Source organism: Ornithorhynchus anatinus, chromosome 10 (assembly GCF_004115215.2).
Source record: "Ornithorhynchus anatinus isolate Pmale09 chromosome 10, mOrnAna1.pri.v4, whole genome shotgun sequence".
Taxonomy (NCBI): Eukaryota; Metazoa; Chordata; class Mammalia; order Monotremata; family Ornithorhynchidae; genus Ornithorhynchus; species Ornithorhynchus anatinus.
Window position 1 is genome coordinate 1002214 of NC_041737.1, and position 70246 is coordinate 1072459.

Below are 70246 nucleotides of genomic sequence, written 5' to 3' on the forward strand. Positions count from 1 at the left end.
AGGGTATCAAGTTGTCCCATGTGGGGCTCACAGTCTCATCCCATTTACAGATGAGGTAACTGAGGCACAAAGAAGTTAAGTGACTTGCCAAAGTCACAGAGGTGACAGGTGGCAGAGCCAGGATTAGAACCTGCGACTCTATCCGCTATGCATGCTGCTTCACATGGGGCTCACATGTAGGGAGGAGGGAGAACAGGTATTGAACCCCATTTTATAGATGAGGAAACCGAGGCAACAGAGAAATTAAGTGACTTGATCTAGGTCACACAGTGAGCAAATGGCAGAGCCAGGATTCTGTCCAGGTCCTCTTGATTCCCAGGCCTCTTTCCACCTACACCAAGCCTGCTTCTCCACTTATTGCTGTGCGTCAAGCATGGTCCCCAAGTGCCGAGGGACTGTGCCCTCAATTTTACAGATGAGAAAACGTGGCCCCGAGTGGTTAGTGATCTGCCCAGAGTCAACCAGCGGCCAGTGGCAGAGCTGGGACAAGAACTCGGGCCTCCCGACTCAAGGGTTTGTGCTTTTTCTACCAGTTCACAGGGCCTCCCCTCATGGGAGAAGCAGCGTGGCTCAATGGAAAGAACACGGGCTTTGGAGTCAGAGGTCATGAGTTTGAATCCCAGCTCTGCCACTTGTCAGCTGTGTGACTGTGGGCGAGTCACTTCACTTCTCTGTGCCTCAATTACCTCATCTGTAAAATGGGGATTAAGACTGTGAGCCCCGTGGACAATCCTGATTCCCCTGTGTCTACCCCAGTGCTTAGAACAGTGCTCGGCACATAGTAAGCACTTAACAAATACCAACATTAATTAATTAATTAATCCAGTAACCTAATTCACTTGCCACTCTCTTTGCCGAAACTTTTCTTCCTCCACAAGTCTTCCATTTTATCCAGTTTTCTCTGTTGCACCATCCTCCTTTCTCTCCCGCATAATTCTTGGAGGAATGGGAGGTAAAGCCACTCCTTCTAGAATCTTTCAATGCCTCCAAAAGGTTGAGAAGCTGGGGCGGCTGAAGGCACCGAGGAAAGGCCGATCAGGAGCTCTGGCTTGGCCTGCTCTGATTGGCCAAGGATTGGTAAGTCACCTGATCTCTCTGGGACTTAGTTTCTTAAACGATAAAATGGGAAGCTAGCAATTGCTCTTTGGGTCTTGGGAGGGATATGAGAGTGGCTTAGTAAACTAAGTTGTTTACTTTGCGGATAGTAAAACTTGTCAGAGGCTAACATCAATCAACAGGACAGGCCAGCAAAGGACAGTCTGCATATGGGCATGTCAGTCCCCCAGTGACCTAGTTATTCATGCACCCACATATCAATCAGTGGACTATATTGAGCAGTTACTGTGTGCAGAGCACTATACTAAACACTTGGGAGAATACAGTTGGTAGGCACGTTCCCTGCGCACAAGGAGCAGCGCTTAGAACAGTGCCTGGCACAGCACTTAACAAATACCATAAAAAAGGAGCTTACAGTTTTAAGATCAAATTCGCCATCAGGAGTGGAATGAAAAATAATAATTGTATTTGATAAGTGGTTACAATACAATCAGATATGACAGTGTCTGTTCCACATGGGGCTCACTTTAGAAGGGGCAGAGAAGACATGAGGAAACAGACATTTGACATTTTACAGTTGAGGAAATGGAGACACAAAGAATCATTCAGTGGTATTTATTGAGCTCTTACTGTGTGAAAATCACCGTACCAAGTACTTGGGAGAGTACAGTATAACAGAATTGGTAGACACATTGCCTGCTCACAGTGAGCTTATAAAAGTCTAGACACAAAAAAGTTAAGTCACTTGTCCAAGATCATACAGCGGGCAAGTGGCAGAGCCAGGATTAGAAGCTAAATTTCCTGATTCCCAGTCCTGTGTTCTTCCCACTGGGCCATTCTGGTTCTCAGAAAGACAAATGAAGGACAACTGTAAATTATATACACAATTTGCAAATATGAAATGTAATATATTCTCTGGGAGAGCAGAGACTGTGTTTCTAAATGGCCTGATAGAGTTTAGAATACTGATATTCTGGGTCAATATTAGTAGGCTATAAACAACAATAATAGCCAATAGAAAATCAACTCTGAAACCAGGTGCCTGGCCTCTGAATAAAGATGTATTCTGGGCCTGCAAGGCCATGGAGTCTGGGACTCGAAAATTCCTCAATCCTTCCTCCTCTCTTCTCTGTCACCACATTAAGCTTCCTTTAAGCTGCTTATCAGACACTTAGGAAGATTTAGTCTTAATTATAGATCATTCCCTTTCAAAGAGGCTTAGCTGCACTTTAAAGGTTATGGGAGAGGCAACCAGAGCCTAGTGGAAAGAGCACAGGACTAGAATGAGAAGATTCTAATCCCACCTCTCTCGCCACCTGCTGTGTGACCCTGGACAGGTCATTTAACCCCTCTGAGCCTCAGTTTCCTTACCTATATAATGGAGATACAAAAACCTGCTCTCCTCCCTCTTAGACTGTGAGCCCAGAGTGGGAAGAGACTGCCTGATCTGGTTATCTTGGGCCTATCCTAATGCTTAACGCATAGTAAGAGTTTAATAAAATGGCATTAGTTTGTTTATTAATATAAAAGCCAGGGATTAGTTCAGGCAAGATTTCAAAGAACTGCTTTTTCAGAGAGGGAAGCAGCATGGCCTAAGGAAAAGATCCTGTGCCTGGGAGTTCAGAGGACCTGGGTTCTAATCCCAACTCCGCCACTTGTCTGCTGTGTGACCTTGGGCAAGACACTTCACTTCTCTGTGCCTCAGTGACCTCGTCTGTAAAAATTGGGATCAAGAACGTGAAGCCCATGTGGGACATGGACTGTGTTCAACCTTGTATCTACCCCAGCACTTAGTACAGTATTTGAGACATAATAAATGCTTAACAAATGCCATTTTTTTAAAAAAAAAAGAAGTCTGAACTCCAGTAGAGGAGTCTGGGCATTCTGCCAGTGCTGATTGTGCCCTGGGGGGGAAGGGAGGTGAGGGACAGGAAAATCCTGAAAAGAAGTGCTAGGATTAGCTCATGGTGAAACTCTTTAGCTCTGGAAATTGTAAAATCAATCATTCAAATGTTATTTATTGAGTGCTTCCTTTGTGCCAGCACTGTTTTAAGCACTGGGAAAGTACAGAGCATCAGACCGCAGAACAGTCCAGCACACCCCAACCGAAGCATCGGAATAACTCTGTGGGCATTTGAATTTTTTCCGAGCGATGGAGGCCCTCTGAGTATCGCTTAGTTTCCCTGAGACGCTTAATGGTCAGTGGTCCTGCAGCAGGCTTGGGGTTGCTCTACTGACAGACCATAGTTTGTTCACATCAGAGTGAGGAGAGAATTTTCGTTCCAGTCTCTGCTGTGCAGGAGGCGGAGACCTTTGCAGTCAGCTGGGAGAACGCTGGCAAAGACATTTGGCCTCCCCATTGGCACACTCGACTGATGCATCGTGGGGGTGAGGGATCAAATGCCAATATTTATTTGGAAGGATTAATTCCAGGCTAAGTGAATGTTTAGAGTCCTGCAACCTCCCATTTATTTCCAGTGAGATATTCAGCGTGGAGCTGGCGGCAGGCTGAGCCCCGGGGTAGATACAACACACCAACGGGGAAGTTCCCCTGTGAACGTGTGGGTGGCTGTTAAAGGCAGACATTGTGCACATACAAAGGCTGCCCCTTGCCGAGCTGTTGTGTTTGATGACTGCAGGGGCTGCCTGGCGCTGTTTTTGCTTTTGCCTCCTTGTCTCAGGATCCCCGTGGATTCTGCACCAACGGAACCCGCCCAGCCTGGATCCCCCAGCAACCCTGGAGCAGCAGCCCAGAGCTGAGCAGAACCCCTGGGCCCCCCGGGCTCCCAAACCCCTCCGTGACTCCACCCAGAGCTCTTGGAAAGCCCAGAAAGCCAAACACCAAGGGCTCAGAGATGCCAATTACTGTTTCCTAGCAGCAAGGCCCTGACATAGCCTCATCGCTAGGCCCTCAGAGGGGGACCCAGTAGTTCTGACCAATGGGAGGTTCTCTGCTCGAAGCCCAGACAAACCCAGTGGGAGCTGGCAGTTGGGGAGGGCAGAGGGGAGGAAGGGTTCCACATGGTCGGTATTCCCGCAGGCCACCGCTGGCCCCTCCTATTGGCACAAAGAGTAGGCCCCGGGTTTCTGAAGGACATTTTGGTTTTGCCTTTTTTCCTGCAGTTCGCCATTCCTGCTCGATCCAGCTGGGAAGGTAAGGCCCAACGTGCGGGTTCTCCCTGAACAGTCAAGCAAGGGGTGGTGGAGGAGAGTACTGGGAAAGGGTCCCCTGTGCCCACGGGGCTGCTGGCAGAAGGCGGCCCTGGTTAGGTTCCTCAGCCTTCTACTACTACTACTACTTGTTTTGATGTCTATCTATCCACCTTCTAGACTGTAAACCCAGTGTGGGCAGGAATTGTCTCTCTCCATTGCTGAATTATACTTTCCAAGCACTGAGTATAAAAAGGTTGGTATTTGTTAAGCACTTCCTATGTGCAGAGCACTGTTCTAAGCGCTGGGGTCGATACAGTGTCGTCAAGTTGTCCCACGTGAGGCTCACAGTTGAATCCCTTTTACAGATGAGCTAACTGAGGCACCGAGAAGTGAAGTGACTTGCCCACAGTCACGCAGCTGACAAGTGGCTGAGTCGGGATTCGATCCCATGACCTCTGACTCCCAAGCCCGGGCTCTTTCCACTGAGCTACGCTGCTTCTCTAACCCTTTCTAGTATAGTACTCTGCACACAATAAGAGCTCACTAAATAGGATTGAATGAATTAACGAATGAATGAACACAACCCCGAAGAAGAAGATGAGGCCAGGGGGTCCACACATCTGCCCAACAGGTTCCTTTCCATCTCCCATCACGCTAATTATCATCATTAATTTATATCTGTTGATGTCTGCCTCCCGCTCTAGACTTAAAGCTTGTTGTGGGCAGGAAATATGTCTGTTTATTGTATTGTATTCCCCCAAGATTTTAGTAGAGTGCTCTGCACACAGGAATAAATAAATATGATTGACTTGACTGACTATTCAGTGCTTACTGTGTGCAGAACACTGTACTAAGCACTTGGGAGAGTACAATACAACAGAGTTGGTAGATGTGATCCCCGCCCACAATGAGTTAACAGTCTAGAGGAGGATATAGACATTAATATGAATGAATAATTTGTACTATATCATTTATAGATATGTTCAACAGTGCTGTGGGGTTGAAGGTGGGATGAATATTAAAGGTCACAGATCCAAGCGCATAGATGATACAGAAGGGAAAGGGAGTCAGGGAAAAGAGGGCTTAATTGGGGAAGACCTCCTGGAGTAGATTTGACCTTAATAATGCTTTGAAGTTGGGGAGAGTGGTGGACTCCGTTCCCTGCCTCCTCTACAAGAAAACACCAAGGACCAGGTCCCAGCTGGTCATCCTGTAGCAATCCTGGTGCTTAGCCCAGTGCTTGGCCCAGAGTAAGTGCTGGCCAGTCACCACCTTTGTTTGTGACTACTGTTGATAATAATTGGGGTATTTGTTAAGTGCTTACTATGTGCTAGGCACTTTATTACCACTGGGATTGGATAGAAGCAAATCCCCATCCCACATGGGACTCACAGTCGTAATCTCCATTTTACAGGCCCAGAGAAGTGAAGTGACTTGCCCAAGATCATACAGCAGACAATTGGTAGAATCGGAATTAGAACCCAAGTCCTTCTGACACCCAGGCCTGTGCTCCCAAGCCCACTAGGCCATGCTGCTTTTCACGACCCATGGGCAGTCAGGCAAAGCTGGCAAGCCCAAAGTAGGCTGAACTAAAACGGATAGCCCAGGCAGCATCTTGAACTCATATCGTGATTAGCTGAACCATCCACATGATTGGCTGCCTGGTTCTATCCACTGAACCATCCAGCAACCGACCTGGACTCTAGGGACCGTAGGGAGGTCACCAGGCTGACCATGGGGAGAGATGAAGAGAGAAATGGGCTAGGGAAGTAATGGTGATAATCAAACAATAGTATTTGCAGTGAGATCTGTGCACATTAAGTGCTTAACAAATACTATTACTTCTCCTTGAAGACTACACTGAAGGTAGTAGACACACATGATCAAAGCTCTCAAGGGGGTTACAATCTAGCAAGCTTTCAACCTAGTGAGAGAGTGTACAGTCTAGTAATTTGTAATTACAGTATTCACTAGGTGCTTTCCAAATACCAAATCACTTTGTGATTTGTGCTAAGTACTGGGGTGATGATAATAATGGCAGTATTTTTTATTAAGCACTTACTATGTGCCAAGTACTGTACTGAGCACTGGGAGTAGATACAAGATAATCAGGTAGACTCAGTCTGTAGAAAGGCACAGATCAGACACAGACAGGGAGGAGGCAGAGTGGGTATTTAAACCCAGATTTAAAGAGGAGGAAACTGAGGCTCAGAAAGGTTCAGAGACTTGTTCTAGGTCACATGGCAAGCCAGTGGCAGAGCTGGGACTAGAACCCGGGTCTCCTGAGTCCCAGCCCCAAACTCTGCCCACTAGACCACAAAGGATCGGTATAAGAATCCCGGAGTAGATTTGGATCAGGAAGATGTGTAGTGAGTGGTCCTTAGTTCTCAGGGTGATGTGAATGGCTTCCCATTCAGGGTCGATTTTGTCAGTTCTGCTTTGGGCAGGGTTGGCTTAAGTACCTGCCTTGGCCAGAAGTCTTTGGAGTCTAGCCTAGTAGGAAAAGTTTTCTTCAAATGGACAAGGGCCCACTGTCTCATGCCGCGTATTGGGATGAGCCAAGTGAGTGGTAAAGAATGCTGACTTCAATCCTGCACCGTGCCTGAGGGCCTTGGGGTCGGGGGTGATGGGGCAGGACAGGCTCTTGCAGGTTCGCTGGGGCTGAGTCTCTTTTATGGACAGTCAGTCAGTCCCAAGCGGACACAGAGTCAGCACTCCATAATACTATTATTATTAGAGAAGTAGTGGATGGAGAGCATGGGCCTGGGAGTCAGAAGGATCTGAGTTCATTTATTCATTCATCCGATTGTATTTATTGAGCACTTACCATGTTCAGAGCACTGTACTAAGTGCTTGGGACAGTACAATACAACAAGAAACAGACACATTGCCTGCCCACAACGAGCTCACAGTTTAGAGGGTTCTAAATCCCGCCTTTGCCACTTGTCTCTTGTGTGACCTTGGGCAAATCACTTCACTTCCCTGTGCCTCAGTTCCCTCACCTGTAAAATGGGGATTGGGACTGTGAAACCCATATGGGACAGGAACTGCACCCAGCCCGATTTGCTTGTGTCCATCCCAGGGCTTGGTATGGTGCCAGACATTTAATAAGCATGTAAGAAATGCCGCAGTTGTTACTATAAAGCTTAGTACAGTGTTTGACACAAAGCAAACACTCAGTAAATATCACTCCGGCAAGACTCCCCATCCTACCTAACGTCACACATTTCCAACTAAAACCCAGCCCACACATCTTGCTCCTTTAGCACCGATCTACTTAATTGTGCCCTGCTCTCGGTTCTTTCACGCGTGAGAGAGAGCTCTCTCTCACCCCCTGACTCCTGCCTGGAACTCATTCATTCAATAGTATTTATTGAGCGCTTACTATGTGCAGAGCACTGTACTAAGCGCTTGGGATGAACAAGTCGGCAACAGATAGAGACAGTCCCTGCCGTTTGACGGGCTTACAGTCTAATCGGGGGAGATGGACAGACAAGAACAATGGCAATAAAAGTGAAGTGGAACTCCTGCCCACTTCACATCTGACAGATCACTGCTGTGCTCATCTTCAAAGCCCTACCTAAATAGTACTTCCTCCAAGAAGCCTTCTCTTTCTTACCTTTCCTTTCCCCACTCTATTCCCCCTCCCTTCTCCAAGCACTTTGATACTCACCCCACCCCACAGCCCCACAGCCCTCTACAATATAAACTCGTTCTGGGCAGGGATTGTTTCTGTAATTTTGTTGTGCCGTACTCTCCCAAATGCTTAGTACAGTGGCCCGCACTCAGTAAGAGCTCAGTAAATATGATGGACCGATTGATAGTTTGTTGGGGGCAGTTTCTGTAATTTTGTTGTGCCGTACTCTCCCAAATGCTTAGTACAGTGGCCCGCACTCAGTAAGAGCTCAGTAAATATGATGGACCGATTGATAGTTTGTTGGGGGCAGTCAGGCATACAGTGAGGAGCAGTCAGTCACATATGGGGTTCAGTGGGAGGACAGTCACACATGGGTCACAGTGGAGGAGGGGGCAGGCAGATACACAGAAGTTATGTTGTGTGGGGCCGTCAGTCACATATCATGTGGGACCCTCACACAGTCCCCCTTGCTGCTTACATCAGGGCTTGACCAATTCAGTTTCTTTGTAACCATAATAATAATAATGATTACTATTATTATTATTATTATGGCACTTATGTGCTAAGTGCTGGAGTAGATAAAGATTTATGAGCTCAGACATAAGCCCTGTCTCTCACAGGGAACTCCCGGCCTATCTTCTTCCCCATTATACAAATGAGGAAACAGGCCAGAGATATTTCCCCAAGAGGCTTCCCCATGGTCACACAGCAGGCCAGTGGCAGAGGCAGGTCTCCTGACTCCCAGTCCTGCTCTAGTCCACCAGGCCAGAGGGTAGGGCCTCTTGGGGAGGGGGGCGGGGGGTGAAGACTTCTGTATTCTCACAAATGGAATCAGTCCGTGTTCTTGATTTCATTGACCAGGATCAGAGACCGACAGCTTTCTAAGCCCAAACGGGAATGGGGATCTCCAGTCAGGTAAGCTGACAATATGGTTCAATCAATCAATCAATCAGTCATATTTACTGAGGGCTCACTCTATGCAAGACGTTGAACTAAGCAGAGTACAGTTGGTAGACGTGATCCCTACCCATGAGGAGCTTACATTCTAAGGGGGAGACAGACATTAAAATAAATTACCGACAGGGGAAATGGCAGGGTATAAGGATGTGAATGTATGTGGGACTGAGGGTAGGATGAACGTCAACTGATTAAGGGTTGCAGATCCCAGTGCATAAGCAACACGGAAGGAAGGGTAGGTAGGGGGAATGAGGGCTTAGTCAGGGAAGGCCTCATAGAGGAGATGTGATTTTTGAAGGACTTTGAAGGTGGAGAGAATGGTGGTTTGTCAGATATGAAGTGGGCAGTAATTAATTTAAGCCTTTACTATGTGCAGAACACTGTTCTAAGCGCTGGGGTAGATACAGGGTAATCAGATTGTCCCACATGGGGCTCATATTTTTTAATCCCCATTTTTACAGATAACTGAGGCACAGAGAAGTGAAGTGACTTGCCCAAGGTCACACAGCAGACAAGTGGCAGAGCCGGGATTAGAACCCACGACTTCTGACTCCCAAGCCTGGGCTGTTTCCACTAAGCCACGCTGCTTCTCTAGTAGTTCCAGGCCAAAGGCACGAGAGGTCTGCAGCAGGATAGATGAGATCAAAGTGCAAAGGGTAGCTTGACATTGAAGGAACAAAGGGTAAGAGTTGGGTTGCAGAAGGAAATCAGTGGGGCAAGGTAGGAAGGGGTAAGCTGAATTAGTGCCTTAAAGCTGATGGTAAGGCATTTCTGTTTGATGTGGAGGTAGATGGGCAACCCCTGGAGTTTCTTGAGGAGTGGCAAGACAGGGATTGAATATATTTTTAGAAAAATGATCCAGGCAGCACAGTGAAGTTTGGACTAGAGTGGGGAGAGGCAGGAGCCAGAAAGCTCAGCATGGCGTAGCGAGTAGAGCATGGACCTGGGAGTCAGAAGGTCATGGGTTCCAATCCCAGCTCTGCCACTTACCTATTGTGAGACCTTGGGCGAGTCACTTTACTTCTCTGGGCCTCGGTTCCCTCATCTAATAATAACAATGATGGCATTTGTTAAGTGCTTACTATGTGCCAAGCACCTTTCTAAGTGCTGGGGCTGTACAAGGTAAACAGGTTGTCCCACATGGGGCTCACAGTCTTAATCCCCATTTTACAGATAAAATGGGTTAAATGGGGATCGAGACTATGAGCCCCATGTGGGACAGGGGACTGTGTCCCACCTGATTGGCTTCTTTCTACCCTAGCGCTTAGTACAGTGCCTTGCACGTAGTAAGCACTTAACAAGTACCATCATTAATATTATTAATATTAGTAGTCAAATCAGGATGTGATAAGTGTTTGGATTTGCTTGATAGGATTGATAGGATTGAAGAGGAAAGGGAAGATTTTTAACAATGTCGTGAAGGCAGAACTGACAGAATTTGGTGATGGATTGAATCTGTGAGTTGAAAATGAGAGATGAGGATGATACTAAAGTGCACAGTCTTGTGAAACAGAAACAATGGGGTTATTATCTCCAGTGATAAGAAAATCATGGGGAGAGCCGTTTTGGACATATTTAGTTTGAAGTGCTGGCGGGACATCCAGGTACAGAAGTCCTGAAGGAAGAAGGAAATTCAAAACTGCAGAGGAGGGAGGTCAGGCCTGGAGAGGTAAATTTGGGAATCATCTGCAGATGGTTGTTAGTTGAAGCTGTGGGAGCAAAATGAGTTCTCCAAGGTAGAGGATGTAAATGAAGAATAGAATCCATCCATCGATTAATCAAGGGTACTGATTGAGCAAGGGTACTGATTGAGAGAAGCTGTGGGGCTCAGTGGAAAGAGCATGGGCTTCGGAGTCAGAGGTCATGAGTTCGAATCCCAGCTCTGCCACTTGTCAGCTGTGTGACTGTGGGCAAGTCACTTAACTTCTCTGTGCCTCAGTTACCTCATCTGTAAAATGGGGATGAAGACTGTGAGCCCCACGTGGGACAACCTGATTCCTCTGTATCTACCCCAGCGCTTAGAACAGTGCTCGGCACATAGTAAGCGTTTAACAAATACCAACTTATTAACTAATGTGAGCAAAGCATCATGCCAAGTGTTCTCTTTCTCAAGTCTCTCTTTCCCAATCAATCGATCGATCATATTTATTGAGTGTTTACTGTGTGCAGAACACTGTACTAAGGACTTGGGAGAGTACAGTATAATAGAGTTGGTAGACATGTTTCCTACCCACAACCAGCTTAAAGTTTAAGCACTCACTTCCCCTCACTTCTCCCAGCTCCCCCTACCCTAGATTCCTCTTCCTCCCCCTCTCCACGCCCCCAACCAAGTCCCCCTCATCCTCCATCCCCTCCACTTACCTCCTCTCACTTCTCTTCTCCTTGCCATTCTCCATCCCTTTCCCTCTATTCCTCCCACTCCCCCTCCTCAGGCTCTGCCCTACCCCCACAGGCTGCATGGGCTCCTTAGGGTATCCGCGCTCATGAGCACAGGGTGGGTGCCAGGCGCCATTTTCCCGTCGACAGGAGCAGCCTCCTCTGGCCAGTGGGCAAGAACTGCTGAATTCCTCTTCCATCAGTAATTGATTACTTCCTCGTGCTCAGAGATTTTTACCAGAATGTTTGACCTATGTTGAAGATCTGAGCTGTGCGGGGGAGCATTGTTGGCAAGGGACAGACTATATCTGGCGCGGCCCTGAGTCACTCCTGAGACCGTGGAAGGCCAGTGATGTAGCGGTAGTAATAGCTTTCAAGCACTTAATGTGTGAAGACCAGTTTTCTAAGGGCTGGGAGAGAATAACTTAATCCATTGGGCTTTTTCCTGCTTTTCCCAGGAGGCTGGACTGGGGAAATCAGGAGACTATCCGCAGTGTGTCGGCAAGTGCCCTGAGGGCAGGTCTCTCAGAGCGCCTCGAGTTCTTGGCCAGACCTAAGAAGGTTCACAGCTCTCTCTGCAGGTCAGTGAACTTGAGGCTCCGGGACCCGTACCCCACCAAAATAGCCTTGTCAGTCAATCAATCAATCGATGATATTCTTTGAGTACTATGGCAAGCAGAGCACTGCACTAAGCGCTTGGGAGAGCACAATGTAACAGAGCTGGAAGACACTCTCCCCCCACAGTGAGCTTACAGACTAAGAGGGAGGCAAGCATTAATACGAATAAGTAAGTTACAGATAGGGACATAAGTGTCGTGGATCTGAAGGAGGGATGAATAAAGGGTACAAACCCACCTGTTGTACTCTCACAAGCCCTTAGTACAGTACTCTGTGCACAGTTAGCACTCAATAAATACCACTGATTGATTGAAAAATCCAATCACAAGGATGACACAGAAGGAGAGAGAGTCAGGGAAATGAGGGTTTAGTTGGGGAAGTCCTCTTGGGAGAGATGTGATTTTGATAAGGCTCATCGATCAACAGTGATCTGTATTGAGAGCCTCCTGAGTGCAGAGCACTGTGTTGGGGGAGTTTGCCCTGACATCTCCCAACTGCAATCTCACAACTTTGGCACTCACAGCCTGAATCCCTTGTCACAATTATGCACATTTTGATTCACACTCTATTCTCTGAGCACTTCTTCATCTTGTCTTTAAGTTATTTTACTATCTCCCCTTCTAGATTGTAAACTCCTTGAGGGCAGGATTCATGTTTATGAACTCTCATGTACTCTCGCAAGTGCTTAGTACAGTGCTCAGTCCACAGTAGGCTCTGGAGAGTGTCCTCTATACAACCAGTATTCATTTCAGTCCTCTGTTCCCAGACATTCAGTACCCAGACAGTTCAGTGCCCTTCACATAGTGGGAACTCGGTTCATTGCTCTGTACACAACAGACAGTACACTGCCCTGCACCAGAAGGCACTCAGTACATACTGTTGATCGAATGGTAGTTCGACAGCTCTGCCTGGCTCCGTGTCACAACCCTCTAGCCCTCATCCCACCCAGGATGGAGTTGCCATTGATTTGGCAGGCTGATCTCCACACATCAATCACTCTTCTCTCCTCCCGGCTAGGCCCAAATACCTCTACAGCTGTGGGAGGGAATCTTCAATCTGGAAATACCCACCCGGAGTGACTTTTAGTTACCCTTCAGAGCGGATCTTGAAGTTGGCAGAACCCAAAAGAGTTCACGAATCCTACTTGAAACTAAGGTGCGTTACTGCCCAGGCTTTCCAAACCCTCCAGTGGACAGTGGCAGGACAGAATTCAATTTTCCTGAGCCCCGCTGCCCCAGGGGATCCTGGTAGCCAGGCCAGAGAGAGACCGGGCTGTTCCGGCCAGGGGAACAGGGTGTTCTGAGACCGGGGACTGGGCGGTTGGGGCTAGTCATGGGCTCCACCTGGATGGGCAGCAGAGAGAGAGAGAGACTAATTGCACCAAACCCCAACTCTTGGAGTCTGGCGAAGAGGCCCTGGCTCTCCCAGGACATGGACTGTGGGGAGGAGGAAGGAGGGGGCTTCTCTCAGAAAGCAAGCTGGGGAGAACAGTCACTGTCACCTCCACCCATGCCTGCTGCCAGGTACAGGCACCCAACCCTTCCTCCAAACTCGCAGTGCCCCAAACCCTGACTGGTTCATATCACTGAAGAACAGTTCCTCATTCCCCAGTGGTCCCAGCCTTCTCCTTCCCCTCCCTCTTCCCCTTCCTTTTCCCCTTCCCCTCTCCTTCCTTCTGCCGTCACATTCCAGCCAGCGCTTGAAGTGAGCAGGCACCAGAGCAGAACTGAGGGTCTTAGAAGAGAATGAATGTTGATTCAGAAATGTTTTCTCTAAAATCGACCCCAAAGCCCAAGGAATTTTCTGCCCCCATTACAAAGGGCTGCTCGCTATCCTGCCTCAGTCACGCACGGCTGCTCGCCATCTGCGTTCGTCCACAGGCCCCGGAGCTCCCCCGAATGGCCTGTGAGCAGGGCCGCACTTACATGTGAGGCTTCGGAGCATCTGAAGAGACTTTCGCAAGCCAAATTGCAGCACCAGGACTACTGCCCACCTCGGACGGTAAAGGGCCTGGACCAACGAACCCGCTGACCTGGGAGAAGTGCCCTCCTGCCTCAGCCAGGCGAGCGCTCATCCCGTCTCTTGCCCCGAGCATTTCTGTGAGGGCAGAACTGCTGCTGGGCACAGAGAAGAGGTGCCCAGATGACTGCTTTAACTGTTAAATGCCTGCTGTTTGAACTTCCCCATAAAGTCCAAGTTTGCAGTGCCCTGGAAGCGCAGTTAGGCCTCACCCTTGCTTTGAGGCAGCACAACCTGGAGAAGGGCACCCGGACCTGGGGTGAGAGACCTGGGTTTTAGTCCCAGCTTGGCGCTTGGCCTGCTGGGTGACCTTGGGCAAGCCACTTAAGCTCTCTAGGCCTCATTCCCTCATCTGTAAAATGGGGACAAGATGTCTGATTTGCTCCCTTCTTAGACTGGGAGTTCCATATGGAGCAGGGACTGAGTCCAATCTGATTCTCTGTATCTATCCCAATGCTTAGCACAGAGCTTGGTCCATAGTAAGCATGATTTGATCCCCTGATTACTATTTTGAAAGGCAACATGAACCACCTAGGCCTGTCCCTGATCCACTATGGGGGTGCTCATTGTATAAGCCGGAGTGAGAGATGTTCCCTCCCAGTGGGGAGGGCAGAATCAAGGAGAAACTAAGGTCCCCCAGGCCTGGCTCCAGTTGGGTGGTTCCAACACCTCCCCCTTCCCATGTTCCCATGCTGATGACATCCTCAGACAATGGTGGTCTCCCAACTCTTCCCCAAGCAGTGGCCCAACACCAAACCTCACTTGTCTCCCAGCTGGATTTTGTCATCCTGCCCCTGGAGAATATTCGTTTTACCACAACGCTTGGCCGTGATTCCCCATCGCTGTGGGGAAAGCCCTGGTGTCCACCTTCCCTGGATCACTCCACTCTCCTCCACCTGGTCTTCCTGGTGCTCCTCCTCCTCCTTGGGCTGTGGGAAGTGGCATCTGGTGGCTCAGCCCAAAAAGGATGCAAAGTGTCGTCTCCGGTCTTAGGTACTGTAGAAGGCCTGTGTGCATGTGTGTGTGTCTCCTCTTTGTGGTGCTGTAGGTTGAGACTCAGATCCCAAGAACAGCCCTGAGGGCTCAGGCTTCCCAGCGACTGACCAGTCTTTCCCAGCCAAAGGTGAAGAGCGAATCTCTGGTTTTGGACCTGGGGAGAAAGGAAGAGCCGATCCGCTGGGTAAGATTAATTCATTCAATAGTATTTATTGAGCGCTTACTATGTGCAGAACACTGTACTAAGTGCTTGGAATGTACAAATCGGTAACAGATAGAGACAGTCCCTGCCCTTTGATGGGCTTACAGTCTAAAGATGTCAGGATGGGGAAGAGAGAAGAAGGTCATTGGCCTGAGAGAGTGGGAGGTCTGGGAGGGTCACCCGGTGGGCATGAGGTGGAGGAATCCAAGGGGAGCAAGATCTGGGGAGGGTTGAGAAAGGTTCCCCCTCCTAGTCTTCCTCATCATCACCCCTTTCCATTTCTCCCTCCCTTCTTATCTCCTGTCCTTTCCTTCTACCTCCCTCCATCCATGCCCTCTGCTGTCACTACCACCAGTGCAGTTCTGGGCCTAAGAAGTTGACATTTTCACAGTAAGAGTGGTAGTTACTAAATGTTTCATATGTTCCTGGTATCGTGCTTAGGCCTGGCCACATGAGGCCATCCTTACCCCACCTGAGGCCCACAGGCTACCAGGTAGGGAGAGCAAGCATCTTGTCCCCATTTTTGCAGATGAGGGAACTGAAGCCTAAAGAGGCTGAAACCTAAGCCTGAAGCCTAAATGAAGCTAGAGTGACTAGCCCAAGGTCACACAACAAGTAAGCAGCGGAGCCAGGATTAAAACCCAAGTCTCCAGACCTCCAGACCCATGTTCTCTCTGCTGGGCCACAATACCTGCCATTTAGAGATGTTTGAGAGAGATGCACAGTTTAGCCTGAGAGTTGGAAAGGACCCTACTGGGTTTTCTAGCCCTTCCACCACCTCCAGGCCGAATTTGCTCCAACTTCTCAGACCAAAAGACCTGTTTTGGGCTTTGGATCTCCTCTTCTGCCACCCACACCAGTAGCCCAGAATCTCCTGCAACATGGCCTAGTGATGGAGCCTGGGCCTGGGAATCAGAAGGATCGGATTCTAATCCTTGCTCTGCCACTTGTCTGCAGTGTGACCTTGGATCAATCACTCAACTTTTCTGTATCTCAGTTCCCTCATCTGCATAATGGAGATTCAATACCTGTTCTCCCTCCAACTTAGACTGGGAGAACCATGTGGGGTCTGATTATTTTGTACCTACCCCAATGCTTAACACAGTGCTTGACACATAATAAGAGCTTAACCAGTGCCACAGTTGTTGACATTATTGACATCATCATTACTGTCACTAGGGATCGTGCCCTACTGACTATGTGGCTTTTTGGGGGAGAAAGCCAAGCACCTAGTACCGTGCTCAGCACAGAGCAGACGTGCACTCAGTACTGTTGATCTGGAGTCCCAAAACTGACTGCCACAGGGAAGGAGGTCGTTCATTGCGCTGTTCTGCTGGCTTGGAGACCAGCTAAACCTTCAGCCCTGGGAAGTGTGAGCTCCTGCAGGGCTCAGGCCAAAACTCCAGGCACCAAAAGCCCTTGGGCTGGTGGTGATAGTTGTTGTAGAAATAGTAATAGTAGTAATAACGATATCTGCTGGGCAGCTCTGGGTGCAATGCACTATCCTAAGGGCTCAGGAGGTAGTTCCTGACTCTCGATTCTGCAGGGCCCACAGAACTCACGAGGGACCTGCTAAAGGGGAAAGTGGCTTCAGCCACTGGGTTCCCACACCGTCCCCACAGCCCATCTGACCTCATGACGTAGTGGTTGGGTCTGGGGAGGCTCATGGATTCCCACCAGTGTCTCCCCGTCATCTGCAGGCACGGCGGTGTCACAGCGTCATGGGTCCATGGCCCTGTTAGAGTGGGATTTCTGCTCCAAAGATCCCCCATGCTCTACTGGCGGGTAGCGAGGGGGAGGAAAGCAGGGGGAGGGGGAGAGGGACAACAGTCACAGGTCACCTCACTAGCTCTCCACAAAGTAGCGGTTCATTAAATATTGTTGATCCAACAATCAGTCGGTCAATACTATTTACTGAACATTTAGTGTGTGCAGAGCATTGGACTAAATGCTTGGGAGAGGACAGTAGAATTAGCGGACACGATCCTGGCCTCTGAGGTGTTTACAATCTAGCGGTCCTTGGAAAGAAAATGAGCACTTGTTTCCCAGAATGTTGTCCTGTGGGGTCACTGTGGCCACGGCCTTTCCCCCAAAGGTGTCCAAGACGGCCAGGGAAGCAAAACCAACTCCCCGGACTATCAAGCTTGCCCAAGCCAGGCCCCTGCCCGACGGGTACCTGCCGATCCGGGATGCCCAGTGGCTGGTTTCTCCTGCTGCCATGCGTGCCTTCGCGTCTCCTCGGACGGTCCAGTTATCTGCTCCCATCCGGAGGTGCTTGTGGCTGCCAGGGAGAGGCTGGGGGCAGGGGAGGGGCAGGAGCAGAGGAGGGGTTCGGCGAAGGGGAGGGAGAGAGCTTTCCAGAGCATTCAGTCTGGCCTGCTGTGCTCACTCGGTAATTCCTGGACCACTTTTCCCCACGACCAACTGCACTCTCACGGTCAGCCCGGAGTCAGGGCTCTGAGACCGGGCTCTCAGCTCTACCAAGGGAAACTGATTATGAGGAGTTTTCGTTTGATGTGGTGGGGCACGGGGAGCCAATGGAGAGTTTGGAGGAGAGGAGAGGTGGGGCTGAGCAATGCTTCGGGAAGATGGTCTGTGCAGTGCCAGCGGGGTGGTGGATTGGAGGGGGAGAGGCTGGAGGCTGAGAAACTGGTGAGGAAGTTGATTTATTCAATCGTATTTATTGGGCGCTTACTTGTGCCAACCACTGTACTAAGGCTGATGCAATAATCTATCAGAGGCGATTCCAGAGTTTGGACTCGGGAGGAAATGGTTTGGGTGGAGAGGAAGGGAAGGAACTGAAAGATGTAATGTGGGAAGCACTGGCAGGATTTGGCAGTAGACTGGATGTGAGAATTAAAAGACAGCAAGGAGTCAAGGATGACAGGGAGGATGGAGATGTAGTCCACTGAGGTGGAAAGTTCTGAGGAGGAGAGGGTATAGGGAGAAAGATGAGGTGTTCCAGATTTTTTCCACCACCAGGCCAGGGAGTGCTAAATATCCTGTCTGATCCAAGGTGAAGGTCTCAGAATGGGCACTCCTGATTTCCAAACTGTCTCAGTCAGTGCCTCAGTTCCTACATGGCTTAGAGAATCAGCATAGCTTAGTGGATAGAGCACAGGCCTGGGAGTCAGAAGGTCATGGGTTCTAATCCCAGCTCTACCACTTGTCTGCTGTGTGACCTTGGGCAAGTCACTTCACTTCTCTGTGCCTGTTAACTCATATGTAAAATGGGGATTGAGATTGTGAGCCCCATGTGGGACATGGACTATGTCCAACACAATTTGCTTGTACCCACCCCAGAGCTTGGTACAGTGCCTGGCATATAGTAAGTGCTTAGTAAATGCTATTATTATTATTGTTATTATTATTAGATGGGGCCCTGACTTTCTCCTGCTCTTTGGGGGGACTGGTCCAATTGTTTTCTCCCTCGGACTTGGGGTTCACATCTAAAATGCCAAGAAGATGACTTGATTTCCGGTTGGTTTTTTCATTTGTTTTCTTCCCTAACTGCAGGGCATCCGCAAATCTTGTTCACTTCAATCCAGAAGCCTTTTCCGTGAAGGAAAATGCTAAAAAAGCAGTGTGTTCTCAAAGAATCCGGGAGCTGGCCCAGCCTGTCAAGCGGTGAATCCCACAGGCTTGATTCTCTAGGACTTCTCAGCCCTTCAGCGTCAGGGATTCCCCAGACACCTCGAGGGTCCCGGGCGGCCCAAGGCCACTGTCCAGAAGGAGTCAGTCCAGGGCCATTAAACTGCTGCCGATGCTTCTTTCAAACCTTTATCATGTCTCACCTAGGTTCCAGAAAGAATCGGAAAGGACGAGGGGAAGGTGGAGGGGGCAGGGGGCATTTCCTCTTGCTTACCAACCTGTTGGAATCTTATTCGTGAGTGACCATGTGGATGCTGGTGGGCCCTGGAGGCAGAGGCTGTGAGGTGCCTCATTGCTGGCGGGACTCAGAGGTGGGAGCGACAAGACACCTCCGTCCATGAAGGGCTGGGTCATTTGTCTCTATTTGGGGGAAGCAGAGCTGACATCCCCTCCTGTGGCTACCCAGGCCTGGGGTGACCCGGGCAGGGGGGGCAGACTCAGGCTGGTCAGGAGCTGACCTGACACCGCATCCATCACTGCTTGGGGAGAGCAGCCTGCCCACTCACTGACCCCCATGGCAGGGAACCTGGGGCGGCTGTGCCACCCCATCACTAGTGCCACCCCACCACTTGGGAGGAACCATTAAGTTTGAGAGCAGACAGAGGCTTGGGCCTGCCTGGCACACGCTCCCTGCCCAGCGAGCTAATCTTGTCCGGTTGGTTGCTGGTGGTGTCCTGAGAGTCCCTGTGTCAGCGGCCTGTACCCGGTGCTTGGGTCAGAGTGGTAGGAGCTAAAAACATGCTGGGGATATGGGATTGGGTCATCCTGGTTAGAAGGAGGCTCTTCTGCCTGAAACACAACTGCGCACTCTCCACAAAGGCAAGACTCTCCCCCTAAGGCCGGCAGAAGATGGTCTGTAGCCACTGGACAGAGTCCTTTTGGCTGGGAACACACCCCTGGGCCCACAACCAGGGCACTGTACTGAGCACCTCAGTGAGGGAGAATGGGCAGCGTCTCTGCAGCTGGGTGGGCATAGGGAATGGAGGGGGCGGGGAGAGACACCCCTCATGTTGGGACATCCGCTTCCCCGGTCCTGATTCCAGTGAAAGAAAGAAGACCCTCACCCCACTCCTGCTCTCTTCCCACCTTCCCCTTTGTCTCGAGGCCACACAGGCTCAGGTCATTCCGGAGGGATGAGGCGAAAGGGGCATCAGGGGCTGTGTGCAAGCCACTTAACTTCTCTGTGCCTCAGTTACCTCATCTGTAAAATGGAGACTAAGACTGTGAGCCTCACGTGGACTACCCGATTACCTTGTATCTACCCCATTATTATTAAGTGCTGTCGAGTCATTTCTGATTCATAGTGACTCCATGGATATACTTTCTCCAGAACGTCTTGTCCTCTGCCATAACCTGCGACCTTTCTAACGGTTCTTCCGTTATCGTTGTTATGGTGTCTATCCATCTAGCTGCTGGTCTGCCTCTTCCACGTTATCCCTGGACTTTTCCTAGCGTTAGCGTCTTCTCCAGAGAAGTAGTCCTCCTGATTATGTGTCCAAAATATGCAAATCTAAGTCGAGTCATTTGGCATTCCTAAGACCACTCTGGTTTAATATGCTCCCAAAACCATCTTGGTTTTTCGGGCAGTTCATGGTATTCTCAAAAGCCTTATCCAACACCACTTTTCAAAAGAATCGATGTTCATTCTATTCTGTTTTTTCGCTGTCCAGCTTAACAAATACCATAATAATAATAATGGTTATTATAATAATAATGGTTATTATTATTATTAGGGACGTCAGGGGCAGGGGAGCCCAGGCCATTTCAGACCAGTTCTCCCACTGTGAGACAGCAGGTGGTGCTGCGAGCTTTCCGGAGCCCGGAGGGCAAAGGAGACTGCGGAGGCTGCGGAACCCATACATGACCAAGGGCCCTGTTCTGTGCCAAAACTCTGCTTCACCTTCCCTGATCCCCAGTGACACTTAAGAGACACCAGTCAATCGGTAGCTCTGACTAAAGACGTACCGTGTGGAAGGTCCTGTACCCAGCGCTTAGGAGAGGAGAAGAGAGCTCCTAGACATGGGCCCTTCCCCGGAGGAGCTTACAGTCTAGTGGGAGAGACAGATGCTAAGAGAAAGCACAGTTAGGAGGAAGCCATAGAGTTAAATATTTGGGCACAAGTGCTGCGGGGAGGCGGGGAGGATGTGAGTTGTTGAGGTATTGGAGGCACGTAAGGGCTTTTGTGGCTGATGGGGGACTATGAGAAGGGCAAGTGAAGTTCTTAACCGGGAAAGGTCACCTCCTTCTCCTCTTCTTCCTCCTCCTCTTTCTCTTCCTCTTCTTCCTCTTCTTCCTCTTTCACCTTTTCTTCCTCCTCTTCATGGTTGTCATGTAATCAGTCAATCAGTGGTATTTATTGAGCACTTACTATGCTCAGAGCATTGTACTAAACACTTGGGAGGGTAGTGCTTAGAACAGTGCTTGGCACACAGTAAGCACTTAACAAATACCATCATCATTATTATTATTACAATACAGTTGGTAGACACAATCCCTGCCCACAAGGAGCTTACAGTCTAGATGGGGAGACAGACATTAAAATAAATTATAGATGGGTAGGTACATAAGTGCTCTGGGGTGGGGGTTGGATGAATATCAAAATGCTGAAGGGATACTGGGTCAGGGAGAGCCCTGAGCATCAGTCTGCTTTGTAACGTTGTGCCCTTTGTCTTTTCTTCCAGTGCTGTAGCTCCAGTGATTTGTTTGGGAGCTCTGGGGCTGGATAGAAAAAGAGATATGTGAAAAGGGAGGGGAAGGGTAGAGGTGCCTGTCTTCCCTGTCCCCCATTTCCCCTCCACCCTACCGTAGGATTTTTTGGCTGGGATTTAGTCTAAACAGGGAGTTTTTGCTGAGTTTAAAAATCCATCTTTTCTGGGACGGCCTTTTGGGATTAAGATTTATTTTGAGGAAGTGGGCGCTGGGGAGTTAGAATTGAGAGGAACTGAATATTTCTCGCTCATCAACAAACTCTGAGCTTTCCCTCCCAACTTTATCTTGTAGTAGTAATAGTATTTATTAAGTGCTTACTTGTGTACTGTGTACTAAGAGCTGGAGCCCTGTTATATTTTTCTATAAAATCCTAAAACACACTACTTTTCACTCCCTAGTTTCTCAGGGCAAAATTCCCCCAGACTCTTCTAACTCCTCCCCATCATGACCCCTAAGCCCCTCTGACACCTTGACCACCCAACATTCCCTCCGATGGGTGTTTGGGGTAGCAGGGGGTCTTCTAGGGGTTTGCCAGAGGGACAATGGGGGCAGTATTCAGTCAAGCCAGAGTCCTTGCCATCCAGGAAGACCCAGGACTGATCCCCAAGCACCAGTCTGGATACCTAGGTCCCCAACCTCTGGGTCCTGAACCACATCACCCAGTGAACATTTCTTTCCTCTGTAACAAACACTGCCCAGAAAGGAGTTCCCGCACCTGGAGTACTGAAGGTGAGCTACCCGGTGGAGGAGCTTTGTGTACTTGGTGGGCCCTTCGAGAGACCCATATCAGGGTGAGGACCTCGGGCCACCTGCAGTAGCGCGCCAGCTCTGACCAGGTCAAAGGTCCAGCATGGATAGCCATGACCTGGAAAGAAACCGGTAGGGGGACTGTCCACTCTGTCCTGTGTTCGATGAGCCGTTTGAGACGTGCAGTGAGAGAGTTACTGAGTCAGCCTTCCAAGATCCAATAAAACGCCCAAATTTCATGTTTGCGAGTGGGTGCGTCCAGTGAGGTCACGGCCCCGGCCCCAACAAGCACTCCTGGTTTCTGGGTGGGGGTTCCACCTGCCAAGTGTCGGCAGGATCCCCGAGGCCAGGGGCCCCGACCCCTCCTGTAGGTGACAAGAGGTGACAATGGGGCTTGGGGAGTGTTAAAGACTCCACCTGGGTCCTGCCCTTAAGAAGCTTACAACTGAAAAGGAATCGTAAATACTGATGGTGGAATAAGCCACCTCTTTCTTCCTGCCCTCTTATTACTCCAAACCTGGAGAACTTGCCCTTCTCCTTCTATCCTTGCTCCTTGGCAAAAGTTTCCATCGTGCTTTCTTCCCAAAGTTCTCCCTCATCTATCCACCTCGCATCCCAACTGCCACTTCAGCACTGCCATGCCCCCTAAGCGCTTGGGAGCGGACAACCTCCATTTGCCCCGAAGTCCACACCTCTATACTCTATTGCTTCTCTGATCTGTAATTTATTTTAGTGCCCATCTCCCCCAGCAGATTGTCAGCACCTTGAAGGCAGAGATCATGTCTACTAACTCTATTGTACTCTCCCAAGCACTTAGGAGAGTTCTCTGCACACAGTAATAATAATAATTAATTGCGGTATTTGTTAAGCACTTACTAGGTGTCAAGCACAGTACTAAGTGCTGGTGTAGATACAAGATAATCAGGTCTCACATGGGGCTCACACTCTAAGTGAGAAGGAGAATAGGTACCAAATCCCCATTCTGCAGATGGGGCAACTTGAGGCACAGAAAAGTTAAGGTCACACAGCTGATGGGTGCCAGAGGTGGAATTAGAACCCAGGTCCTCTGACTCATTCATTCATTCAATCGTATTGACTGCTTACTGTGTGCGCAGCATTGTACTAAGCACCTGGGAGAGTACATATAACAATAAACAGACACATTACCTGTCCCCATGAGTCCCAGGCCCATGCTGTTTCCATTAGGCTATGCTGCTTCTCAGTATACTGAAAACCAAAAGAGGCTGTTAGTCCTCCCTTGAGGGCAGTGTCTACTAACACTTTTGTATTCTCCCAAGCACTCTGTACAGCATATTGTATTAGTAGGTGCTTAACAAGTGGGGTTTATTGACTGATTGACTGATGGAGGGGAAAGTACAATGCTGATCAGAGTTCTCGGGAGGAACTAGTAGAGCTGGAGCAGGTCTGAGAGAGCAGTAGTAGCTTGAAGGATCCTAGCACGTTGGTTGGCCCCTAACTGAGTTGTCACACGACACTGGCGAGTCTTGGGATTGGCACTGGGGAAGCCTGGGCCACCTGCTCAGCCTCCAAACATCATCAATATGGTGGCAGTCCAGGTGGGGTATAGGGTGAGTCCTGGGCAGCTGCTGACACCTGCACCTTCGAACATAATAAATTGTGGTATTTGTTAAGCGCTTTCTGTGGATCAGGCATTGTACTAAGTGCTGGAGTGGTTACGAGGGTGGATACAAGTAAATTGAGTTGGACACAGTCCCTGTCCCACATCGGGCTCACAGTCTCAATCCTCATTTTACAGATGAGGTAACTGAGGGCCAGAGAAGTGAAGGGATTTGCCCAAGGTCACACAATAGATAAGTGGCAGAGCTGGGATTGGAACCCACGACCTCCTGACGGTCAGGCCCGTGCTCTAGCCACTAGCCTGTCTCTTTCCACCTAGTTTTAGTTTGGGAGGTTTATGGTGACTTTTGCAGACCTTAAAAATTGCACCTTATCTGTGCGTAGGAAGGGTTTTAAAAGCTCCTTCCAAGAAGCCTCTTTTTCTTAAACTGTGGCGAAATGCTGATCCAATGTGACATTTTGCTATTGTCCTGGTGTTTTAAAAGAGCTATTTTTGCTAGAGAGCTGTCCAAGCTTTGCATCTCATATTTCAGGGGCTTAGTAACTGTTAAGGGAATGGAAAGGATTTGGGGGAGATTAAGTCTCAGGGGGTCCCCGGCTAGAAACTCTTGCTTGGAATGCCCAAGGACTAGCCCGGCCATTGGCATGGCCTCTGATAGAGGAACCAGAGAAGCACGGTCTCTTTTGTACGATTTCATATTCAGAACTCACAGCTCCCCAGATGGCTTTGGTTGCAACCAGGCCCACAACCCTCAGCTGATGTGCAGCAGCAGGTCCAGTTTCCTGTATCTATCCCAGCATTTAGTACAGTACCTGGCACATAATAAGCATTTAACAAATGTCATTTTTTTAAAAAACAGGAACGTGTCAGGTTTGGGCTTCAAGCTTTAGCTTCTCAGGGCCGACAAAGAGGAGGGTGCTCTGGATTCTGCGGGCCACAGTCGGTCATTCTCTCCTCTGGTCTCTCCTCTGTCTTGGCCATTTGGGCCACTCACGGCCGCTTGAGAGCTCAATTCGATACCTGCAGTGGGAGGAGTAGGGGAGCATCAGCTGGTACAGGCCGGGGGAGGTCCAGGGTTAGGAATCCCCTGTCCTCCCAGCTCTGCTGTTTGAAGGCTCCATTTGGTGCCTCAATTTTTTTTATGGTATTTGTTGAGTTCTTACTATGTTCCTGGCACTGTACTAAATGCTGGGGTAGATATAAGCTAATCAGGTTGGACATAGTCAGTGGCCCACTTGGGGCTCCAAGTCTTAATCCTCATTTTGTAGATGAGATAACTAAGGCACAGGGATGTTAAGAGACTTGCCTAAAGTCCCACAGCAGAAAAGTGGCAGAGCTGGGGTTAGAATCCAGGTCTTTCTGATTCCCAAACCCATGCTCTGTTCACTAGGCCAGGCTGCCTTCTCCTTATCTATAAATACATTCAGCCACCAGCCTGATGAGTAACCCAGAATCTCTGGGAGAGGGTTGGAAGGCCTGTCAGTCTTCAGGTCTGTGCTGGAAAATGACTGTTCGGTCAGTCGGATTAAAACAAGCTACCATCGCCTCAGTCTCTCTCAGGTGCTGCTGACCAAGTGTCCTGGTGGGGAAAGACAGATGGGTCCCGATCCCAAGACGTCGGCACCGAGGCCCTGCGCCGAGGACTTGGTTCTTGCCCCGCTGGTTGGCACAGCACCATTTGTGCTCTCTCAACCCTGCTTATCGTGCTCCTACCGGGATCCCGAGAGCAACGGGTGAGGAGGTGGGCAGGGGTGCAGGACACTGCGAATTGCATGCACCTGAAGGTGTCTTATGTGCCGATCCATTGACTGCCAAAGTGATCTCCACACTGGGCTGACCCTGTGCCGCAGTGTGATGACTTGGCAGACGGTAGCCTTGTTAGCCACTCTGATCTTCACTGTCCTCATCAGCCAGTTTTTTTTCAGGGTTCCTGCTGGCGCCGTCCACCTCAAAGAGGTGCCCTCGGTGGTTCTCCGGTCAGAAACTTTGACCGCTGACGGCACGGCCCCAACCTTGACCACTGATGGCACGGCCCCAGCGGGCAGAGCCGGGGCTAGAAGTCAGGTTTCGTCCTTCCCAGAGCCGGGCCCTTTCCTCCAGTCCCCCAGCAGGGATATCAGTGCTGACGAAAGTGGCCGTGTGCTGAGGGTCCAGATGATCCCTGATCCAAAACACCCACAGAACCCCACCCTACCAGAGCGGCTGCTTGGGGCCCAGAAGCCCCTGTGCCCTGGGCAAGGCAGGGTGGGGCCGCCTGGCAGCCCTGGGAGATGTGTTCTCAAGGCACCTACGGACACCCAACCAACTCCCGTTCTGCTTGGCGGAGCAGGCTCAATGGGAAAGAGAGGCGGTGGGGTGGGGGGACTCTGTGCGATCATGGGTGTCGGGTGGGCTTGGCTCCAAGTCCTGGTAGGCGGATGTGCCAGGGGCATGGCTGAGCTCCCGGCTGCCCATACCCCCTCACCCCCCACAAGCAGAAACCTGCCTTAGTTCAAGCCCAGAGCATCTTGGGAAGCCCACGTTGACCGTCAGGCTGCAGAGGTCACTCTTGGTGATGCAGACACTGGACTATTGCCAATGACAGCTAGCTCCTGGGCAGATACATTCCAGAGCCCGGTTGCCTTGGGCCAGCCCTGTGGAGGCTGACAGAAGCCTCACGCTACAGATATCAATGGGTTCATAATAGGGAAAATTGCCACTGGGGATGAGCAGGCCATGCCGCTGATCACTGTGGTCTGTCAGTGGGGAGCCGAAGGCCCTGATCCCTGGGCACTAGAACACTCCCTTTTCCTCCTGCTGGCTGAAATGAATGGCCACGCAAGCCAATTTTTAATTTTTTAATTTTTTTTGTATCAGGTGCTTACTATGTACCAGGCACCGTGTTGGGATAGATACAAACAAATCAGTTTAAACACAGTCCATGTCTCACATGGGGCTCACAGTTTTAATCCCTATTTTCAGATGACGTAACTGAGGCCCAGAGAATTGAAGTGACTTGCCCAAGTTCACAGAGCAGACGAGTGGTGGAGGTGAGATTAGAACCCAGGTCCTTATGACTCCCAGGTCCCTGCATCTTGCTCCCAATCAAGCAAATCGGGGTGTTTCTTTAGTTTCGCCACGGTTTAGCAATTGGGGGCTAGATGGCCCAGACACTAAGACTAGAGTGGCTTCCTGCATTTCCATTCCCCAGTTTTAGACAGGCTAAGATGGGTGAATGCCGCAAGGTGTTTGGGGAAGGAGCAGGGCCAGTTCCTGGGGGGAAGCCAGGGAGGCAGCTGCCTCAAAGCACCTCACCAAGGGGTCAGCGGCCACCCGATTGAAAATTTGAAAGCATAGCCTCCCTCCACTGGGGTTCCCGCCACTGAGTGTTGCAGCACCTGTGTTCAGAGTTGGGGGTTGGGGGTGAGGAGAGGGGGACGCAGCAGCTCTGCACAGAGAGGTTAGGAAATAGGGGGTCTGTAGACTCATCGGCCCATGCGGCTGGTGTTCAGTGCCCACACCCTTCGGAGGAGAGTGCCTACTTTTTGCTTCAGGGCGCAGCCGTCCCCATGTCGGGAGGGGGCTTGAGGAGGTGATGGGAGGGGAGAAGTTCCACTTTCCAGGATCCCCCCCCAACAAGCCTGCACTTGGTGGGCTCCATCTCCCCAGGATGGGTGATGAGAAATGGCTGTGTCTCTCGGGGTTGACCCAACTCCTGCTCCCAAATCAGGCTTTAAAGTCAGGTAAACCCTGCCTCATGCTCCCCACCAATAACCCCCCCAAATTACATGGATTTAAGACGTTCTTCGATCTGGGATTGCCCTATCAGATTCACAATTGTGGCCAGAATCACTGGTATGGAAATCCCATGACAGGGCTCTCTGAGGGATGAAGGGCTGGTCCCTCCCCTCACCCGGCACTGTTTCCTGCTTGCCCCCGTGAAAATGTGGGCACAAGAAGAGACCAACATCAAATTCCAATAACGTTATGGTTTTATTATGAATATCACTATATCAGGAAAAAAATAGTTCATTTAGCGAAATTAATTTAATAAGTGCATTTAAATAAGGAGTGTTGGAAGCAATTCTTCAGGTCTCCTTGGATGGGAGAGGGACTGCGGCTAGGGGGGCAAATAGGCTGAGAATTGGCCCGCTTATGTAGACAGGAACAGTGGGAAAATGTATCGAGAGAGCAGTCAGAGAAGGGCAAGACACTCTGAGGGGGTCGACCAGAGCTGCAGCCTGCAGCTTGCACCGTTCACTGCTGCCCCTACACCAGGCCATGTGGGCCGCACCCTGAGCTGCACAGCCCCCCCCTGCACTCATTGTTCTCTGCGGGTTATGTACAATGGGAAGAAAACACTGTGTTAACAAGAAACGTTTGCCTCCGTCGAAAGCAAGCCCCGATGCCACAGGGGTCGTTGGGTGGCGGAGGGACCCAGGCCCGGGTCCCGGTCAGTCGGTCACCGAGCCACACTCAGAAGGAAGCCCCTCAGACCGCCGCCACTGGGCAAGGCGCTTCTTGAACCATTTCTGGAAAGGAACAAAGTTTATGGTGACACACTGGGTGGTTTGGGGGAATCGGGGGTGGTCAAGTCAGAGCCGGGGATGAACAGAGATTGGGGAGGAGCTTGAGGACGAAGGCTTCCAGGGGAACAATGTCCACGGTACCCACCACCCTGGGGGTACGGTCATGGTCCGAGCAGGAGAGCGAACTGAGGACGGTCAGCCCGTCCCGCTTCATCTGTTCTCTCTGCTGCTGTCGAGAAAGAGCCTGGCTCCGAGGAGGTCAGGAGCCTGTCTGACGCAGCCTGCCATCCGAGGAACACATTGTCCTCCATGGGCCCATCTCTCTAACCAAGGGCTCGTGGCACTGCTGCAGTTTCCACTCCACCAACAAGAAGGAAAGTTAACTGCTTGCAGCCCGACTACAAAGCATCTCTGATAGAGTGGGTCCAAATGGAAAGGTCAGAGGCTCTGGGGTGAAGTTTTTGTTCTCTTTCCACCTGCTGCTTTTTCCCTCTAACATTTCTGCTGCTCCCCTTCCTACCTGATCCCCTTCCTGCTCCCTCTGGGAACAAAGACGGGGCAGGGAATGGGGTGGGAAAAGAGATGGGGCAGGGAAGCCTTGGGTCGGGGCAGCGGGGTGGGAAAGGAGATGGAAGCAGGGGTGAGGTGGTGGGGAGTGGGAGAAAGGTGGAGGAAGAGGAGAAGAAGGATCAGAACATGAAGCCCCGGTTTCCTGCAGTGGAGTGGGGAAGGGAATGGGAGCAGGAGGTCTTGGGGTGGGGTGGTGGGGAGTGGGAGAAAGGTAGAGGAAGAGGAGGAGAATGACCAGGACATGAACCCCCAGGTTCGGGCAGTGGGGTGAGGAAGGAGATGGGAACAGGAGGCCTTAGGTTGGGGAGGTCGGGGACAAAGAAGAAGGAGGAGGAGGAGGACCAGGACAGGAAGCTGAGGTTTGGGGGTTCTCGGCTGCTGGTGAAGTCTGACAGAGTGTGTGAGGCCCAGTTATGTGCTTCCTGTTGGTAACCCTGCCCTGGACCAACACAAGAGACTCTCTCCAAAGGGTAAGTGGTTAGGGGCCTGGCCAGCGGGCTGGGATCAAAACAGGAGACCATGAGGAGAGAAAGGTGAAACATCAGGGGAGCCCACTATCTCCCCCCACATCAATGGATGCCCAAGGGACCCCACCTCCCAGGAGGCAGTGGGCCCCAGAGAGTGCAAGGGCAGGGGATGCCCACTCTTGTCTTGGTGATGGAGTCTTGGCTTGGGGCGGGGGGTCCCTCAGCTGGCTGACTCCACTTGCCGCAGGAGGTGCAAGCACAGGGAATGGCAATGGGAAGAAATACAGGGGCCGCTGTGATGAGTATCCACCTAGAACAGAGACCACTGGCCCTCTCTGTCCATCCATCTGCCCCACCCCGTGCACAGCCCTTATAGCCCATCTTAGGAGGCTTCAGGGGCCATCCAGACCAACTGCCTGTAGGCAGGCAAGACTGCTCTACCGGCAATAGTCACGCCATCTGTCCTGTGCTCAACCTGTTTCTACCTACCGCTTTGATGACTGTGGGAGGCAGGATTTCCTGCTTTCCAGCCCACACAAAGCTGTCCCCGAACGCTGCTAGCTGGGCAAAGTTGCTGACCAGAAGCTGAACAGTTGTCTCGGCTGACCAGGAGGCCCCAAAGCGTAAACTCGGTTCAGAGGGCAGTCTGACCCGGCCCAGCTTGGAAGGCGGCCCCGCTCGGCTCACGGGGCGGCCCGGTCCGGCTCAGAGGGCGCCCCGCTCGGAGGGCGGCCCGGCCAGGGAGCCGGCACCAGGTCAGTCGCCGCGGCCGCGAAACAGTCAGCGCAGAGGAAAACCGTGTCCAACCACGACCACCAGCCCGGGAGGAGAAACGTGTCTGGAAATTCCCCGGGGATGGGACATGGCGTGGGGAGGGGCGAAAATGGGGGAAAAAAGAGGAAGAGAAAATTCTAAGAGAATTCTAGAGAGAATTCTAAGGGAGGGGGAGAGACCGCCCAACACTTGAGGAAGGGGTAGGGGTGGAGGGGGATGTGTCATAAATAGAAGTGGAGCCAGTGGGAGCACAAGCCCCGAGAGGTACTTAAGAAGGATAGAAGGAAGGGGCGAGGATGTTAGCAGGTAGATGTATAAAGTGGCAAAAATAGCCGGGGCGGGGTGGGGGATCTGAAAGCTTGGGAAGGGTGGAAGCAGTGGGAGCAAGGGGCAGGAAGCGGGGGCTTGGGGCTTCGGACAAGGGGGCAGAGTACAGAGGAGGGGGCCGAGGGCCGGGGCCAGGGGTCTGGGCCAATTAAGAGGGCAGAGGCTCGAGGGCAGGAGCAAGGGGTGCGGGGCAGGGGCCGTAGGGAGGAGCCGGAGGAGGAGGAAGAGGAGGAGTGGGGGGTCTGAAGCAGGGGCCTGATGAGGGAGCAGGGGGAGGTAAAGCTGGGCCCGGGGGCCCGGGGACCCGGGTCCGAGCACTCACCAGGGTCTCCTCCTCGGTCAGCCCCGCCTCGGCAGCGACGAGGCAGAGCGTGGAGGGGTCCGGGTGCTTGTTCACTTTGTTGAAGTTGTGCTCCAGGATCTCCAGCTGGTCAGCCGTGGGGCCGGCGCTCTCCGTGGCCATGGTCCCGGTGGGCGGCGATGGGCTGCGGAGGGCAACGAGGAGACCGGGTGAGCGCCGAGCCCGCCGGGGAAGAGCCGGGATGGATGGAGAGGGGAAGGATCGGAGAGGACCTGAGTGGCTTAGGCTCCCTCCCCAAACCCAGCAGGGAATCTCTCCAGAGCAGGCTGGTCCTCAGAAGACCCCCCTCCTCGCTCTGTTCTATTATCATTACTCCCTAGGCCTCAGTTCCCTCATCTGTAAAATGGGGATGGAGACCGTGAGCCCCACGTGGGACAGGGACTGTGTCCAACCCGATTTGCTGGTATCCACCCCAGCGCTTTGTACAGTGCCTGGCACATAGTAAGTGCTTAATAAATACCATTACTATAATTATAGTTTTGTTATTAATAATTATAATTAATGAATTGGTCCAGCTGACCCGCTGGAGATCCTGAGGCACAACTTCAACAAAGTGAACAAGCACCTGTACTTCACCATGCTTAATAAATACCATTCATAATAATAATAATAATAATGGCATTTGTCAAGCGCTTATTATGTACCAGGTATTGTACTAAGCGCTGGTGTGGATACAAGCAAATCGGGTTGGACACGCTCCCTGCCCCACATGGGCTCACAGTCTCAATCCCCATTTTACAGATGAGGGAACTGAGGCACAGAGAAGTAAAGTGACTTGCCCAAAGTCACACAGCAGGTAAGTGGGAGAATGAGAATTAGAACCCAGGACCTGCGACTCCCAGGCCAGTGCTCTTTTCACTAGGTCACGCTGCTTCTCTAACTGAATGAGAAGACACCTAGTAGAGAGCCAGGACCACTCGGGCCACTGTTCCTTTCCGGGTTTCGCTCCGACCTTTGAGAGGCAGCAAGGCCAGGGTCTTCCCGTCTCTCTCCGCCCACTGCCGATGGCCAAGCTGTGTGGGTGTATTTATAGCCCAGCAGGGCTCAGGGTGCTCGTCAGCCTCGCGCGTGCCCAATCTGTCCCTTTAGGCTCCAGCATCATTGCTAATACTCCAGGAATGTACACAGCCTGCCTGGGAATGGAGCTTGCGATTTAAAATAAACACTCAATGAAGTCATGGAGCAAAGGTCTGTGCTGACCTAGGTGCCAAAATGCGCTGGCTTGCTCTTCGATCATCCATAGTATTTTCTGAGAGCCTCCAGTAGGCAGTGTTTGGGAGAGGACCCCGTTCCTGCCCACAAGGAGCTTACAGTCTAGAGAGTCCTCAGATTCCTCTGGATCTGGAGACAGCTGGCCCACACTATAGTGTAGGTCCCTGGGCTGAGACTACCTGGGGCTGCCTGTTTCTCCCAGGGTGATATCTGTTCCACTTCCTCATCTCCAGGCGTCTCCCGTCACCCATCTCCCCCGCAAATCTGCATAGGCAACCCAGCCGAAAAACACATTTTTATTTTGCTGGCACGAGGTGGCATAGGCACAGGGACGGAGTCTCCCGTTGGGAAAGACGGGGGAGTCTCGGATCTGCGACTTCAGGCTGGAGACCCTGCCTGGGGGAGCCGATTCCAGTGCTGGTGATTTGCACGGAGCCATTCGCACCCTTTCGTCCTGGCCTGTTGTGTTCCCACTGGGGCTCAGGCTCACCCTTGTGCTTGGATTTGCATCCTGTAGTCACCCCACATTACTTTTATCCATATATGTCATTTAATTATTTGTATTAGTGTCTGTCTTCCCTAATAATAATAATTTTGGTATTTGTAAAGCACTTACTCTGCCAATCACTGTACTAAGCACTGGGGAGAATACAAGCAAATCAGGTTGGACACAGTCCATGTCCCACATTGGGGCTCCCAGTCCCATTTTACCAATGAGGGAACTGAGGCCCAGAGAAGTGAACTGACTTGCCCAAGGTCACACAGCAGACAAGTGGCAGATCCAGGACTTAGAACCCAGGCTCATGGGCCCAGCGCCATGTTCTACCCATAGACCATGCTGCTTCTTAAGACTGTAGACTGTAGCTCCCCTACAGCCGCTGAACAGTGAGTTCCTCGTATCCAGGGAACATGTCTACCAACTCTGTTAGAGTGTACTCTCTGTTATATAGTGTACTCTGTTATAGCATATGAAGCAATCAATTTGTAACATTTGACTCAGAGGCTGCATATGACACACTACTCTGTCCAGCGGGAGTAAGAGACAATAGAATGTGAGGTTATCTTGTGCAATGATGAGATCAAGGTTATAAACCCATTTGTGAATGTAACAAGTTTGCACAAAAAGCCACATGAAGGGTTCTTTTAGCAATAAATTCCAAAGCCATTTCATCGTGAGCACCAAAAATAAAATGTGTGTGATGGTGTCTGGCTCAGAAAGACTCAGTTGATTGGCCCTCCAGATCAAAACCACTCAGTTCTCCTAGAGGACAAAGGCTATGTTCTGGGAGAAGCTGCATGGTCTACTGGAAATACGACGGGCCTGGGAGTCAGAGGACCTGGGTTCTAATCCCAGCTCTGTTACTTGTCTGCTGTGTGACCTTGGGCAAATCATTTCATTTTGTCTTGGTGCCTTAGCTACCTTATTTGTAAAATGGGGATTAAATCCTCTTCCCTCTGACTTAGACTTTGAGCCATATCTGAGACACCTGATTGTCTTGATTCTACCCCAGTGCTTAGAACAGTGCTTGATACACAGTAAGTGCTTAACAGATACCATTAAAAAAAACCCCCGCATGGTGGGGAAGTCATGGCACAGTAACCAGTGGCTCCAGGGGAACTGAAGGACTAGATGAGAGCTGGTTTGAAGACCCTACCATGGCTACCGACATTTGATACAAATTTTTATGTTATCATTATGTCCATCACCAGCAGAACACTTTACCCCTCACCAATCATTGCAATTTTACCGCGATGAACATTGTCAACTTTCAGAAACACAAAGGAACACTCTGTTCTGGACAGTGCATGCCATCAGGCTGAGGCGGAGGCTGGAAAGCATAGCAGCATCAGCCATGAGCGATGCCACAGGCACGGACTCGACCGTTTCTACCTATGCCAAGGTGGGGATCATGTCTTACCAGGACGGATGTGTGTTGTGGGGAGCCGGACACACCGACCCTTCCATCATGCCCTACCCAAATCATTCAGCAAAGAAATCGTACAGCAAAGACGTGTGTTCGGCAGAGCTGGTCGGCACTGTCCCGGCCCTGCCTCGTGACATTGCACACCCTCAGCCTGCCAGAGCCCAGGTTTCCGTCCCACTCCTGGGCCAGAATGGACTCGGGGCACACCCTCCCAACAACGTGCATCTTTCTGGAGCATCATGGCGTTGGATGGTTGTGAGTACGACAGCAGGAGTCTTCCTGAGAACCCAACTACTTCCCTCCATCTCAGCCTCTGTGGCCGTGGGGTGGGGAGGGTCCAGCACCACTGCTCAGAAAACCCAGACCCCAAAACTCAATGGGGACACACACCTGTGAGGGCAGCAGCAAGTATGACGCCGATCACCATTTTGGAGGTAAATGGGATTTTTTTTTTTAAAAGGTGGCCCTTTCTTAAAGGTTTGAGCTTTAAAAAATCCAGAAGTGATTGCTTTTTTTTAGTAGGGAAAGCTTTTTTTTTCCATACAGTCAAACTCAAAAAACAGCTGAAGGTTATTCTTTTCCTTGAACTTTCCTGAGAAACGCACCCTTGGACTGAAGCCAAGCTCAGAGAAGCTCAGCTTTGAAGGAAAAATATGTTTTCGGCCAAGGGGCAGAAAGCACAGTGAAAATCATTTTATATCCACTAGTGGCCCATTCCAAGAGCCATGAGGATTAATAGAATGGAAAGTTGGTTGTCATTTGGAGGGACAATTTGTACTATAGAAGCAGCGTAACCTAGTGAAAAGAGCGCGGGATTGAGACCCAGGTTTTAATCCCAGCTATGCCACTTACCCTCTTGATGATCCTGGACACGTCACTTTCCTTCTCTGGGTCTCAGTTTCCTCATTTGTAAAAGGATAAAGGTCGATTGTGAGCTTTCTATAGGATGGGGAATGTGTCTGTCCTGATAATCATGTATTTGTTATACATTTACTATATGTCAAGCACTGTCCTAAGCACCGGGATAGCTACAGGATAATCAAGTCAGAGACAGTTCCTGTCCCACAAGGGGCTCACAGTCTAAGGCAGGGACAGATAACAGGAATTGATGAGGTAACTGAGGGACAGAGAAGTGAAGTGACTTGCCCAAGGTCATACAAGAGGTTAGAAAAGCAGTGTGTCCTAGTAGAAGGAACACAGGCCAGAGAGTTAAAAGCCTGGGTACTAAACCCAGATCTCCCACTTGTCTGCTGTGTGACTTTACCTCATCTGTAAAATGGGGATTAAGACTGTGAAGTCCAATGTAGGACCTGGACTGTATCCAATCCGATTAGCTTGAATCTACTCCAGCACTTAGTACAGTGCCTGATACATAGTGAGCCCTTAACAAATATCATTAAAAAAAAAGTGGTGGAGCTGGGATTAGAAATCAGGTCCCCTCAGTCTCAGGCTGGTGTTCTTTCTACTAGGCCAATTTGTCACAGAGCTTCCTCCTTATGCACAATGGAATGTTCCCGGTACTGACTGCTTTTACCAACAATTACCCTCTCATAATGCCCCTCAAAACTGGCTACAGCCTAACACAGGAAGCTTCTCATTCCTCAGGCAGAGGACAGACAAGGGTCCCCAGTAAAACCTCCAGTTTCTGTGAGTGGTCAAGTGCTCTGAAACGTGGAAATTTCCTGTTGGACAACAGTGAAGGTGCTTATATGGTGCTTTTGGTATGCCAAAGCATTAATCCAATATCTCTCATAAAACAGTTACCATAAAAATGATTATCTTGATAAAGCATCCCTACATCTAAATGGTTGCTGAAAGATGAGCTGAAACAGGGGAAACCCAGAGTCAGACAAACTCTTTGAAAATGCTGAAAGCTCAGCCTCAGACAATTCTGCATCTCAGCTGAAAGTTGAGAGACCCTGCAGCAGACACTGCATCTGAGAAAGCTATGATTCTTTTCGAGCGGCTTCGAAAAGATCAAGTGTCGACGAAGCAAAAGCGGGAAGAGCACCAGGCATGGCAACAAACCAGCATACCAAGCCATGTGACAGCACGTTGTGTGAGCATAGTCTGGCCAGGACTGCAGGGCCTGGATTGGCGCTTCTCTCTCTCTCTCTCTCTCTCTCTCTCCTGGTGACTCTCACGGTAGATGAGGTTTCCTTTGAGTCAGTCCAAAGGACAGCTATATCTCTATTCATTCCTTTCTTCCTGGAGTAGTAAAACCATTTAATAATGATGGCACTGATGAAGCACTTTCTGGGTATGTGATAACTGTGCTAACCGCTGGCACAGATAGAGTGTATGCTCGCTGTGGGCAGGTAACATGCCTACCAACTCTGTTCTGTTCTTTCCCAAATGCTTAGTACACAATAATCGCTCAATAAATACCACTGATTGACAATCAGGCCGTACAAAATTGCAGTCCACATGCAGCTCCCAGTTTCTGTAATTCCCTAGGTCCCCTGCATACAGTTGTCCTTAGCTGACGTTACAGGTTTTAAAGACTCCAGAACTACAATGTGTCCTGGAAACCAGGGGAAGGCACACTGCACAGTGACTTGGGAAGGGATCTAAATAAATGAAAAAATCAGTTGAGAGACTTCCAGTAGTGAATTACTCAGAACTCTGGTCATAAACTGCCTTGTGTAAACATCAGGGTTTTTTTTCAGCGACAGCTCATCCAGAGACTAGCATGTTAGAACAGGTGTAAATGGAGAAAGACAGTCATTAGCTGCGTGTTTCTTTGATGGAATATTGTGTAAATTAGGCAGTGGTATCTGGTTACCCTTGTTAGGAAACAAATGGGCGCATAAATTAATGAATAGCTCTGCTTGATTCCAGGGAATACCATTTTCATAACATCATTAGCGGCAGAGATCTAATGGGCTGTTCCGCCCTCAACGGCTGAATCACAAACAGCAGAAGCACTTCAAAGCTCAGTGTGAAGGACAGAAAGCTGGACAGGAACATTTCCACCCAGAAGTTCCCCGAGGGCATGGACCGTGTCTGTTCTTTCTTTCTAACTCCCCCAGGTGTCTTGGGGCCGAGGAAGCCCTGGGCGCTACAACAGGTCCCCAACAACTGACGAGAAGGATGACATCCTGACCCTTGGGGAAGGAGAGAGGTTTGGGGTAGAGCCCGGACTGGGTGAGAATGAGGACATCCAAACTGACTTTGCTCCACCTGGTCACTGAATGCCTGACCGCTGAGTGAGTTGCATCATCTTCTCTGCTTCGGAAATGACACCAGGCCTCTAGGAAACCGGGAAAGGGAATGCACTTCACGGGACCTGGGTTCTAATCCCAGCTCCACCACTTGCCTGCTGGGTTACCTTGGGCAAGTCACAACTTCTCGACATCTCAGTTTCCTCATTTGTTAATATGGGGATCCAATGCCGATTCACCAATCTATTTAAACTGTGAGCCCCATGTGGGACAAGGACCCTTTCTAGTGATTTTTATTTGTATCTACCCTGGTCACATAGTAAGTCCTTAACAAATATTATTATTATTATTATTATTACTGTTTTATTGGAGTGATCACCAGACCTCCAGATACATGTGCATTAATATGAGTTATGTCAGACACACAGCCTAATGTGTGTCCATACCTAGAGCGTGTCACCGGAAAAGACCCCTGACCTCCACTTCTTCCCTCCAGAGCCTCTGTGTCTACCTCCCGGGTCCCAGTGAACACGGGTGCCTCTTATGAGTCGTGGCACTTGGCAGCGGAGGGAAGCTGGTGCTGAAACTAAAAATGTCCAACGCAAAGGAGTCCAGTGCCTGACAAGAGACAAATTGGCTGGTCACTGGACTGTCCCTACTGGATAAAAGGTAAACTGAGCTACTGGACACTCTGGATGCAAGACTGGTGGAATTCCCCCCCACAGGGCAGTTAAAGCATGAATCACTTTGATCTGCCCGGTGGATTGGGAGGAGGGTGTTGTTCTAGAGTGTTGCAGGTAGAAGCTGCCAGAGTCACAAGTACAGAAGGAACTGTGGTAAGATTCTGCTCGGGCAGCTTTCCAGCCGCTCATGGCTAGCCTATTCCAGGAAGCCTGTGGTTTCAAAAGAAAAAGGCAGCCTTCAAAAGCCCTCTAAGTGGCCTCTGCAATCTAGTTTACTAAAACTTCCTGCTTGAAACTCCATTCATGTCCTCCCTGCTGGCCAGGAAGGCCTTATGCACCTGCCTATCCAGGAAGTCTCTTCCTTGTTACAAACATCTCACTTTGGAAAGTGCCTGATGTTATATTTGATTTGAGTGGAGACTGGGCTTCAAAGCAGATAGTACAGGAGGCAGGGGTGACTCGAAGGGAATGGGGAGGGGTTACAGACTTCTCAATTTGCACAAGCAAATTTTTAGGCAAAGTCTCCCAAGGGCTCCTTTGGTGAATTTCCATTTGCACCCGCAGAAAGCAAGCTTCTGGTAGGGTTTAGCAATTGGAAAATCCACATAGAGCTTCTAGTTTCTGGGACCATACCTAGAGAAGCCCTTCCCCAACCCAGTTTTCTAGCTACAGCTACCCCATCAGCACTGACGCGCTATGGCCTTCCCAACCGGATCAGAGGCCAAAGTTGCGTGCACCGAAGCGGCCCACTTGAGCGATCCCTCATATTCAGCTCTGGGGGTGGCAGCTGGACACTTGGCAAGGGGCTGCGATGACAGTGTGCAGGGTGAGAGCGGGGCCTGTGGCATCTCTACCCCTTCCTGCCTGGACTCTGTCGGGAAGGATCCATCAGAGCAATTTACTGAGTGCTGGGTACTGTACTAAGCCCTTGGAAGAGTACAAATGGGGCACAGTAAGGAATCTTACACAGCTTAGGGGTATACGACCTAGGAGCTAGAGGCACACATCCCCTTCTTCTTCCTCTCTGTAACTGACTTTAATGTCTGTCTCCTCAGCTAGACTGAGCTCCTGAGGAATTATGTAATACGAAAACTATTATACACTTCTAAACACTTGATATAGTGCTCTACACAAAAGTAGACTGTAAGGTCCTTGAGGGCAGGGATCATGTCTACTAACTGTATTGGTCTTTCCCAAGCACTTGAAATAGTCCTCAGTAGGGACTCAATACATACTACTGATAGATGCATTAACTTAGAAAAGAACATGGGCTTGGAAGTCAGAGGGCTGGACTTCACCATTTGCCTGCTGTGTGACCTTGGTTAAAACGCTTAACTTCTCTGTGCCTCAGTTTCCTCCTCTGTAAAATGTGGATTGAATACCTGTTTTTCCTCCTACGTTAAAACTGTGAGCCCCATTTGAGACAAATTATCTTATATCTACCCTAGGGCTTAATAAAGTGCCTGGCACAGAGTAACAGCTAAACAGATACCATAGTTATTATTATTATTTTTATTATCTGATTGTGAGAACTCTAAAGGGCCATGTTAGTAAGGCTTTGGAGAGTCTCGGTTGTATCAAACTATTGAGGTGTTAGATACGTCTTAGTTGAACAGCAGTTCCCACTTGCAAATTGGAAAGAATGATAAGTGCCATCTTGTTAAAATGTCCATGTTACATTTCCAGGGCTGCCCATGGTGGAGACGTACCAGGGAGTACCCCCGGACACTCAGCCTGGACCACGAGGACTCTGAGAGTGACTGGGGGGGGGTGGCGGGGGGAAGCTTTCACACTTGCGATTTCTAGGTTAGAGCATTAGACTTTTGAGGGCAGAGAAATTCCCCAGGCTTCTGCTGCATCTCCCAAGTGCTGAGCACTGTGCCTTCACTCGATCAGTGCTCATGACATTCCAATGGGCCAGATGCAACAGCAGGCTGCGATTTCTGGAAGGAGGCAATGGGGCAGCCAGCCAAGCCTAAAGAACCAAAAGGGTCAGGACTGAGCGTCTTCTGCCAGCCGGAACTTCAGGCTGGGAGTCAGCGGCGCAGGGAGGGATCCGGTCCCCGGATGAGGCGGCCTCCCTTCCTGCTGACTCTAATGATGAAAGGGACTTCGGGGTCAGGTGGTCTTCCCCTGGCCTCTTTATGGCACTGATTAAGCACTTACGATGTTCCAAGCATTGTGTTAAGCCCTGAGGGTGAGATGGAATAATCAGCTTGGACACTGTCCGTGTCCCACACGGAGCTCACAGTCTAGAAAGAGGGAGAGCAGTGATCTCTTCCAGAGAGGAAATTGACTACCAGAGAGGTGAAGTGAGCTGCCCAAGGTCACAAAGCAGGTCAGTGGCAGAGCTGGGACTAGAACCCAGGTCTTCTGACTCCCAGTCCTGGGCTCTTTTTATAGGCCATGAACCAGTGTGACCCCTTCTGCTGATCCAAGCGCTTCTTGTTCACACAATAAAAACAGCAGACACAAAGGCTTTCCAGGGCCATATCTGTGCCAGTCAGGGGTCAGATCAGCTGGACACCCGACAGTTCCTGCAGGATGAAGTCAGATGACAGGCCGCTTTATGGAGAAAGAAGGAGGGAAACCAGATGGACACTGACTGGACTGTCACCTCAGGATAACTGGACCGATGGCCACCCAATTGTCACTCTCATTCTCTAGCTCGGTTCCTTGCAGCATCATCCCGTAACCACAATTCCAACCTCCCTTGCCAGGCCAGAGAAGACTGAGCTATTGCTGGCACATCCTCCCTGCCCACCCAGAGTGGAACAGCGAGCTTCAGAAGCCGTTATCGGAGGGCTGGGCCCACCGTTGGGCTGGAGGCTCCTCGGGTAAACACAGTGAGTGTCAGCCGAGATGCCGGGGAGACTTAAACAGACCCAGGAACTGTCAGTCCTGTCCCACTTCAGCAGACAGGCCTGGGCGACATAGTTTTCAAAGACTGCCCGGCAGCTCCGGCTTCTCCCTGCTTAGGCTGCACTGAGCACTTTGAGGATTGTCGGTGGCATTGAAAGCGGCATCCAATGATTGATTGATTGATTGATTGATTGAGCCAATGGAAAACTCTCCATTAAGGGGTAGATTGCTGCAGAGGAGGGGAGCTTCTGTCCAGTGGAAAGAAAGATCTGCTATCTCAGTACAGGAACACAATCTAATCCATCAGAAAATGAGAACAATACGTAAGCAGCTATGGGCTGGGGGTAGGGGATGGGTGGGCAGGTTTGGCAGGAAAACCCTTTCTTTACCCCAAAAGAATCAAGATCCTAGATGGTCCATCTCTTTCCCTCAGGGTGGCTGACCAGGAAGGCCAACATCACAGCCTCCCACCACTAAGTGCTCTATCCACTAAGTGGGAGTAAAAGTAAGAAGGACCTGGGAGTAAGAGGACTTGGGTTCTAATCCCAGCTCCGCTATATGTCTGCTGAGTGATCTTGGGCAAGTCACTTAACATCCTGGGCCTCAGTTACCTCATCTGGAAGATGGGGATTAAGAGTGTGAGCCCGATGAGTCCAACCGATTAACTTGTATCTACCCCAGCACTTAATACAGTGTTTGGCACATAGTAAGCCCTTAACAAGTACTATCAGTATTATTATTATTATTATCCTGCTTCAACTGTTGAAGACAGAATCCTGGCCTGGGTTGACCTGACCCAGGAATCCCAAAGACACCGCCTCCTTGTAGGAAGTGAGCAATTCGGTAAAGAATGATTGGGCCATCAGCCGACTGATCCATCCATCCATCCATCAGTCAATAGCCTTGGGCTGAAAAACTTCATAACTGACTCCTGTATCAATCCTAGTCTTTGCGTTACGCACCTCTCTCCAAGGAGCCCGGAACAACTTTGAAGAGGAGCTTGTCAGCATCAGAACATCTCATTGGCAGGAAGGGCAGGGAAAAATACTTTCCATTTTACAGATGGGGAAACTAAGGTGGGGCTGAAAATGGAACTCGACCTTCTTCAGCCAGAACAGGACTCCCTTTCCGCCTGACCATGCTGCCTTTCATCAGACACGCCCGCTGCTGCAAAGGGTTCTAAGGGAGATGGGATTTCGTAATGCCCAGGGCAGGCTTGGCCCGCTGCCAGCCTGAGGAGAGTGACAACATGGAAGATACCTGCCTTGTCCTGCACATACACTGCCGCCCTCCTGCAGGCCTGGGACCCAGTGTACCCTCCCCACCCCTCCTTGCTCCCCAGCCCTCCTTCCCTGCCCCCATCGCTGCTCCTTCTCACCCCCTTGTACCTCTTCCCTCCTGCAGTCAGTGTTTGCTCACAGTTACTAGGCACTGGAATCCCAAACAGTTAGGCAAGGTGTAAAGCACCCCTCCAATCAACAGCTCCCTCACCACGCCCAGTTCTGCAGTTTTCAGTGCCCAGAACCTCCCTCCATAGTACGGGCTTTATAACTTCTATACCTACTTAACTAACTAATTAACTAACTAAATAACTCACTACCATAACTCTACAGCAGTCAGGTAGGAGCTGCGGTTTCTAAGATGGGCAAAAAAGGCTTTTAAAAATCATTCCTGCTGTAAACAATCTGAAGACCGGCTCTCCCTCGCCTCTTACTCAATTAAATTTTTACAGCTAAAGTCAGAGGACCCAGAGGGAAATAGGAGAGTCCAGATGTCAGTGGCCCAAGTGACCTTCTCTTCAGTGGCTGGGACTGGGCTAGGGGTCAGGGATCTTGGGTTCGAGTTCTGGCTTTGATCCCATTTCCCCTGCCTCCGTCCCATGACCTGAAAGCAGGTCGTTTCAGCCTCATTTTATCATCAGGCCCTTTTGCAACTCCATCCGACAGAGACAGATGCACTGCTGCTAGCTGATTGCATTAATAATCCAAAGATCACCTCCTACCTGCTCCAGCAGCTCCAAGCGGAAGACGGAACCCGTCTCACCTCCCCTCCCCAACACCTCCTTTCCTTTGGCTCCTGCTTGGGATGAAATTTGGGAGCGGTGGAGCTCGGCCCGCCTCCCCAGATCAGTCTTCGCCCAGGTGGTGCCCACCTAGAAAGCCTCACCTGCCCTCACGGCCAGGGGTGCCACGCCAGCGTGCCCTGCCTGACCCCGCAGCCTCCCAGGCTCCAGCAGGGCTCTGACGCAGCGAGGAACCGATAGGCGCCATGGCCACATGACCGCTCTCTGAGCCAAGAGGTGACCCGGGCACCAGCTGGAGCCCCAACCTTGAGGTGAGCAAGCAGGGCCGGTGCGGGCAGAGCAGCATGGAGCTCCTCCAAGCACATGAACCCTGGGTATCTCAAGTGGACTTCAGCTGGTCTAATAATAATAATAATGATAATAAAAATTGTGGTCTTTAATAAGCACTTACTATGTGCCAAGCACTGTATTAAGCATTGGGGTGGATACAAGGAAATCGGATCTAGTCTCCACTGGGTTCCAGTGAGTGTTGGTTTTGATTGCCACAGGGTGGGGGGTCTCTGCCTCCCTCCTCCCCCCGCCCCTCGGCCCACCCCATTAATGTTTGGAGAAGCACCCCGAAGAACTGCAGTGCTGACAAGGCACGGCAAGCTTCTAGCCCCACCGTGGCCTCTGGCCACGGCCCGGTCCTTCACATCTCTGGGCCTTGGTTTTCTCATCTGTAAAATGGGGATAGCTGGGGCAGGAGTAGTAATATTTACTGAGCACCCATCTGGACGCAGTACATTGTACTAGGTACATGGAAAGTACAAAATGAATAAGAAACAGGTTCCCTGCCCATAAGGAGTGGACACTCCCACCTTCTTCACCGGGAGGGAGCTTTGAGGACACACTGGATAGCCGGGCTGGGAGCCAGCGAGAGCCCTGCTGGAGAAAAGGCCGCCGGGCAGCTGGGCCCGACGGGATGCGGCCCTGGAGCCTGCGGAGCAGCCTGGGAGCTCGGAGGATGTTAGTTTTAGGAGGGGTTAATTTGACCCTGACAGATCTGCTCCCAGAGCCGCTGAAGTCCAGCAAAGAAATACCTTCTTTCCCTAGCACAGAGACCAGATTTCTCTACGAGCCTCGTTTCCTCAGCTGTTATATTTTCATGTGACTATGAAAAGTTAATATTATAGCTTCTGCTCCTGCTGTCTGCCCCTTCCCCTTTCCCCACACCCACTTTCCCAGCACCTAGTCCAGGGCTTTGCACACAGTAGGTGCTTAACAAATACTATCACTACTTCTAGGGGAAAGATGCAGGAAACTTGCCTACCAACTCTGATGTATTGTACTCTCCCAAGCGTTTAGTACTGTGCTCTAATTGCTTTATTGAGGATCTAATCTGCTGCATGGGGAATGCAGCCTGGCCCAGTGGAGAGACCACGGGTCTGGAAGTCAGAAGACCTGGGTTATAATCCCAGATCCCTGAAGTCTTTGCCGTGTGACCTTGAACAAGTCACTTAACTTCTCTGTGCCCTCATCTGGAAAATGGGGATTGAGACGGTGAATCCCACATGAGACATGGATTGTGGCCAACCTGATCACTTGTATCTACCCCAGCGCTTAGTACAATGCCTGACATAGTAAATCCTTAAAGAATGCCATTAAAAAAAAAAAAAGCCTGCCCCAAGAAGAAGCAGCATGGCCTAGTGGCAAGAGTACGGGCTTGGGAGTCAGAGAACGTGGTTCTAATCCCGGCTCCATCACTCGTCTGCTGTGTGACCTTGGGCAAGTCACTTCACTTCCTCTGTGCCTCAGTTCCTTCATCTGCAAAATGGGGATTAAGACTGTGAGCCCGGTGAGGGACAACATAATAATGTTGGTATTTGTTAAGCGCTTACTATGGGCCGAGCCCTGTTCTAAGCGCTGGGATAGACAGAGGGGAATCAGGTTGTCCCACGTGGGGCTCACAGTCTTAATCCCCGTTTTACAGATGAGGTCACTACGGCACCGAGAAGTTAAGTGACTTGCCCACAGTCACACAGCTGACAAGTGGCCGAGCCGGGATTCAAACCCATGACCTCTGATTCCAAAGCCCATGCTCTTTCCACTGAGCCACGCTGCTTCTCATGATTATCTTGTATCTACCCCAGCACTTAGAATAGTGTTTGGCACAGAGTAAGCGCTTAATAAATACCATCATTATTGGTAGTAGTAGTAGTAGTAGAGGGAACCTTCGCCGCCCGTCTTGCCCGCGCCCCTCCGTTCATTCAATCGTATTTATTGAGCGCTTACTGTGTGCAGAGCACTGTACTAAGCGGTTGGAATGTATAATTCGGCAACAGATAGAGACGATCCCTGCCCAACAAGGGGTTCCCGGCGGCCTCCCTCCACCTGTCTGAGCCCCAGCTGGCAAGCTCATGGCTGGGTCTTGATAATAATAATAATAATGTTGGTACTTGTTAAGCGCTTTCTACATAGCACTGCTCTAAGCGCTGGGGTAGATTCAAGGTCATCACGTTGTCTCACGTAGGGCTTACAGTCTTCATCCCCTTTTCACAGATGAGGTAACTGGGGCCCAGAGAATAATAATAATAATGTTGGTATTTGTTAAGCACTTACTATGTGCAGAGCACTGTTCTAAGCGCTGGGGGAGATACAGGGGAATCAGGTTGTCCCACGTGGGGCTCACAGTCTTAATCCCCATTTTACAGATGAGGGTACTGAGGCACAGAGAAGTGAAGTGACTTGCCCACGGTCCCACAGCTGACAAGCGGCAGAGGCGGGATTCGAACCCGCCTTTCGGGTGGCTCTTTCCACTGCGCCACGGTGCTTCTCCGACACTCCGTTTCGCTCCGAGAGCGATCCCCAGCGGGGAAAATCGTCCCGGGGGAGCAGCCCGGTACAGCCCGTCCGCAACGCCCCGCCCGCTGGCTCCCCGTGCTGCCCGTTTACTGCGATGAAAGGAGCTCGTCCCAGCGGGTGACGGCCCCGCGACGCCGGCCAGATTCTGGCTGGCGGCCCCGGGGGCTGGGAGAGGGAGGGACGAGGCCCCCCGACCACCCCGGGGGACGCGCGGCGCACAGTTGCCACCCTCGATCTTAACTAAGAGGCGGCCGGAGACCCCGGGCGTTGCCCATCCGGAGCCCAGGCATCCCGGCTGGGCCGGCGGGACCCGCTTCTCCAGACGGATCACCCGCAAGAGGACCGAAAACTGCAGCCCCCCCGAGCGCCCCCAACCCCCTCCTTCTCCACCCGGCCCGGGCACCTGGGCGGCCCAACCCGGGCCCCCCGACCCGGCCCGGCCCCCACTCACCACCCCCGGGCCTGGTACCTCCCCCCCCGCCCCGACCAAGAGGGCAGGGCGAAGTCTGTTGGATGGCGAAGGGATCGAGGGCAGGGCGCAGAGATCACCAACCTGCAGGTGCCACCGGCGCGATGTCCCTGCAGAGGCGCGGCCGGAGGATGGGGCGGCCGCTCCGACACCGCGGGGATTTATATAGGTGCCCACGTGAGTGGGCGTCGGCCTCTTTGTGTGTGTGTGTGGGTGTGTGTGAGTGTGTGAGAGTGTGTGTGTGTGTGTGTGTGTGTGTGCGCGCCCAAGCACAAGCCACTACCTGAAAAACCAGCAGCCCAGGCCCTAGGAGACTGACGGCACGAATGGGGATGCTAAATCTCTCCTAGGAATTCAGGTCTGACCTTCAACGCGCTGGGGCAGAAGCCTCCCAAAACGTCGATGACCTCTCTGGCGGCTTCAGCCCCTGTCCCTCCTCCCCCCGCCCTTTCTGACCCCCTTCTCTCCCCCCTTCCGCACTTCCTTCCCCCTCCCCGCCCCCCGCCCCTCGTCCTTCACATCCCCTTTCCCGCTTCTTCTCCTTCCACTTCTTTCTCCACCTCTCCCTTCTCCCCCACTTCTTTCTTCACATCCTCCTGGGCTGCCCCTCCTCTTCCTTCCTCGTCCCTCGTCCTCCCTCCCCACCCGCCAACCACCACCGACATCCTCACATCCTCACACCACCGGCACGGAGATAATCCCGATCTAGCTCACGGTCGGGCTGGAGGAAAAAACGGAACTCGGAATCCTTTCAAAAGGGAATGGCTGTGACCGGTTTGCTTCGGTTTTGTTTTAATGGTATTTGTTAAGCGCTTATTCTGGTTTTAGGTGCTGGAGTAGATGCAGCCTAATCGGTTGGACGCGGCCCCGGTCCCACACGGGATGCGCGGTCTTAATCCCCATTTTACAGACGAGGCCCAGAGAAGTTAAAAGACTTGCCCAAGGACACACGTCATTTCTAGGCATTCTCACCTCCTCCCCCACCCCCCCCCCCCAGATACCCCCCAACACACACCCCGGGACCGATTTCCCCGTTCTGTGGTGGGGGGGGCGGCTAACGAGTGAAAACTAGTCCGCAGACTCGTTATGGACGGGGAATATGTCTGTTTATTGTTGTATTGCGCTCTCCCAAGCGCTCAGCCGAGTGCTTACTTTGTGCAGGGCACTATACAGAACTCTAGGGAGAGTACATTGCAACAGAGTTGGTAGACGTTCCCTGCTCACAACAAGATTACAGTCTCGAAGGTGAGACAGATATTAATATAAATAATTTCTAGATATGTACATAAGAGCTGTGGAACTGAAGGTAGGGTAAATACCAAATACCCATGGGGTACAAATCCGCAAGAGGGGGAGGAAGTCCTCTAAAAGAGAGGTTAATTCAAGAAGGCCTCTTGGAGGAGTTTACCTTAATTAGTGCTCGAAGGTGGTGACAGCGGTGGGCTGGCGTATATGGAGTGGGGAGGGGAATGTAAGAGGGGTCCGGTATAGACTTACATAACTATATGAATGAGCATTTATGGCACATGGCCAGGAGATGTCATTAATGAATATTTGTTTTTCTACATTTATTGACTATAGATCTATCTAGCATTAGCTGATTACTTTAGTTCTGGCATACTAGGCCCCAAGCATTGTGCTAAGTGCTGGGAGAGGTAATGTGATCAGACACCAGTATCTTAACCCCATTTTTCAGAGGAGGAAACTGAAGAACAGAGAGATTGAAGTGACTTGTCCAAGATCACGCAGCAGTCCAGGGGCAGAGCCAGGTCTCCTGACTCCCAGCCCTGGGCTCTCTCCAGTGGGTCACAGGTCCGGCAAGGTGGTCTAGTGGAAAGAGCACGGGCTAGGGAGTCAGAGGATCTGGGTTCAAAACCCACCTCTACCAGTTGCTTGCTGTGTGACCTTACGCAAGCCACTTAACTTCTCTGTGCCACAGTTACCTCATCAGTGAAATGGAAATTAAATCCTCCTCCCTCTTACTCCCCTCTTGTGAGCCCTGTGTGGGAGTGGGACTGTGGCCGACATGGTAAACTTGTATCTTCCCCAGCGGTTAGAACAGTACTTGACACAGTAAATACTTAACAAATACCATTTGAAAAAAGTCAACAGTGGACACAGAGATGGGTAAGACTGCTTAGGTGAAGGCCACCCGTGGGAGAGATTGGTGAACACTTACGTGACAGTAGGAGCTCATTCTTTAAAAAGTGTAGCCAAGGGGACTGTCTGTCCATCAACATCCTGGAAGATGCTGCAGCTTCTCCTCATTCATCTTGGCCGCTCCCCAGAGGTTAGCGAAGTGGGCACTAAGACCTTTGGACTTTCCCCCGACCTCCCTCATGCCAACCCAACAACCACCCTCAGCACTTAGCTATTTTACACTATCCTCAGGAACTACGAACCTCCCTGTTTTATGTGTAGGTTTTGCATGTTTATACTACTGGGAGGAAATAGCTGAATAAAAAACTAAATATACAAATAATGTCCTTCCTTCTGTTTCCCCTGTCTGTAAATAATTTCTGTCTGTCTCTAGGTCTGTCTCGGAGGTAACAGAACTGGCTATGTGTGAGCTGGGGGTCACAGAGACTGGTGATATAGGGAGTCGGGGGGGGGGGTGTCACAGAGCCCTATGATGTGGGGGGGTGGGGGTAACATGGATTTGCATTGAGGGTGGGGATCAAGGAGACTGGTGATTTCGGGGTGGGCATCACAAAAACTGGAGGGGATGTGAAGGATGGGGTAAAACACAGAGACTGAAATTTGGGGGTTGGGTGGTCACAGAGACTGGGGGGTGTGGTGATCAGGGTGGTGGGAAATCCCAGAGACCAGAGACTTAGGGAGTGGGTAGGTCACAAAGACCAGCTATGTGAGGAGTGGAGGGCATCATAGAGCCCCACAAGCTCACACTACCCCCTGGCACTCCCTGTCCTGGCAGAGTCAACCCTAACTGATCTTTTGGGTGTTTCCTCCGACCTGGCATGAGGCCATGCTGGACTTTTTCCCGTGGGAGGGAGGTCAGGATTCCTCTGAAGGGCCGGCCACAATCTGCCCTGCTGGCTCCCACCTCCCGGGCCTGGGGAACTTGGTCCAAATCCAAAATTGAAAATCCCACCACCTTCAGCGCACCTGCCGCAATAATCCACAGCCACCTCTCGTACTTAGGTATGTATGTATGTATGTATTTATGGCCATCTTCAAAACTCGTTTATATGTTGTATATATTGGATATTTCTGAGAGAGCGTGAACTCACTGTGGATGGGAAACATGTGTCATGCTCCAGCTGTACTTTCCCAAGCACTCAGTACAGTGTCTTGTCCCCAGTGTGCGCCTAATAATAATAATAATGTTGGTATTTGTTAAGCGCTTACTATGTGCCGAGCACTGTTCTAAGCGCTGGGGTAGACATAGGGGAATCAGGTTGTCCCACGTGGGGCTCACAGTCTTAATCCCCATTTTACAGATGAGGGAACTGAGGCACAGAGAAGTTAAGTGACTTGCCCACAGTCACACAGCTGACAAGTGGCAGAGCTGGGATTCGAACTCATGAGCCCTGACTCCAAAGCCCATGCTCTTTCCACTGAGCCACGCTGCTTCACGCATGCCATTTCTCCTCCTCCTACTGTTCCTGTCCCTGAGGGAAGTTTCTGTCTGTGGACCCATCCCAGTAGGCCCTGAGTGCAGAAGGTCCAGTGTGCAGGGGAAGGGAGTAGCAGGAGGAAAAAACTTCCTGATTTCAGAGCACTGGATAGGCTAATCAGGATTGGAGTGTCTTCTTCCCTGGAGCCTCATAGGCTGGGATTCACACTATGTGTCTGGGACAATAATGATAATAATATTTGCTAAACAATCAATCAATCAATTGTATTTATTGAGCACTTACTGTTAGCAGAGCACTGTACTAAGTGCTTAGGAGATTACAAAATAAAAGAGTTGGTGAACATGTTCCCTGCCCACAGCAAGCTTACTGTCTAGAGGGAGATTAAGCTGAGCGCTCACAATGTGCCAAGCTCTGGGGTAGATTCAAGATCATTCAGTTGGACGCGATCCCTGCCCCACAAATAGGTTTCACAATCAAAGGGGGAGGTAGAACAGGTATCGAATTCCCATTTTGCAGATGAAGAAACTGAGGCACGTAGAAGTTCAGTGACTTTTGCCCACGCTCACCCAGCAGGCAGGTGGCAGAGTCGAGATTAGAACCCTGGTCCTCTGACTCCCAGGCTAGTGCTTTTTCCACCAGGTCACACTGCTTCTCAGGGATGTTGCACAGCAGTAGACTGGCCAGGAGAGGCAGAACATTCCAGACCTAAAGGTGGGTTAGAGTTTTGAGGTTGAGGAAACTCCAGCTGTGAAGATCTTTGAACAGTGAGTGATAGGCACCATCTGCTTTGGATGGTCTATTCATCTGACAGAGTCCCCCTTGGAGATGCCAATTCTACTGCTAGCCTGCATAGTAATAATTGTGGTATTCATTAAGTGATTACTTCGTGCCAAGCACTAGAGGAAGCAGCCTGGTTTAGTGGAAAGAGCACAGGTTTGGGAGTCAGAGGACATGGGTTCTAATCCCGGCTCCGCCACTTGTCTGCTATGTGACCTTGAGCAAGCCACTTAACTTACCTCATCTGTAAAATGAAGTCATCCCTGGGGGAAAACCTGATTACCTTGTATCTACCCCAGCGCTTAGAACGGTGCTCAGTACATAGTAAGTGCTTAACAAATGCCATAATTATTATTATTATTATTAAGCACTGGGCTGAGCACCACAGTAGATACAATACCATCAAATCAGGCACAGTCCCTGTTCCACACAGAAAAATTTAAGAGAAAGGGAGAACAGAGATTGGTTCCCCATGTTACAGATGAGGAAACTGAGGATATCTAGGTCACACAGCAGGCAAGTGGCAAAGCCGGGATTAGAACCCAGGTGACCTGACTCTCAGTCCTACGCCCTTTCCACTAGACCACACCGCTTCTAACTCTCTCATCCTCTCGTCCTCACCCATCCCTGCCAGCTGCTTAATGTGATTCCCGCTGGGCCCATCGGCTTGCAGAATGTCCTCGGTGGTTCTCCGGGCAGAAACCTTTGCTGTCGATGGCCCGGCCCGGGTCTCCCGGCTCCCAGGGCCTCTTCCTCCGCCAGGGACCATCTACCCACCGAGAGGCAGGGGACCGGACCAGATCTAATTATCTCCGGGACTCCTCCAGGCCTTGAATTCTAGGACACCACCACTGCCAGAAATGCCTTTCAGTCCTATAATTACTCTGTTTCTTTTCAGGGCCATGGCTGCAGTGGCATGTCCTGGGAGGCCTTTGGAAGCCACAAATAAGAGATTAGGATGGGTTTTCTTTTAAGCTACTTTGTGGTGCCTTCGCTATTGTCTGCAAGGTTCCTGACAAACGGCCATGAGTTACGAGAGGATTTGCTCGTAACAAACGATCTCAGACTGAGGCAGCTGGCTGTGCGAGAGGGGCTTTCAGGGGCATCATTTTCATGGGCAGCAGCGCGGGAGCGGAGTCTTGGAGACCAAACGTGGTGGCCAGGAACTTGGACGGCAGAAAAGGGGAATTGTCCCTGGAGAGAAAGTCGGTAAAAGAAGGGGTCCCGACGGGGGACGAGTGGTGGGATACGGCCGGCCGACGTGGAGTATTTTGAATACAATAACGTCCGAAGAGAACTGTTCAGTCTTAGTTGGAAGAAAGGCATTGTGGGAAATGCCCCCCACCTCTGATAATTAGAGACAGGGGAAGCTTTCACTGGGGAAAAGCCTAGCAGAGAGGCCATTCAACAGAGCAGGCTCTGGCTCCTGACCATTTCCACAGGTAAAGGAGATGCTCTTCAATTTCTGAATTCTAGATAAACAACCCTCCTCGCCCCCTCTGCCCCCATATGCAGTGGCTGGGAAGTGCCAGAGTTGAACACATGACCTCGAAGAGCCAGAATATTCCTGTTAGAATTCTAGCGGCAGTGGCATCGGCAGTGGCAGGAGCGGCCATTTGTTCAGGCTACAAAGCAGGAGAATTTATAACCCTGTCTTGCTTAGAGAGTCACTTGGGAGGAAAAAGGGAGAACTAAATTGTTTGTATGACTGAGCTCCTCTTCTCCCTCTATTCCCTCTACCACCCCCCCCTTCACCTCTCCGCAGCTTAACCCTCTTTTTCCCCCATTTCCCTCTGCTCCTCCCCCTCTCCCTTCCCATCCCCTCAGCACTGTACTCGTCCGCTCAACTGTATATATTTTCATTACCCTATTTATTTTGTTAATGAAATGTACATCGCCTTGATTCTATTTAGTCGCCATTGTTTTTACGAGATGTTCTTCCCCTTGACTCTATTTATCGCCATCGTTCTTGTCTGTCCGTCTCCCCCGATTAGACTGTAAGCCCGTCAAACGGCAGGGACTGTCTCTATCTGTTGCCGGCTTGTTCATTCCAAGCGCTTAGTACAGTGCTCTGCACATAGTAAGCGCTCATTAAATACTATAAATAATAATAATAATAATAGTAATGTGGAGCCAGGCTGAGGTACTGATCACTCAAGAAGCCTGAAGTCCTGATCCCCTTGAGCGGCTATGTCAATCTCTTTTAACTCTGCCCCAGCATCTCATCTCTCATCTTTACAGAATTTTCAAAAAGAGAAGAGGAAGAAAAAGAGGACAGGAGGCTGCATCTGCCTCATGGGGGGGAACTCCCCCCTTTCACCCTCTGCATTTAATAGCATTTGAGGCTTTCAGAAGACTCTGCCATGGAGAGAGCATGAAACGGGTTAGCCAGTGGGATGGGCAGCTGAGCTCAGCAAGGAAAGCTTATGCCATTAACAAAGACATTGTGCCTTGTTTCCCTGCTAGAGCAACAATCTACTTGTCAGCCAGAGAGCAACCCTCCCATCTCCCCAGAGAGCCGCCAGTCTCCCCTGAAGAAATGCTCCAGCCCAAGCAGGCCACAGGGTGCCTTCCCAGGTTCATGGAGTCCCCACCTTAATAAGAATAATTCTGATATTTGCTAAGAGCTCACTATGTGTCAGGTCCTGCCCTAAGCGCTGGGCTAGATACATGATAACCAGGTCTGGCAGAGTCCCTGCCCCCTCACAGAGCTCACAGTCTTAAGAGGGAGAACGGTTGTACTCTCCCAAGCATTTAGTACAGTGCTCTGCACACAGTAAGCACTCAGTAAATGCCACTGATGGTGATGACGATGATGATGCTAAACAGTTGTATGGTGTGTGACCTTGAGTAAGTCACTTAACTTCTCTCTGTGCCTCAGTTTCCTTATCTTTATAATGGGGATTCAATGCCAGCTCTTCCCCCTACTTAGTTACCTTTATCTATAAAATGGGGATTAAGACTGTGAGTCCCATGCGAGACAGGGACTGTGTCCAACCTGATTAACTTGTATCTACCCTGCTCTTAGAACAGTGATTAACACATAGGAAGCGCTTAACAAATACCATCATAATAATAATAATAATAATTACAGGGTTTGAGTCCCCATTTTATAGACACTGAAAAGTTGCCCAGGGTTACACAGCAGGCAAGTGGCAGAATCAGGATTAAAACTCAGATCCTTGGATTGCCGGGCCCATGTTCTTTCCACTAGGTCGTGTTTCTTCTCATCCAAAGGAGGAAAAACTGAAAGAACCAAAGGAAACACCATTCCTTCCCTTCAGGATAGGTTACCTAAATAGTATGAGGGGAGACCTACCCCACACCCCCTGAATTCTTTCTTAGGAGTCACTGTTTTCCCTCAGTTCCTCCTGCTCCTTCTCACTTCCGGAACTTGAGTAACTCTTACATAGTTTCACCTAGGAAAGATGGCCGGCCCTGTGTGAGCCAGTCAGAGAGGGATTAACCAAGAGTTCAGGGGCTGGAGGGATTGCACAGCATGGCTGAACTGAGGTTGGGAAAGTCCTCTGAGGGTGTCTCCGCTTTCTGATGTGGCTCTCTACTGATGTGGCTGGAGATGGGAGAATTCTTCTTCTGGGTCACTGGAGATACACAACTTGAATATTCAGCACCCGCCTGAGTTCTCGGCTGGGAGAAGTTTGACCTCAGCAACACTCAACACTCTCTTCAGAGCCAGTGAGCACACAGAAGAGAGCAAATCGGCATGAGGAATGACAGATAAAAGGGGCGAGAGGGGAGGAAACAGTCGGAGCTTGTAGTGGGTGGAGAAGGAGGAGAGCTGACGCCTGCGATTATATCGTTTGAAGGCTGGCGCCAGATAGAAGTACCTATCAGTGTCACCTCTGGGGCCGCCCTAGGGGGATTGAGGGCTGATTTGGATGCCACACCCCCACCACTCCCCCGCCCCACATCCCAGGAACCATGGCGGAGGCGTTCAGGAATGGGTTTAAACAGGGCCAGGGCAATTATATATATTCCTATGCCACTCCTCTTTGGAGTGGGGCTCGGAACATTCTCAGAGAGGAGTGAAACCTCTCACAGCTGTGCAAATGCCCCACCCTAAACCGAGCTGCTGGCTCCGGGATAGATTTGGGCCCATACCAGCCGCTCTGCCAGAACTGCAACCTAGAGCCTGGAAAAAAGGGCCCGGGCATCCTGAGGGCCGAATAACCTTGCCGCACTGGTGCAGATGTGGCAACATGTGCGTTAAATACATGTTTACATACACGCTTCGCCATTTGTGCCAAAATTACATCTGTGGGTTTTGTTTCCATTTTGAGAGTATGATCGTAAAATACTCGGATCATAAGCCCTTGAAGGCAGGGACTGTGTGTTTTGTTTCTGTTGTATCTTCCAACCATTTAGTATAGTGTACTGACCTCAGTGAGTGTTCAGTATGTATCATTGATTGACTGAAAGGACCCAGGCAGATAGGTGACTAATAAATGTTGTCTCTCTTGAGTTTTCTCCACTTCCAAGACAAACCAAAACAAGAGGCAGCACTGCCTAGAGAAGCAGCATGGACTAGTAGATAGAGCATGGGCTTGTAAATCAGAAGGACCTGAATTCTAATCCTGTCTCTGCCACTTGGCTGCTGTGTGTGACCTTGGGCCAATCATTTAATTTCTCTGTGCCTTAGTTACCTCATCTACAAAATGGGGATTAAAACTGTGAGCCCCATGCAGGACAAGGACTGTGTTCAACCTGATTAGCTTGTATCTACCCTAGTGCTTAGTGCAGTGCCTGGCACATAGTAACCACTTAAAATGATTCAAAACAAAACAAAAATTTTAAAACTCCCTCTGCTTCACCTTCCAGCCCTTCTCTTTCCTTAATGAGAATTCCCCCCTCCCCACCTCCATACACACAGCTCTACCCATAAATATTATTTTCACCCTTTTGTGCTTGGCCTCTGACTTAACAGTGTGGGCTAGTAACAGGAGCATGAGCCTGGGAATCAGAGGACCTAGGTTCTAATCCTGGTTCTGCTATTTGCCTGATGTGGGAGCCTGGGCAAATCACGTCTCTACGTTTCAGTTTCCTCATCTGTCAAATGGGGCTTAAGTACCTCTTCCCACTCCTACTTAGTCTGCACGCCACATGTGGGACAGGGACTGTGTCCAAACTGATTATCATGTATCTACCCCAACGTTTAGTACAGTGTTGGTCACATTAACAAATACCACAATTTATTTCTTTTTAATCTTGGACTGCTTGGCTCTCCCAGTGAAAGGTTCTCAGGGTAAGCTTTGGAGAGCAGTGAAAATGCCTCCTGGGTTTTGTCTAAAAGGTCACACCGAAATGGGGAGTTGCAGTATCCTTAGAGGAGAAAATGGCTGCCCCAGAGCCCTGAGAAAAGTGACCTTGGGGGGGATGGACACACCTCCAGCCTTGGCAGAAGCATCATCCCATCTATCAGCTCAGGGACAGCCCCAGTCCCATCCAGCTACTTTAATTCTCAATCAACAACAAATCATTAATATTTACTGAGCACCCACTGAATACTTGAAGCAGTACGGTGGAGTTAGTAACCATCAATCGTATTTACTGAGTGCTTACTGTGTGCAGAGCACTGTATTAAGTGCCTGGGAAAGTGCAATACGACAGAGTTGGTAGACACATTCCCTGCCAACAAGGGGCTTGCAGTCTAGAGTTAACTAGTAGACCTGAACCCTGCCCATCATCAACATCATCAATGGTATTTATTGAGCACTTACTATGTACACAGCACTGTATTAAGCACTTGGAAGAGTCCAAAACAATGGAGTTTGTAGAAATCTTCCCTGCTCACAGTGAGCTTATTGTTTACAGGGGGAGACAGGCATTACTATAAACAAATAATTTATCATATATAATTTAAAGATATGTATTTAAATGTTGTGAGGTTGAGGGTGGGGCAAATATCAAATGCCCAAAGGACCCAGATCCAAGAGCTCTCTAGGAGTTTCCAGGTTGATGGTGGGGACAGACACACAGCAATTTACAGATTCATTCATCAGATCATATTTACTGAGCACTAACTGTGTGCAGAGCACTGTACTAAGCATTTGGGAGAGTACAATACAACAATAAACAGACACATTCCCTGCCCACAACAAGTTTACAGTCTAGAGGACAAGCTTATAGTCTAGAGGAGGAAGAAGTACTTATATAGTAGAGCTTGTTAAACAAACTGTGCCAAAATGTACAAAATATACAAAATGTAGGGGGGGGGGGGCTGTAGAGCAAAAGTGCTAAGAAGACAGTAGGCAGCTGCCATGACTGGATGTTTTTGCCAGGGTGGAGGAGTAGGAGAAGATGTACAAAAGTGTCTCCCAAGTTGCCTTTCTGACCTCACTCCACACCACACATCCTCACACCAGGAACAATAATTTTCCTTGTTGAGATAGTAGCGTGGCACCGGGGTTGGCTGGAGGCTGATTTCTCCCACTCCAGCTCCCAGAGAGCTGCTGGAAAGCCAGAGATGGTTTGCTGACAGGACGGTGCTATTTATACCCAGTTGGGTAAGCTTCTATGGTTGGGGTGGGAGAGATTGTGACATGGGCTAGCTGTTCCTCTGGGCCTGACTCAGAAGTAAGCCGGACACAATTTCCCCCAATCTTGACTGGGAAGAAAATGGGACACAATTTTTTCAATCCTGATTGGGAAGTGAATGGGACACAATTTCTTCCTTTGGGACTGTCTGGTCCCACAAGTCTGCCCATCAGCCGTTGAATTGACATTTTCAATCTCTCTGCATGCCCTAGTGACAGAAGATTTTCATGTATTTCTTCATTTCCCAGTAGGTTTCAAAATCCACTTATCACTTCTGTAATTCTTGTAATTGGATTCCAAAGCACAAATATCTAACAAATTCCCATTGCTGGCCTCTTCTGGAGAATTTCTGAAAAACAGCCATAAGCTTAAAGGAAAGGCCAACTCTCATTGACTAAGGGCTGTTGGCTGGGCGAATCTACCAAATTTTCCTGTGCTGTAGCAAATGCTTACTAGAGTGTTCTCTGCACAGAAGGTGTTCACCAAGTACTACTGTTACTATTGTACAAACTGTTTGGGGAAGCAATGTGGTCTAATGGAAAGAGCATGGGCCTGGGAGTCAGAAGCCCTGTGTTCTAGTCCCGCTTCTGCCACTAGCCTACCATGTAACCTTGGACAAGCCACTTAACCTCTCTGGCCTCAGTTGTTTCACTGATAAAACAATGGTAAGATCCATGCTCTCTCTCCCTCTTAGACAGAGAGCCCCTTGTGGGAAAGGGACTGTGTCCAATCTTCTTCTTTTGAATGTACCACAATGTTTGGCAAGTATTAAGTGCCCGATAAATACCATATTAATAATGATTGATTGACTTTTCCCAGCTGTCCCTGGCCCTTTTGCTCCTGCCACCCAGACCATGCCACTCTGTGGCTGCTTTGCCCAGTAGCATGTCCAGAGAGGCAAGATAATAATAATAATTATGGGACCTGTTAAGCACTTATTATGGGCTAAGCACTGTACTGAGATCTGGGATGAGTACAAGATAATCAGGTTGCAGTCAGTCTCGCCCCAACATGGGGCTCACCATCTTAGATCAATCAATTATATTTAATCAGTCATCATATTTATTGAGTGCTTACTCTGTACAGAGCACAATACTAAGCACTTGGGAGAATACAATGGAATTAGCAGATACATTCCCTGCCCAAAATGAGAGGGAGAGACAGATATTAATATAAATAAATAATTTATAATATATAATTCTGATGGGGTATCCTGGCTTCGATGGTGCCTCCCGGTGTCCCCCCTCTTCTCCAGGAGCATCCAAGGACCCCAAGAAGCAGGATGTCCAGCAAGGATGCCCAACTAAAGAATTATAAGTCATCTCACTGGCTTCCAGATCTCCACCAGCATCATCCTCCTTACATGTCTATTCTCTTCACTCATCACTCCCCAGCATACACACTTTACTCAGTCAGTCAATCAGTCATATTTATTGAGTGCTTACTGTGTGCAGAGCATTGCATTAAGCCCTTGGGAAAGTACAATATAGCAGATTTGGTAGACATGTTGTTCCCTGCCCACGATGAGTTCACAGTCTCCTCCTAAACTCTTCTCCTAACTCTCTCTCTCGACTCTTCCTCTTCCATCCCTTACTTGCCCTCTTGCCTTGGCCTGGAACTGCCCCAACCTTTAAATCCACCACACCATTCATTCATTCATTCAATAGTATTTATTGAGCGCTTACTATGTGCAGAGCACTGTACTAAGCGCTTGGGATGAACAAGTCGGCAACAGATAGAGACAGTCCCTGCCGTTTGACGGGCTTACAGTCTAATCGGGGGAGACGGACAGACAAGAACAATGGCACTAAACAGCGTCAAGGGGAAGAACATCTCATAAAAACAATGGCAACTAAATAGAATCAAGGCGATGTACAATTCATTAACAAAATAAATAGGGTAACGAAAATATATACAGTTGAGCGGACGGGTACAGTGCTGTGGGGATGGGAAGGGAGAGGTGGAGGAGCAGAGGGAAAAGGGGAAAATGAGGCTTTAGCTGCGGAGAGGTAAAGGGGGGATGGCAGAGGGAGTAGAGGGGGAAGAGGAGCTCAGTCTGGGAAGGCCTCTTGGAGGAGGTGATTTTTAAGTAAGGTTTTGAAGAGGGAAAGAGAATCAGTTTGGCGGAGGTGAGGAGGGAGGGCGTTCCAGGACCGCGGGAGGACGTGACCCAGGGGTCGACGGCGGGATAGGCGAGACCGAGGGACGGCGAGGAGGTGGGCGGCAGAGGAGCGGAGCGTGCGGGGTGGGCGGTAGAAAGAGAGAAGGGAGGAGAGGTAGGAAGGGGCAAGGCGATGGAGAGCCTCGAAGCCTAGAGTGAGGAGTTTTTGTTTGGAGCGGAGGTCGATAGGCAACCACTGGAGTTGTTTAAGAAGGGGAGTGACATGCCCAGATCGTTTCTGCAGGAAGATGAGCCGGGCAGCGGAGTGAAGAATAGACCGGAGCGGGGCGAGAGAGGAGGAAGGGAGGTCAGAGAGAAGGCTGACACAGTAGTCTAGCCGGGATATAACGAGAGCCCGTAATAGTAAGGTAGCCGTTTGGGTGGAGAGGAAAGGGCGGATCTTGGCGATATTGTAGTTCTCCTCCCCTTCACAGCCTTTCTGAAATAACACTAATGCTGGGAAGCCTTCCTTGATTACTCTGAGAAGCTTTCCCTGATTACTTAACACACACCAGACACCTTAAGCCAACACCCACTTGTATTTTATTTCTAAATTCAATTTTTTATTCAGTTTTATCATCCTGATACATCTCTATTACTTCTCGTTAGATCCTTGTTCTTTGTCCTGTTCTGTCGGCCTCCTTCCCACTGTAAACTCCTGCATGGTAGTAATTGTGCATCTGACTTCTATCGAACTCTCCCAGGTGCTTAGTAAAGTACTTTACACTCAGTGGGTGCTCAGTAAATCTCCTTGATGATGGTGATGATGATGACAATGATGATGATGATGAGATGAGGAGCTGCTCTAAAACCAAAACAGCTTCCCATCTGATACAGCCCCCTGGCCCCAGACATAGTGACAAAAGGTGGACACCTAAAAGACAAGGAAATCAAGCCCAGGACCCGGGTTTGGAGGATGCAGGTAGGCTATGGAGGGAAGCTGAAGTAGTCTTATCTCCAAAGGCAGTGAGAGAAGCCAAGTTCCAGGGTCCTGTCGTCTCCATGTCAGCAATCTTTGTTGTTGTTGTCTTGGCCTGATAGTCACGGCTATTTCTGTCCATTTGTTTGAGCACGTAGAGTGGACTCAGCTCAGCTCAGTTCAGGCGGCTTCCCTGACCAAGCACAGGACACTCAGTGGCCCAGTGAGGAGTCAGCAGACTTTGATCTGGGTTTGGGGCTGAGGACACCCAGCCTCTTTCTGGCTTTCCTCTCCTCCGTTTAGCTGCAGGGTTGAAGGATTGGTTCTTTCAGAGGGCTGAACAAACAAACACCTCTTTTATCCAGTGCAAATCACCATGGCACCTTCTGGCACAACATCATAGATACTTACTTTAGAAGCAGCATGGTGTAGTGGATAGAACAAGGGGCTGGGAATCAGAAGGTCATGGTTTTTAATTCCGGCTCCGCCCCTTGTCTGCTGTGTGGCCTTGGGCAAGTCACTTCACTTTTCTGGGCCTCAGTTACCTCATCTGGAAAATGGGGACTAAGACTGTGAGCCCCGTGTGGGACAGGGCCTCTGAACAACTCAATTTACTGGACCTCCCTAGCGCTTAGTATAATACCTGGCACATAGTAAGTGCTTAACAAATACTACAGTTATTATTATTATTTTTGCTGAGCCAGTGTGGTGAGGGCCCTTTCCAAGATGGGTGAACCAAAGCCCAGTCTGGGGAAAAGACTCACTCATGGTCATTCATGGTCACCGGTGCTTGATCTTGAGACTCCAAGCCCTTTGAGGGCAGGCATTGGGGGTCTTGCTCCTGTTGGCCACTGTGGTCTTATGCTGTCGAGTCATCTCCGACCCATACTAGTTGTAAATATTTTTATGTCTCCCTCCCCCATTAGAGTGTCAGCTCCTTGTGAAATGGGGATGGGCCACTTCTTTGTTTTGTACTTACCAAGCATTTAGTTCAGCACATTGTACCAAGGGGGTGCTTAATAAATCAATCAGTGGTATTTATTGAGCGCTTACTGTGTGCAGAGCACTGTGCTAAGCACTTAGGAGAGTACAGTATAACTGAGACGTAGACACATTCACTGCCCACGAGGAGCTTACAATCTAGAAGCGGAGACAGACATTAATATTAATACATAAATTATGGCTATGTACATAGGTGCTGATGATGGGGTGAATACCATCCCACTTCCTTGCCAGCTCCCAGCCTTTGCCCTCCAACCTCTCTGGGTCGGTGAGTGGCAATAAAGTTAGCACCTGCTCCACCAGGGCCATTGGCCAGGCCTGGCATGGGTGGATGTGCTGGGCGTGACTGGGCTGGACAGTGCTGGGTTGGACTGGGCTGGGCCCACGGGCACCCAAATCAAAATGGAGTTTTTTAATTTTTTTCAAAGCTCCACTTCTTTCCTCTCTTCCTGCCCTCCAGGTGTTTACTTAAGTGCTTCTTTAGGAAACAGGTCTGACAGAAACTACTAATGCAGCAAGAGAATGAAAACAAATAGACCTGTGGGAGGGGAAAAGAAAAAAAACCACATATATTCAGGCTCGAGTGGCTGCCTTGAGGCAGACAGAGGGCAAGCCACTGCCCTGCCCTCCTTGCCCATCCCTTCCTTATCAAACTCCCTCTCCATTAAACTGTCAGTTTCCCCCTTCCCCCTCTCCCTCCCTCCTCAACCCCATCAAATGATCTCTTCTCCTAAAGCACCTACTGCCCTACACTCGGAGGTCATATCAATCAATCAACCAATCAATCAGTGGTTACAGGACCACTGTACTAAGCCCTTGGGAGAATTCAATACAATAGAGCTGGTAGACATGATCCTTGCCCACAAGGAGCATACAGTCTAGAGGGGGAGAAAGACATTAAGATAAATTGCAGATAGAGAAAATGGCAGCATATAAGGATATGTACGTAAGTGCTGTACAGATATGAGTGCATAGGCTATGCAGAAGGGAGATGAGTAGGAGAAATGAGGGCTTAGTTGGGGAAGGCCTATTGGAGGAGATATGATTTTAGGAGGACTTTCAAGAATAGGGAGAATGGTGGTCTGACGGATATGAAGGGGGAGGGAGTTCTAGGTCCAAGGCAGGACATGTAAAAGGTCTGCGGTAGAATAGATGAGGTTGAGGAAGAGTGAGTACGATGGTGTTAGAGGAATGAATGAATGGGCTAGATTGTAGTAGGGGATCAATGAGGTCAACTAGGAGGGGGAGAGCTGATTGAGTGCTAAAGCTAATAGACAGGTGTTTCTATTTGATATGGAGATAAATGGGCAGCCACTGGAGGTTTCTTACCTCCGTCTTCCCCTTCTTTCTGCTTCTCTTCCTCATCCCTCCCTGCCCACCTTCCTTCTCTCTTCCTTGCTGCCTCTCCAACACCTTCATCTCTCCCTGTCCACTTCCCTGCCTCTCTCTCTTTCCTTCTCCCTCTCTCCTTCTCCCTTCCTTCCCCTTTCCCTCTTGTTTCTGCCCCTTCTCCCTCCTTCCTTCTCTCCAGGTGCAAGGGTGAAACAGAAGGGAGAGGGAGAAGAGGAAATGTGGGAAGTGACAGATCAATCCAGTGAATTCCTGAGTTTTATTGTCCTTGTCTCTTAAGTCACCTTTGTGTTTTTATTGTTTCATTCTTCCTCATGTGCCTGTCTCTAGACCCCTTTCCCTCTGTTATTCTCAGATTGGGAACCCCTTAGGGGCCAGGGACCGTGTCTGATTTTCACCCTTGTATGTTTTTACCAAGCACTTAGTGCAGGACTCTGCATGCAGTAGGCACTGAATAATTAGCATTAGCACTACTTTATTTCATCTTTTTGTACTTTCCCAAGCACTTAGTTCAGTGCTCTGCACACAAGAAGCATTCAATAAATACTATTGATCCACTGATTAATTGATTGAGCTTATGTTTGGAGTGGGGCAGTTTGTTGCTTCCATGTCTAATCAGGAAAAATGAAGTCCCCCTTGGTTCTATGTGCTGCAACAACTTCAAGAGGGGAACCGAAAGCTGGCTGGTGTAGCTACTGACATGGGGAAATGAAGTAACCCTCTGGTGCTGAAGTGGGGGTTAATGCAAATTTACCCCCATCACCGTAGGAGGGAAATGGTAATTTCCTTGGAATCGGAAGCACCAGTACCTCTCACAGCACTTGGGTCAAACTCTTGAATAGTCATTCTACTCTTATGCCTTCTGGAGTCCAACAGTCTCTCAGTTTCATTAACTTAGTGCCAAGAGCAAGCCAGGCAAACTGACAGGCAGTTCAGTGGCTGAATCTTTTAAATAATGTCTGATTCATCTTCTTGTTTACACAGATAAAATATTTGTTTTTCATCCTCTTTGTTGAATATGAATACATTTTGGAAATAGTGAGAGCTGCCTACCCTTAAGTGTGCTAGAGTCTTAGTGGCTCCCAGCTTTGTGCTTCTCTCTTTCAGATGATTTGGTTTCTGGCTCAGCTATTGTACAGCTTTCCTCACCAACCGATTCCCCTGGATCCCAGCCCCTTTCCCCCTCATCACTCAAAGCCAACCGTTTCTGTGTCACGCAGCCTCCGGCAGGCCACTCTGCTTAGTTCATGTTTCTTTCTAAACAAGAATAACTGGAGGGTCTGAGCATCCGGGTGCCTAGATGGAATCATACTGAGTGCCTACCCAGGGCAGAGTGCTATACTGAGCACTAGGGAGAGTTCTATAGAAGCTAAACACAAGTTCTCTGCCCTCAAGGAGCTTACACTGTAATGGAAGGAACCAGGGAGAGAACTTGGAAAGAGAAGAGGTTTTTCAAGGTGGGGGACTGCAGGGCCAACCCAAACAGAATGAAGAAAAGCTTTCCTTTATAACAATTAATCCCCAAGTTTAGGAGTGTGGAGAGGTAGCTTTCCCCACTGCTCTCCCCAGCAGTGTGTGGGGGGGGGGGCGGGGGGTGTTTGAGGTGTGGAGGGCCCGCCCCAGTGGGTGGAACCGGGGCTGAGGTGGGAGGGTCCTCTCCGGGGTATGGGGGAGTGATTGGTGCAGGGCAGTCTTGGGAGGGGCCTCACAGGGAAGGGGGTGGGGGACAGAATCGGGGTTGAGGCATGGTAGGAGCCAGGTGGGGCCAGGCCTTTTCAGTGCTTGCCAAAGGAGCCATTGAAGACCGGTTTTCCCTCTCCTTATCCCGCCCCTGCCATCGATGTGGACGTGGGAGGGCATCCAGGCCTGTAGTTCTCACTGATGCCCACGGGCAGGGGCGGAGCGGGTGGTGGTAAATACACTTGCAGGGGGGCACTGCCTATCCTCAGCATTCCCCTGCCTGACCCAGGGGCGAAGGAGGGGATGGCAGGGGCAAGAGGCACAGCAGGAGCCAGCACAGCCTGGGCCCCATCGCTCCCCTCCTTGGGGGCGGGGCTCTTTGAAAAGAGTCAGATTAATTTTTCCCTGACGACCGGTTGGGCGTTGCAGTCATGTCCCCATGTTCAGGGTGTCCGATCCGATTATTTTGTGCCTTCCCAGTGCTTATCACAGTGTCTGACTCTGAGGAAGCGCTTAATAAATATTGTCGTCTTCGCTACTTAACAGAGGACACAGAACAGATGCACGGTGGGTCCGCAAACGCTCAGTCTGGCATTTATATAGGTGTGACCAGGGGTCAGCGGCCACCACCCGCACGGGTCTCCTCCATTCAGCAGCTCCAGACAGCACCATGGGCAGCAGCATCTGTTCACAAAGGGACGAAGGTCGAACTTCCTCTCTACGATGTGCTGGTGTTGGCAAATTTAGGGGTCTTGGAATGCCCTGGGTGGCGGTGAGGAGGAAGGGGCACAGTGTAATGTAATGTAATGTTGGTATTTGTTAAGTGCTTACTATGTGCCGAGCACTGTTCTAAGCGCTGGGGTAGATACAGGGTAATCAGGTTGTCCCACATGAGGCTCACTACACTCTTAATCCCCATTTTACAGATGAGGGAACTGAGGCCCAGAGAAGTGAAGTGACTTGCCCACAGTCACACAGCTGACAAGTGTCAAAGCACTAAATGTTCCAACACACCCTCAAATAACCTTATAGGAAGCAGTGTTGATTAGTGGAAAGAAAATGGACCTGCGAGTCAGAAGCCTGTGTTCTAATTCTGGCTCCCTCACTTATCTAACTGTGCGAGCTTGGGCAAGTCATTTAACTTCTCTGTGCCTCAGTTCTGTCATCTGCAAAATGGTGATTCAACGCCTGTTCGCCCTCTCACTTAGAAGGTGAGCCCTATGTTGGACCTGATTATCTTATAGCCACCCCAGCGCTTAGTACAGTGCCTGGCACATAATAAGTGTATTATTACTATTATTTGCAGGCTGGTTTCTGTTTTAGATTTGGGGAAGGGCTTAAACTAGGCCCCAGGGAGTCGGAGTCGGGGGGAAATGAAGAGGAACTGCGAGGCTTCATTTGGCTTCATTATGACTCTGGTTAGTGATGAGGGAACAGAAAGCGTCTGAGCTAGAAATTTCGATGAGTTCGGAGGAGCCGCACACTCCGTGCACATGAATCATGAATCATCCGAGTGGCCCCTTGCTCCAGGTGGACGCGCCAGTCCTCAGCTGAGCTGTGGAGTGCTAAGCGGTAAACCAGACTTCAAAAGCTGAGTCATTCCCTCCCCTCCTGCCCTCTTCTAAGAAAAAGAGGCGAGAGCCTGGAGAGACGAGCTGGATCTCAACATCGCTGACCGGGCGGGAAAGCTTTCATGGCCGTCTTGGTGGGGCAGTGGCTACTGACCCCAGGGAGATGACGGAACGGTGGGGATGGAAGCCCCTCTTAAGTTCCGGGCATGCGGTGTGGTGGCCCAAGGAGGGTGATGGATTTTGGGCTTCTGTCAGACGTCAGCGGTGGAAGGGTGGGAGTGAAGCCAGCCTGGAGAGGAGAACGTGCCCGCAGGTCTTGGAGAACATGTGCTGCCCTCCCAGCGGAGTTCCTGCCTGTGAGGGCTTGGTCCCAACTGTTCATCCCAGCCCACATCGCACTCAGTCCAGATTCACCCAGCCTGTCCAAAAAGTGCCCTACCTGCCTACCACCCTGCCCCGGTCCGATGGTCCGCGAAGGGGCAGCCCAGCTCTGTGTGACCTGGAATAGGCCCCCGGCAGGGGATTTCAAGTGGATTGGGGACTCTTTTTGGCACCACTCTTGACTGGCAGCCACAGCTTTCTAGCTAGGAAGGTGCATGGCCAATAGAGGCCCAGAAACCTGCTGTTGGAGCCTGGCCCCTGATTTGTCATGTGTGAGGGTGTGTGTGTTTGGGTGTGTATGTGCTTGTGCAGATGGGGGTGTATAAGGGTGCGTGTGTGTGTGAATGTGCTGTGTGTGAATGTGCCAGAGCCTGCTGGCCTGGAGAATGGCAGTAGGATCAGCCCATCCCTTCACTCTTCCCCTATCCACTTCTGGCAGGGGCTGACAATGTTGCCTTTCCTCCAGATTGCCTACCCAGACTGCCTCGGAGAGTGAAGAATGAGGGTGAGCATGGTCCTCTGGTAGAAGATGGCTCCAGGAGGACCCAGGATCTCACCCCTAGACTTCCCGCAGGTCCCATTCCATCCCATCCCTGGGATTTTGGGTCTGCTCGGCCTCTGGTTCCGGTCTTCCAGGAACATAGCCCTGGCGGGTGTGGGGAAAGGAGAGTAAAAGCACAGGCACGAACGCATATGCACACACACACACACACACAAACACACACATACACACACGCATGTGTGCTTGGGAAGTAAGAGGAGAGAAGCAGCAGCCAAAGCGCTAGAGGGTGTGGGTTCTGGTCTTCCTGGCTCCCAGATGATGGTAATGGTAGGATGGGAAGTGATTGAATCATAGGATCATCGCCCAGTGTGGGAAAGGGCTTCCTGCCATCCACTCCCAACTGCAGGCTGGCACCCACTCCAATAGATGTCCAAACTACACCCCTTAAGCACTTGATATTCACCCTTTTCTCAGCTCCCACAGTATTTATATACATATCTATAATTTATTTTAATGTCTGTCTCCCTCTCTAGACTTTAAACTCCTTGTGGGCAGAGAACTAATCAGTCAACTCTGCTGTACTGAGCCCTCCCAAGTACAGTGCTTGACATACTCTAAATACTCAATTAATACCACTGATAGATTGGCCTTGCCGACCCCAGGAAGGTGCTTCTGCCTCCTATAAACAGTGTTTAAAATGCCCGGGCCCAGAGCTGAGAAGCATCAGAATCCCTGGGACAGAATCCCTGGATCAGAATTCTCACTGAGAGGGTGGGGTGGGGAGAGAGTAAGGCTGAGGACTCCCCGTGCTGGGCCTGGAGAGGACTTTGGACAGACCTCTCAGTCACCAGCCTCTGCTGACTGACAGAACCTGGGTGAGGTCATGATGAGGCTGAAAAGTATGAGAAGCATCTGGACCAGGCTGCTTCTCTCCTGGTGACACCCAGGGCCCCGAAACCAGCCCACGGGCGGTGGCACTGTTTCTGCTGCAATTGTTAGGGCCCAGGGAGGGAGCAGCTCAGGGCTAGACCCTTATCTTCCCTCCCACCACTGTTCCACTTCCTCTCCTCCTTCCTCTCTCCACCAACGGCCTGGAGCCGAGGATGGCAGCGTGAACATACCGTAGGCACTGCAGTGGCACACATCTCCTTCATTGCATTCAGGGAGATCATTCACAGCAGCAAGCCCTTGCCTCCCTGGTAGTGACCAGGCTGCTCCCTGCCAGGGTTGTCAGGGTGAATAAATGTCCACCTGTTTGTCCAGTGCCTGTGGGCCGATGACATTTCTGGTGAGTCAGTTCTGGTATTTGTGCATAGCCCTGTGTTAAGTCCTGGAATAGTCACAAGATCATCTGATCTCCAGAGGCAATAATGAGACCACCCTCCAGGAGGTCGGGGGCAGGGAGAAAGATGGTTACCATTGTTATCACCAGAGATTGGCATCCTTCCCAGTGATGACAACGAACCCATCACAGGCATTATTTTTGTAGTGCTAGAGTGTTCTGGGCTTGGGAAGGCAGGGAATGGCAGCAGCAGGTAGGTGCTAGAGAGAGAGGGAAGGGAGGGCTGTAGGCGCTAGAGAGAGAGGGACGGGAGGGCTGTACGTGCTAGAGAGAGAGGGACGGGAGGGCTGAGGAATTCTACCTGGCTAGTGTGGCCTAGTGGAAAGAGCATGGGCCAGGGAATCAGAGGACCTGGGTTCTAATCCCAACCCTGCCGGTTATTATTAACAACAACAACAATAGTGATATTTGTTAAGCACTTACTATGTGTCAAGCACTGTACTGAGTACTGGGGTAGATACATGATAATCAGATTCCACTTGGGGCTCACAGTCTTAGAAGGAGGGAGAACAGCTATTGAATCCTCATTTGCAGATGATGGAATTGAGGCACAGAGAAGTTAAGTGACTGCCCAAGATCACACAGTAGTCAAGTGGTAGAGTCAACATTGGAACCCTGGAACTCTGATGCCCAGATCCGTTCTCTTTCCATTTAGCCACACTACTTTTCAGTTGTTTATTGTGTGACCTTGGGCACATCACAACTTCCCTGTGCCTCAGTTACTTCATCTGTAAAATGGTGATTAAATCCTCCTCCTCCTCTAACTTAGACTGTGAGACCCAGGTCGGGCAGGGACTATGTCCAGCCTAATAAGCTTGTGTCTACCCCTAGTGCCTGGAATAGTGCTTGCCACGTAACAAGTACTTAACAGATGCTATTAAAAAAGAAAAAAAACTGCACCTCTGATTTGTTTATCTATTATTGGTTTCGTGAGGATGACAGCATCTCCTGTAGGGAGCAAAGGACAAACCTTGGCTAAGATCTCGGGATCGAGACTCTGGGTGGGCCAGTGGATTCTAGTACTGGTGGTTTGAACTGTATCACTCACACACTCTCATTGCTGGCCTGTGTTTCTGCTGGGTCACAGAGTGCAACAAGGAATATTATTGATTGATTTAAGGTCCTCAGTCAGTTCTCTCCATCCTACCTAACCTTGCTGATCTCCCACTACAACCCAGTCCACACACGTCACTCCTCTATCCCCAACTCACTCACTGTTCCTCGATCTCATCTATCTTGCTGCTGATTCCTTGCCAAAATCCTCCCTCAGTCCTGGCACCCACTCCCCCTTCACATCTGACAGTCCACCACTCTCCCCACCTTCAAAACCTTCCTAAAATCACATCTCCAAGAGACCTTCTCAGACTAAGTCCTTTATTTCCTCATTTGCCCTCCCCTCTGGGTGGCCTATGCACTTGGAGAAGCAGTGTGGCTTAGTGGCAATAGCATGGGCTTGGGAGTCAGAGGACATGGGTTCTAATCCCGGCTCCGCCACTTGTCTGCTCTGTGACTTTGGGCAAGCTGCTTAAATTCTCTTTGCTTCAGTTACCTCATCTGTAAAATAGGGATTGAGACTGTGAGCCCCACGTGGGACAACCTGATTGTCTTGTATCTACCCCGGTGCTTAGAACAGTGCTTATTACAGACTAAGCACTCAACAAATACCATCATAATAATAATAATTGACTGTGTACCCCTTAAGCTCTTTGATATTCACCCCAGCCCCACAATACTTATGTAAATATTCTTATACTCTACTAATTCCCCTATCCCTAATCTACTTTAATGTCTGTCTCCCCCTGTAGAATGTAAGTTCTTTGTGGGCAAGGATCACATCTACCAACTCTGCTGCACTGTACTTTCCCAAGTGCCCAGCACAGTGTTCTGCACATGGTAAGCTCTCAAAAACTACCACTGATCGATTGCTGGCGTTGGGTGTAGCGCCATGCTCCAATAGGCTATTGATCTGCTTTGGTCTTCGCTGGTCACGTTGGCCAGCTGTTTATCGGGATTCCTGTCCACCTCTCCGAACACCCTAGGTTTTCCTTTGATCAGCAACCTTCTCCATTGATGGCATGGCCCCAGCTGGCAGAGCCAACCTAGGAGCTTGGTCTCCTGACTTCCAGGAATTAGCCCTGGGTGTAGTGAGGGAAGAAGTCTTCAGAATCCCATCTGGCACCAGGCGCGTCTCCGTACGTGTGAAATTTTTGGATGTAGGAGTGAGATGGCTGATCTCCCTGGCCTCATTCCCAGGTTCCGCCCATCGGGAGTAGGGGGTAGGGGCATGGCCACCCATCTGAGGCAGGGAGCTCTAGCTACTGCAAACAAACTAGCGATCGTGCTGCGATGTTCGCTCCGCTGCTGTGGTTCAAAACGCCTTGAAGAACAGGACCATCCTCCCCCAGAGCCACATTGCCCCCTACAGCAGGGGTGACCAGAGTCAGCCCAATGGGGCCTACCATTCCTCTGGGTAGAGCCTGCAGGGGTCTTTCCTAAA

At 50.2% G+C, this 70246-nt stretch overlaps 2 protein-coding genes and 1 long non-coding RNA gene across 7 annotated transcripts; 2 read left to right on the forward strand and 1 right to left on the reverse strand.

The window, feature by feature from the left end:
* Positions 1–749: 749 nt before the first annotated feature.
* THEGL (theg spermatid protein like) lies at positions 750–18797 on the forward strand. 3 transcript variants are annotated; one of them, XM_029072752.1, is made up of 10 exons: positions 750–1077; positions 3738–3811; positions 4180–4210; positions 8682–8761; positions 11638–11760; positions 12815–12952; positions 13678–13798; positions 14865–14996; positions 17110–17285; positions 18531–18797. In XM_029072752.1, exons 1-10 carry the CDS (start codon positions 946–948, stop codon positions 18643–18645), a joined length of 1122 nt encoding a protein of 373 aa, XP_028928585.1. In that variant the 5' UTR covers positions 750–945; the 3' UTR covers positions 18646–18797. The 3 variants fall into 3 exon arrangements, with proteins under 3 accessions (XP_028928585.1, XP_028928587.1, XP_028928586.1); XM_029072754.1 differs by lacking the exon at positions 17110–17285; XM_029072753.2 differs by lacking the exon at positions 750–1077 and having other exon boundaries at positions 3721–4210; positions 8708–8761.
* Positions 18798–27669: 8872 nt separating this feature from the next.
* Positions 27670–46360, reverse strand: HOPX (HOP homeobox). Of its 3 annotated transcripts, none has more exons than XM_029074092.2 (3): positions 45995–46360; positions 30690–30852; positions 27670–28232 (listed from the first exon to the last, which is right to left on the reverse strand). In XM_029074092.2, exons 2-3 carry the CDS (start codon positions 30828–30830, stop codon positions 28155–28157), a joined length of 219 nt encoding a protein of 72 aa, XP_028929925.1. In that variant the 5' UTR covers positions 30831–30852; positions 45995–46360; the 3' UTR covers positions 27670–28154. The 3 variants fall into 3 exon arrangements, with proteins under 3 accessions (XP_028929925.1, XP_007664883.1, XP_007664882.1); XM_007666693.4 differs by lacking the exon at positions 45995–46360 and adding an exon at positions 42741–42763; XM_007666692.4 differs by lacking the exon at positions 45995–46360 and adding an exon at positions 42577–42682.
* Positions 46361–48925: 2565 nt separating this feature from the next.
* LOC114814758 lies at positions 48926–51583 on the forward strand. The gene is made up of 2 exons (XR_003762564.2): positions 48926–49072; positions 51185–51583. It is a non-coding gene; the product is annotated as an uncharacterized LOC114814758 (long non-coding RNA).
* Positions 51584–70246: the final 18663 nt, after the last annotated feature.

Coding starts and splice junctions, on each gene's coding strand:
- THEGL (XM_029072752.1), top strand. CDS start 946: ATGGGAGGTAAAGCCACTCCTTCTAGAATCTTTCAATGCCTCCAAAAG. Junction 4,211..8,681: donor TGCTCGATCCAGCTGGGAAG/GTAAGGCCCAAC, acceptor AAATGGAATCAG/TCCGTGTTCTTGATTTCATT. Junction 13,799..14,864: donor ACTACTGCCCACCTCGGACG/GTAAAGGGCCTG, acceptor GTGGTGCTGTAG/GTTGAGACTCAGATCCCAAG.
- HOPX (XM_029074092.2), bottom strand. CDS start 30,830: ATGGCCACGGAGAGCGCCGGCCCCACGGCTGACCAGCTGGAGATCCTG. Junction 28,233..30,689: donor TGACCGAGGAGGAGACCCTG/GTGAGTGCTCGG, acceptor GTTCCTTTCCAG/AAATGGTTCAAGAAGCGCCT.